Here is a 70,166-nt window from a genome sequence, read left to right as displayed (position 1 = left end):
CGAAGTTACGAGCGCGTTCAAAAAATCCTGAACTGCAAATTGGAGACAAATGACGGTGTTTTGAAGATTTAGTTTTTTAGTTTTTTTTATGTGAATTTTAGTTTGGGGCGTTCGGTGTCTTAAAGAACAAGAAGAAGTGCAGCCGAGGTGTGTTGTTGGCCATCCTATCAGCATAAAAAGCAGCTGGAAAACCTTTCTAGAGTAACGGCTCTGGATATTCTGGTCACCACGTTTACCAGTTCATTATCTGCGGAGAACTTCAGTCAAAACATTAAGGAGGAGCTTCTACTAATTTGGTGAGATCAACCCAAAAAAACTGACATTGCATTTATCATTGCCACTTAACTAAATACACGCTGATCCCATTTTTGCCTTATGGGATTGGAAGTTTAAAGATAGGTCGAGGACCCGTCAGGTTCTTGCTCTATGTTTAGGCGGGGCCGGACAATGCCCAATGGCCTCGGAATTGGACCGCAAGGAGCTCTGTCATTCTGAAATGGGTCATTGGAAGCAGCGCGAGGGCTGACACCACCTAATGTCCGGGACTGCAATAAGTTGTATCAGCATAAACCAAGTCTGATACAGATTATACTTTCCCATAATTTCGTAGCCGGCCTACGGATATTGGATTGGTTGAACACACACACACACAACAGATGCCAAAATTGTATGGGTGAACCAATAACACAAAATGGCTTCTTTGATGATAGGAAAGGCCTACACAAAGTTTGAGCCAAATAAAAAAAAATAATAAAAATGGTAGAAATCGCCCGATTTTGTAGAGATTGCTCCAATATCCTGAAAATTTTTACAGAATAAATTCCATTATTCAGCTTCCTTTCATTTTATGGAGCAATTTACAGAAAAAAATCGATTTCCAAGGAAATTTTATGTGAAAAACTGATTTTTTACGAATTTTTGTTCAGCCTCTTTTTGCGTGGCAATCCTAATTTGCGATTTGTAGGTCTTAAATAGGTGGGTCTCGTGGCGCAGGGGTAGCGGCTTCGGCTGCCGATCCCGATGATGCTATGAGACGCGGGTTCGATTCCCGCCTTATCCACTGAGCTTCTATCGGATGGTGAAGTAAAACGTCGGTCCCGGTTTCTCCTGTCTCGTCAGAGGCGCTGGAGCAGAAATCCCACGTTAGAGGAAGGCCATGCCCCGGGGGGCGTAGTGCCAATAGTTTCGTTTTTAGGTCTTAAATAGAAGCTAGAAATGGGTTGACACCCTGTAGATGCACCACCCTGTCTTCCAACCATGTCAACATTTCTTGGAATAAGTAGCTTAACAACTTTTCCTAAGACACCAACGCTTTAAAAGGTCACCAGTAGAAGTTAGGGCTTGGTTGACACCCTGTAGGTGTGTCACCCTGCATGTCAATAATTTTAAATAAAAGCCACATTTATATACAACAACTTTTCCTAAGACACCATTTTGCTAGGTTGCTTCCTTATTACGCTAAAAAATACGATTTCGAAATATCTTCCGAAGTACTGGCAGTGTTGGCATCAATGCTGTTAATCGTTGAATCAACGTCATCGATGTCGTTGATCGTTGATTTAAACGTAATCGTAATCGCAGCCATCGTTGATTTAATCGTCAACGTCAACGGAGTCGTTGATTTAAACGGCGTTGATCAACGCGTTGATTATCGATAATCAACGCGTTGATCAACGGCGTTCTTTTATAGTTTTCTAGAGTTTTTTGAGGAAAGAACGATTTTTTCAAAGATGTATTGATTGGGAAACATTCTTAAATAGATGTGACATGGTTGTTCGGGGATCCGGGTGTACCAAGAGGACCGAAGTGACCGGATTTTAAACGTAATTTAAGCCCTAGCTAATTGCTGGTCACTTCCATCTCCACTTTGGTTCCCTAGTCCTTCCAGGATTTTTCTTATATAAATGACACCGAGGATGGACAATTGGGAACCGAGATATGGTCGGATTAACACCGGAATTATTGTTCCGGCCGGTTCAGTGAGAGTTTCGCGTGACTAAATAACGACAGAATTTGTTTTTCTGTGATGCAATACTGAATTGACCACATGACCCATGTTCCAGAACCCAGATTGAGATTCGCCAAGATGTCAAACTTCATGACAGACCGGAGTAGCCTACTGTGGGTGATCAATGAGTTTCGATAGCAACCCCAAGAGATAAATCTTCCGTGTGGTGCCGAAAACCGATCGCAGTAGGTCATAAATATATTGTTTACTCTTTGAATACTAGCAGGAAGCTACTACGGTCTGTCATGAAGTTTGACATCTTGGCCGATCTCAATCTGGGTTCTGGAACATGGGTGTCAATTTAGTATTGTATCATAGAAAAACAAATTCTGTCGTTATTTAGCCTCGCGAGACTCTTACTGAACCCGCCGGAACAATAATTCCGGTGTTAATCCGACCATATCTCGGTTCCCAATAGTCCGTCCTCGATGTCACTTACAAAAGAAAAATCCTGGTTGGACTTGGGAAGCAAAGTGGAAATGAAAGTGACCAGCAATTAGCTAGCGCTTAAATTACGTTTAAAATCCGGTCACTTCGGTCATCTTGGTACACCCGGATCCCCGAACAACCATGTCACATCTATTTAAGAATGTTTCCCAATCAATACATCTTTGAAAAAATCGTTCTTTCTTCAAAAAACTCTAAAAAACTATAAAAGAACGCCGTTGATCAACGCGTTGATTATCTATAATCAACGCCGTTTAAATCAACGACTCCGTTGACGTTGACGATTAAATCAACGATGGCTGCGATTACGATTACGTTTAAATAAACGATCAACGACATCGATGATATAAACGCCGTTGATTTCAACGATTAACAGCATTGGTTGGCATGATATATAATTTTCAGCACTTATTTTGAAATGCCTCTTTTAAAAACTCTGTATCTTTTTCCAGAAGCAAGATAGGACCATACTTTCTTCGGGAAAGTTTTATAGGGCATTCAGGACTATACTTCTACGGTGTTAGTTTTTAAATTGAGTGAAAAATGAAAATTATAAAAATAAAAATGTTAAAAAGAGAGTTTTCCCATACAAATTTCTATACAAATTTGAATCGCTTTGCGGAAAGCCGGGTCAAATCCAATCGCTCCCAAACCCCCCAATTGTTTGGGGGCCCAAATGGGACCGGAAAATGCCTGTTCTGATTGAATCAGTCCATTTTGAAATTTTCCCATACAACTCCAAGCCGCCCTAATGTTCATATTCAACCTTGAATTCATCAAATATGAGGGGTTGATTTCATTTTTTTTCTCAATATTAGACCGCTGTAATTTTGGCAGCCATCGTGGATTTTTTCCAATTCACTTTGATCACAATGTGACCATTTTTTTGCGATTCATTTTATATCCGATGTGAGAGTTTGGCAAAGTCTTCGGATAATCGAGTCTGGACTGGACTTTTAGCAATTTTCCTAAATGTTTTGAAAGATATCAAATCATGAAGGTGCGGTAATATTGTGCTTAAAACTTTAATTTAAAGCTTTATCACCCATATTTTAATTTTAACTTTTTTTTGTTGAATTTGTGTCGACCGTAACTCAAGTTTCAAAATTAAACACTATGAATTTATCCAAACCTTCGTTCGTATGTATGCCAGCAAGGTACTGAGAGAACAAGCAATCATTTTCATCTCTATCATTCATTCATTCGATTATATACGACGTTTAGAAAAAAGTACGTTATATAGCAAAAAAAAAACAAAAGTAATAATGCAAGTTCATAGGAAATACTCTCAAACGTAATAAGCAAAGCGTGTAATCTTGTATAGTAACGACAAAAGAAAAACATAGTACATTATAACTAACCAGAGCGTAAAATATAATATAAAAAGAATCTCATCATTAGCATACATTTCCTATACTGAAACACTTCGTTTGCCTCTCTCTTTATCTTACTGGCTGAACACTCGATCTAAAATTCAAAACACAAACAAAACCCGAATAAAAATCTCTCATCCAAGTTATCTCTTTCGAAAAAAAAAAGATGGATAGCAGTTATGATAATAATAGGTAATAACAACACTTTCATATGAATAAAATTCAACATTTTCAAAAAGCCATTGTATATTTTGTGGGAAAATTACTGGACTTTCCCAAAAGTTGAGAATTTACTGCAACACAACACAAACATACGAGTTAAGATAGTTTTTAAAACATACAAATACAAAATACGCTCCTCCACAAAAACTCACACATACACACAAAGACACACACTTAATCCGCAGTGGGAGCGGTCATGTAATATTAACTAGTAACATAATTAATTAACAAAACAAAAGCAACCGACAAAAATAATGCAAGCTGTTGTCTCTCCAAAAAAGAAAGCAAGAAAAAAATAACAAGTCGATGTCGTTTAGCAAACTACAAACAAACAAAAGAAACTCACATAAAACAAAACAACATTAAGGACCACCCTGAATGTCGTACGTGCACACAGAGACACTCAACACACAGTCCCACAAAGGAAGGAAACCAATAGAAGGATAACATTAAACAAATTAGCTAAAACAAAACAAACATAGACTACTCGTATGATGATAATTGAAGAAGAAGAAAGAAAACCAAACGAATGAAGTAGCAAATGGTGTAAGGCAGCAATCTCCGGAATAAAAATTATGTGCAAACTCAAGCAAACAACTGTTTAATGATAGAAGTTGGGGCGCAATTGAAGAAATATGACGAACAATGCAAGAAAAAGGAAACCAATAGCACATCTACTCACTGCAAAAAAGAAAACAAATAAAAAAATACAAAACAAAGAGATGTGAGAAGTCATGCATCAGTCATTGTGTTTTATCTGTAATATATTGTATCAAAACTATTTGAGTAATAAGCCGTATATAATTTAAAAGAAAACAAAGAAAAGCCACGAAAAAAAACAAGTGAAAACTACACATAAACAATAATGAATTAGATCGCCTATAACCTTTAAATAATGAATAACGATTATTGAAGAAGAAGAAAAAAAAATTAAGAAGAACTCTACAACAAAACAAGAACAGCAAACTGCAACAACAACACAAGGAGAGAAACAACAACAAAGCAAAATCGGAAAAAATAAATTTATTGAAGTTTAAATAAATGGACTAAAATCAGCAGCAGTTGTTTTATTTCCAAAATGCTTATCCGCCTGCACTGCCTCTGCCGTTCTACGCATATGGTCCCCTTGGAACGAGCTGTCATGTAGGACATTTCCTGTCAAGGGGCCGTGAAGTTTAATTTTTCAAAATTGAATTAAAAATCCTCGTTCAAAGAGTCATTGTACTCTGAAAAATAAGCTTTGTCACAGTAAACAATAATATCAGCAATCTAAGCTTCATTTTAAGACCCAATTTTCCATACAAACATTAGAGAAAACCCATTCGACCCTGACTAAATATTAAAAAAAATCAAAGTGCACGTCTAGAACTTTTTTTTTTAGAAAGGTCCAATAAACCAAATTTTAATTTTTGATTTTTGGGTGTTTTTTTAATACCCCTGACTCAAGACGGTTTCAAAAACACCCAAGAAGTAAAAACTGGAAATTTGGTTTATTGGACCTTTTAAAAAAAACTCCAGATGTGTTTCTGAGGACCCAAAACTTCTGGCTTCCACAGTCATTTTGTAGGTCAGTGTTAACTCCAGGTTTTCTAGTCCCTTTGAGCCGGCCGCGTAAAAATGGTCATCTTCGGAAGCTAATAACTTTTTAGGGAAAGTTTTTTTTTTCCAAATTCAATGAAGATCTTAGTACTGAGAAATGGTGCCCTTCTCAGGTAAAAACTGAAGCAGTTTGTAGACCACCCTATTAAAGATGTAAAATGGCATGTTCACTTGAATCAACGGAAGCATGAGTTGTGTTTGTTTACTATGGGAGAAATAATTTTTTTTCGCTTAAACCCAACACTGAACCCAGTTACAAGAAACGTAATTGGACATGTCTTCTACACACAAAAAAGAAAACCCAAAAAGAAACTTTTTTAAAGTCCAATGGATTGCGCCAGCCCGGAGTACACGTGCAGCGTCACGAATCCGATGGCCGCGGTGATGAGTGCCTTCAGCGACAGCCCGAACCAGGGCCCGGCAGACAGAGCCTGCAGGGTACCCTCGAGCCAAACGCCACGGAACGAGATCGCAATGAGCAGCGCAATCACCAGCGGGACGAACTTCTTCTCCAGATCGTGACGGGAAAACAGCCACAGCAGCGTAGCGGTCGTGAGATGTTGAACGAGAAGAATGTTCGATTCCAGGCAGCGTTGGATGTAGATCCAGGAGAATTCCGCTCCGCGAGCACCGACCCAAAGCATCAGTCCACGTGACAGAATCACTTCGGCCGTGGCCCAGCCAAGTCCGGCGGTTATAAGTTTGCTGTGGCCTTTGCCGGGAATCTTCGACAGGACGAACGCCAACCCGAGCAGGTCCACGAGATCTACACTACAACGGAGGAATTCCTGCAAAGAATATAGCAGGATTAAGAACAGTCTTGAATACCAACCCGAACCACTTCAACTTACCGCAACCACACTGAACTGATCGTCACCTGCTAGCAGGGCATCCGGGAAGAAAGTGGCCAAAACCAACATCTTGCATAGCTGAGTAAAGATGTAGATTCCACCTGCCTGGATGCACTTCCAGAATGCACCATATTCGGATCTGTGAAGGGAGAGGGTCAGGTTATCAGTGGAAATTGGGTTAATTAAATTAATGACTAAAAGTTCGAACCAAAATAAGCCATCATACTCACAGCCCGGAATATTTGTAGGTCATGTAGTAGGGCACATAAACCAGAGCCACACAGTTTCCGAAATGGTATAACGTCATTTTGCACCAAATCCGTGAAAATTTCTAGTGAATTATCAAACTTTTAATCAAAAAATAGATTTTTCCTCGATCAGGCACGTCCAGCAAGACCTCTTCCTCACCGAAAAGGTGTCATGACATTTCTACGCCCTGTGACTGAGGAGGTTTTTTCTTCTTCGACTGCCACACTGAAAAAATACGGTTGATTTATTTAATCACCAGCGAGTTTGCAGACTTATGTTTGCTTGCAGAAATCAGTTACACTCAAAATCAGAATAACCCTTAAAAGGGTACTTTCTATCCTTTTTTCAAGTTTACCCGTCGTCACCCTTTTGAAAGGGTACGAGGGCGAAACCCTTCAAAAGGGTACTGGCCCAGTACCCTTTAAAAGGATACTGGTCATGGAGCGGCGCGCTCACTAGCGACATCTATGAGTCAATTTTGTTTTGTTGAAACAGTGCTGCCATCTATTGTAATTTTTCATAATTTCTTTAAACATTAGATTTTATCAGGAAAAAGTTTTTTTATTGTTTTAAATTAATATTTACAGTTCAAAATAAAAAGTAATCCTTAGTAAATCACATGCTTTGAGTATTGCGCTGTTCGGTTTAAACCATGCACTCGCGATCACGACGTAATCGGCTCGCCGCGGGATGAACGTCGACTAGGACTTCATCCAATTCGAAGAGAATTTCGAACAGGTCCGTCCAACCGGCGCACCTTCGCGCTGACATTTTCCGCCGGCTGGGACATGTGGTCAATCATAATGGTTAGATGACGCACCTTGTGTGCTATCCGGCCGGATGTTGCACATTCAGCCATCCGGGAAACCGGCATATTTCTGCAATAAGAACGCCTGTAACCAAAATGACAAAAACAAAACCGACCAAAACAAACTTGATTGCAAGCGATTTTCGATGCCCCCTGTGTGCGGATGTCACAGTCTTCTACGACGGAATGGTGGTAGATGGACAAAATTGGCCAAAATCTGGAACAACACCGGTAAACTAAAAAAAACGTTAAAAAACACGCACCACGCACGAGCACGATCCAAAACGTCAAACAGATTTAAGTACCGAATTTAGAAACTAGGGCGGCGCTAGTGGTACCTGTTGTAAAGAAAGTTACCCTTTTGAAAGGGTAACGCCAATGAGGTGAATCAAACGGATAGTTTTAACCCTTTTAAAAGGATAAAATGTACCCTTTTGCAAAGGGTAAACCTCGACTACCGTTTAAAAGGATACTTTTAACCCTTTCAACCGGTAACTTTATTTTTGAGTGTAAAAACAAAACCTACCGAGATTTTCCCAAAGATTTTCCAGCCCAACCCATGGATCGCCCACTAAGAAAAGGAACGCCCCGATCGGCTTTTTGTCACCCCGATTTTATTCAACCATCAGACTGATCGGATCGCTGCATTTCTCAGAGGGCAGTGGGCATTAGATGGCGGCCTTCGATATTGTCTAGCCAAACATTTGAAAATGACGAATAGTATAAATCAAAATAGTTATTGCTGTGTTAATGATGACAAGCATTCTAGAATCATTAATAATTCTTTAAAAAAATGTTTAGAAATACACAATTTTCTAAGATAATTCTAGAAAAGTTGGAGGGAGCGTGCCGCGACCTTATATTTAAATCATTAAATTTGTCGATTTTTCGAATCTCACCAAAGTTCTAACCATGCACGCTGATGCAAGCATAATAATTTAACCCGCCGACTCGCGTTGTACGACAAATAATTGAGCTCATACACAGGTGAGGTGAGGTGAGAACTGTTGCTTCCGGAAGATTTGCCGGGTAGTACTGGACCGGGGACTGGCCAAGTCCCGCTGTTTATGCTTCCGAAAAACTCGCTGCAATCTCCGGCAGGGAGTAACCGACCAAGTGCTGAAACATCCGTGATTCCGGTGATTGTGGCGGAGCTGGTCTTTCCGAGCATCCTTCGATAACCTTCTCCGAGGACTGGCCCACTCCCGCTGTCGACTCGCATAGGGAATCGAAGGAAACGTGCTTGTGTAGAATCCGACCTTTTGTGGACTCACAATAAGTTCATCGCGAAGGCATTAATCCAGAGTCTCTAGCGGATAGGGTCCTTCGGGAGCTTGTGTTTGGAAATCCGTCCCGTGTCGTTATTTTTTCATGTAAATCATTTCAACATTATGAAATTATGCCTTTTTTACCACAAAATCAAAAAAAAATCAAACCATCCACATTAACGACCCCCGGGTCTTTTGTGGTCTCTATTGCAAGTTTCTGCTCGAACCTAGGAGTCCGAAGGCTTGAATGGGGAGAACACCCAAACCTCTTTTTACTCCAAGGAACCTTCCACCCCAGTGTTTGAACTGACGACCTTTGGATTGCGAGTAGGCTTGGTTTGGTGTGTTGTTTGTACTTATGGCATGGAGACAACTCCTACACCTGGAATGACTTAACGGCCTAACAACCAAGGCCGGGACCGACATTTTACTTCCTCATCCGATGGAAGGTTGCAGCAGATGGGAATCGAACCCAGAATCATCCGCTTACAAAGTGGACAGCGTAACCATTCGGCCACGCACTGCCACGCGGTTTGTTTATTTTCAAATTTTGACAGCAAGTCCGTTCTTCATCTTCTTTGTTGTCTTCATGTTCGCGTCGAACATTTAGGTTTCATAAACATAGCCGTGGTGACAGAGGGCTGTGTGTTAATGATGACAAGCATTCTAGAATCATTAATAATTCTTATAAAATTGTTTAGAAATACACAATTTACAAAGATAATTCTAGAAAAGTTGGAGGGAGCGTGCCGCGACCTTATATTTAAATCATTAAATTTGTCGATTTTTCGAATCTCACCAGAGTCACGGGATTGAAACTCGTCTGAAAAACCTGTATCATTTTCTCAATCAAAACGGTGGCGCCGCGTGGTGATAGTTATCCATGGCTAATCCAAGGAACTAGAGGTGGGCAAAACCGCTCTTTTTTAGGAGCCGCTCATTTTCGTTCGCTCATTAAAAAGAACCGCTCTTTTGAACGGCTCTTTCACTCTTTTTCAAAGTTTGGATAGAAAGGTTTTTTTATGAATAGTGTGATTTTAAAGGTTTCTTAACATTGGACTTTTATAAATTATTTGATAAAACAAATTAAAACTGAAAACGAGAAGATGCCCTTGGAAACCATAGTTGTTGGTGGTCTCTTTGTCAAGATTTCTACTCGAACCTAAACATTCGGGTAATTGAATGGCATCCAAACTTAAATCTAGGATGCTGGAAAAATTGTTTTTAATTGCGTTTATTTCTGCAAGAACTGAATTAATTCTGATGTTTTATTTGAAGAAAATATTCTGTGAACTCTTTTCTACATTCTGATTTAATCGATAAAGTCTATAAACGCTAAAGCTGAATCGGACAAAAGGGTTTATTTTTTTTAAATCTCTAAACTATTCAGTAGATTTTTGGTAATATTTTACAAATTATGCAATTTGAAATGCTCAAATTCGTATTCTGGTTAAACTTTAGTGTACAATCAGTTGTACAATGATTTTTTTTTTTCATTTTGTTCAGACAATCATTTACTTTTGAGATAAATTTTTATTAGCATTGAAATATTTGAAATTGCATTTTCAATTCTCAAAAACAAATTTAATACTATTTTTTGGAAATTCAATAAATTATATTTATAACATAAATCATGCCATCTTGAAACGGTTCTTTCAAAAGACCGAAGTTTAAAAAGAACCGCGGTTCTTTTTTTCTGAGCCACGGTTCGTTCGCTCTTTTCAGTGAACCGGCTCTTTGAGTGGCTCGCTCTTTTTTTGCCCACCTCTACAAGGAACCAAAAGGTGACAACAAAAATGTCCGCCCAAAAGGGGTGCTGCAAAAAACTTTTTATTTAAAAAAAAATCCTAACAAATCAGCAACGAATTACAAGTTTGATAGTCGAACTACCCTTAAAAGTTGGTTTTGTTATTTGTTTTTGCAAAACCGCATATTTTTTAACAAAAGTGCCAAAAATATTCGTAACTACCTTTTGCCTCTTGGTGGCGCTTTGTGTTAGTATGTGTGTGGTCGATATTTGCGGACGTGCACGCAGAACACAGAACAGTGAGAACTAGCGAAAATGCCTCACAATCTTCTGATACAAGTCGCCATATTGAAATTGCTTGAAGATTCATACCCGTGCCAGAGTGCAAGCATAATAATTTAACCCGCCAACTCGCGTTGCACGACAAATAATTGGGTCCTAAAATGAAGCTTAGATTGCTGATATTATTGTTTACAGCGATAAAGCTTATTTTTCTGAGTACAATGACCCTTTGTACGACCACAAAGAGTTTAAAATGGATTTTTCAATCAATTTTGAAAAATTAACCTCGCGGTCCTTCTTGACAGAAAAGCTCCTACTTGACAGCTCATTCCAAGGGGACCATAGTTAATCCATCGGAAAAATGTTGTCCTGTCAAAAAAAAATTTTGCATTAAAATGAAAAACAGTGATCAGAAATGGTTTTTAATCGTGTTTTTTACCGTTGTACATAAAAATTGACATAGGGCTTTAGTACCCAATTGATCATGAGTCATCCTCTACCTGAAAAGCCCTTTAGTTTATGCATATCGCCAATGGGGTCCTAGAATTGAGTTTAAACTTGTGATGTTTTTGTTCACAACGATAAAGCTTATTTTTTAAGTACAATGATACTTTGTACGACCGCAAAGGATTTAAATTGATGTTTAAATCAATTTAAATAAATTAACTTCGCGGCCCTTCTTCACAGAAAAGGTTCTACTTGACAGCTCGTTCCAAGGGGACCATAGTTGATCCATCGAAAAATGTTGTGTTGTCAATACTTTTTTTTTTTTGCTGATTAAAATGAAAAAAACAAGTGCCCAGAAAGGGTTTTTGATCGTGAATAAAAACCTTTCCGCAGAAAAGAATCAACACATTCCAACAGTCTGCAGCACTTTCCGTAGTTTATGCATGACCCTCTCGATGTTGACAGATCCTGCCATCATCAGTCGCAGGGATCACTGTGAAGAAAGAAATTGGGAAATGTCAAGGCAAGAAATTTTTCTGTTCGACAACCTTCCACGTCATTTTGCTAAAATTTTGTGAAAAAATATAAAGATTTTATTGTACATTTTAGTGCTACAACAAACTGTGATCGATTGCCCGTTGCGCGATAAATAACCCGAATGGATATTTGACGAAAACAAGTGCAGCAAAGTTTCCCTTCCGATCCCCGAATCGCTAATGTTTTGATTTTTGTGGTGATGATTATGCGATGCATCGACGTCGTATTCCGGAAGAAGCAGCAAACGAGTCGTTTTCAGTGGTCACGATAGGTGGTGGGGACACGGTTGAACCAACGGTGCAAGAATACAAGGAAAAGCCCAAATATCCGCAGGCGAACGGGGGCTCCGCCAGCAGCTGGTTGCCGTCGATTCCGCAAAAGTTTATCTCAAGCGTCATTTCCGCTGGCCACTCGTTTGGAACCGGATTGTCGTCTCCGGGACCACAGGCACCGCCACAGGTTGGTTATTCCGTCGGTGGGGGAAACTATTTTGACGAGCAGGAACGCGAGGACGACGACGACGAACCGGAATTCATCATGACTGCGCGGGACAGATCAACAGAGTTTGCGAACGCGATTCGGTCGCTGCAGGGCCGGAACATTCAGCGGGCGGTCAATGTGCGCGATCCGCGCAAGGCCAAGCAGCTCCAGAGCTACTCGGAGTTTATGATGATCGCCAAGCACATCGGGAAGAACATTGCCAGCACTTATACGAAGCTGGAGAAGCTGACGATGCGTGAGTTTTTTTTTTAAGGGAACTTGGGTTTGGAGTCGGATTTGATGAGATTTTCATGTTTTTTTAGTGGCCAAACGTAAAACCCTGTTTGACGATCGGCCGGCCGAGATCCAGGAGCTGACGTACATCATCAAGGGCGATTTGAACTCGCTGAACCAGCAGATTGCGCGGCTGCAGGACGTGTCCAAGTCGCAGCGCAAATCCACGACCGGGAAGCATTTGCTCTCACATTCCTCAAACATGGTGGTCGCGCTGCAGGCCAAGCTCGCCAACATGAGTTCCGACTTTAAGCAGGTGCTGGAGGTGCGAACGGAAAATCTCAAACAGCAAAAAACGCGACGAGATCAGGTTGGTTGGGGTGAAGATGACTAGTGTGATTCTATGTTACTAACGTTTGTCCTCTTTTACAGTTCAGTCAGGGCCCAATCTCGAGCAGTTTGCCACCGTCGACGATGCGTGGCTCGACGCAGGGTAGCTTGCTGCTTCAGGAGCAGCAGGACCAGATCAGCATCGATATGAACGCCCCCGGTGGGTCCAACTCGGAGCGAGCCCCACTGCTTCAGCAGCAGCAACAGCAACAGCAGCTCGTGCTGTACGACGAATCGGACAGTTACGTGCAGGAGCGCGCCGAAACGATGCAGAACATTGAAAGCACGATCGTCGAGTTGGGCGGAATTTTCCAACAGCTGGCCCACATGGTCAAGGAGCAGGAGGAAATGGTCGAGCGAATCGACACCAATCTGCAGGACGTGGAGATGAACGTGGAAGCGGCTCACGGCGAGATTTTGAAGTACTTCCAGTCGGTGACCAAGAACCGCTGGTTGATGATAAAAATCTTTGGCATTCTGATACTGTTTTTCATATTCTTCGTTATATTTTTGGCCTGAGCAGCTGCTGCACGAAGTGTTGGTATTACTTGTCCTTTCTTTCGAATCGAGCACGCGCTGGTACTAGCAATTGAAAAGGGTTAATTTCTTGATGTACATATTTAACACGGTTATTAATACAAATAAACAAAAACTATAATCTTTTACACAGTTTGACTCGCGTTTTATTCTTCTCTAAACGAAACAATCTTAAAACCAAGACGTTTTGTGCATCTGCTTGTACTTGGCCATATTAATGAGGATAGAGCTCTTGATCTGTTCCTTATCGCGGTTGATCCCGTAGTAGTCAACAAACTGTCCTTGCGGGTCACAGAGGTACATAATAATCGTGTGATCAACAATGTAATCCTCGTCCTGATCCTTCGGCCCCGCACTGAAGTACACTCGGAATGCTTTGCACACTCGCGCAATCTGGTCCACGGTTCCCGTCAGCCCAAGAAGCCGCGGGTGGAACTCTTTCACGTACTTGCCGACGATTTCCCGCGTGTCCCGCACCGGGTCAACTGTAATGAACAACGGCTGGATCGTATCGGCCTCTTCCACCTTGGCCAGCCCGTCCACCACCGCTGCCATCTTCTCCAGCTCGTCCGGACAAATGTCGGGACAGTGCGTGAAGCCAAAGTAAATCAGCAGCCACTGACCAACGAAATCGGCCGACTTCCGCACATTGCCCTCCGCATCAACCAACTCCCACGCACCACCGATAGCTGCCTTGCCCAGCTGGCGCTTCCTCTCGCGCATCAGAGCTGCAAAAAAAAAAACACCCAAAATCAGTCAAACAAATGATCCCACCAAAACCCAACTCCCACTCACCCTGTTCCTTCTCATCCTTGACGTACCACATGAAGCCCAGCCCACCGAGGCCGGCCGTCGCAATCAGCGCAAAGCTTTTCCACGTGATGGGTCCCTTGCCCTTCATTGGGTCGGACGTCCTGCCACCCCCGCCACCAGCACCAGTCGATGCCTGGCGCATTTGCCAGCAGCTTTTCGTTCCGGTCGCGATCCGGCTGCGGTTCTGCTGAGTCAGTAAGCGTGCCAGTAGCTTCGACATGGTCGAGTTTGTAAATGGCTTTTTTTTTTCAAATACTGGTAGTTGACGCGAAGAGTACTAATGCAAGGGTTGGGAAATGCGCCCTAAAGCTCGCGTTGTTTCACCGGTTCCTCTAGTATCAGCGGCACAACCTAGAAAGATGTTCCGAAACTGTTCCGCGGCGCATTGCACAACTTCAAAAAATCCGAAAACGGACTGTCAAACACGCGAAGAAAAACATGAAAGGGTCGGGTGGAGATTACGCAACGCACGCTGGCGTTATTTTTTTTCGTAACGCACGAGGCGTTATCACATAATGAAGGCACAGATTGGGATTTTGAAGACAAACATATTGCAAGTTGAATCGAGATTTTTAAGCATGCCGTTGACGAAGTTGGAAATCAGTAACAACATTTAACAAGAGCGATACCTGCTAACCTGCTATTTCGAGAAAATCTCAGTGGGTTGATTTTCAGTGTTATGCTATGCCCCGATCGGCCTTCGGCAGCTTGATTTTATTTTTCCATTAAGGCTGGTACAGTCATCCCACATATTCGGAACGGTTTCCAGATTGGCCAATGTTCAAAAAATCATAGCAAATCGATAATTGAACTTAATGTTTCGCTTCTACCTTCATTTGAAAGCTTTCTTTGTGATCTTTCGAATGATGTATCGAACATCGGCAAATTTTAATTTTTATATGAAGTTTTTGAAGAATTACTTTGAAATCCACAAATTCGGAACACTTTTTTCTTACGAATGTAAACAAACTTTGGATTTCTCCAGGAGTACATATTTATTACCAAATAATGACTTCACACACTGAAACCAATGAAACTCAAGCTTAGTGATGTTTTATACATGGTTTGATAACTTTTTTTTGTGAAAATACCAGTTAAATTCAGGTGTTCCACGATTGTGGGAGGCACAATAACATCCCACAATTATGAAACAGGCCATTTGGAGGCAGTGTTTTGCTGCTTTGGACAAAATAGTCTTGGAATGATGTTTTTTGTTCCAAAAGTCCTACTTTTACTAGCGAAATAGCAAGATAATGTCCAAATGAAGGTTCTAAAAATAGTTAACTATTTAACCTTATAAGGTCGACAGAAAAGCTACTTTTGGCATGCTATTGACAAATTATCATAAAAGTGTTCCGAATTTGTGGGTGTTCCGAATAGGTATGTGGGATGACTGTATGCTGAGCGGAAGGAACGCAAAACTCCATATAAAAAAACGCCCAAGAAACGGTCAAGGAAAGGGTCACGAAAAGATTTTTCTTAAGCGGTACACAGCTGAAAAGTAACAGAAACGGAAAGATTGCGTTTGACGTTTCTTCGCGCGGTGCTTGTTTGTAATATGTTTTAATGAAAAAATCGAAGAATTGTAATTTTCCTTTTTGATGGCGACTGATAAAACGTTTTAAATAATTTTGTATTAATTGGATATAATAATAATAATTCCCGCCGAATCTCAAAATGCATAATATTTAAATTAAAAAGACAGATGTAGTTTTTTGGTCGAAATGGAGTAAAAAAAAGAAGTTGTCTATATAGATGTCGGCCATCGTGTCACCAACTATTTATTGCTATTTAGTACCAACCAGTACTCTGGATTACGAGTCTGCGCTGTCCGATTGATCCACACTCGCGGGACCAAAATGAAGTAAATCAGAGTGAAATTAAACTTGACAATAATCATACAAAAATCTATGTTCTTACTGAAAATACATCTATAATCTGACATTTTGAAATCCAACCAAACAACAAATTCAAAAATATGAAAACACAAACATTTCAGAAATTTCAAATAACAATTTTTTTAAAGATAATAAAGAAAATTTCAACAAAACTCTGAAATTTGGAAATTCAAAATTAAAAATATGCAGAATTGAATAATAATTTAATTATTAAAGTTTTTATAAATTCAATATATCAAAAATGTTAAAATTCGGAAAGAATGTACAAGTCGAAATTTCAAAAGTTTAAAAAATCGGAAGTATAGAAATTCGTAGATACAAATTTACGAAAACGTCGAAATTATAACAATCAAAAACTCTATTTCTTCCGCAATTAAAATCTAGAATGAAAAATTAAGAATTTCAGAGTTTCTGAATTTAAGAATTTAAACATTTCGCAATTCGCAATTTTCAGTGTAAGAACGGGCCTTGACCGATCTTATGCACTAGGTTCCCGACGAACACGCACTGCCCTTACACCTACATCTCACCCTTGCTCTGAGTCAGTACGAGCAGCACGCTAGAACACGCTTTGAGTGTTCGTGCCAGGCATGCACACCTTCTTTTCCGGTTACGCATTTTAACTCGGCCGGGGGTGGTACATTAAGTAGGGTTTGATGTAAGTATAAGCGCCTAACCATTTATAGTGTGCCTATCAACTTTCATTAAAGCAAAAACTGTTTTATTTTTAGTTTGAATTCAAAAACTTATTGTTATTTACTGTGTATTGTTTTCTCCTGAAATCTTTCCTAATGTTGAGTCGTGTTTATCTGTTGCTATTTATTTTGTCGCGGTGTTTTGTTACATTTTTTGGTCCTAAGCATGTTATAAAAGTTTACCAAAAATACAATAGTAATATTTGTGTTAATCCTTTAACCATTCCATAAATTGAGTATGGGCTCAAACCTCACTTGTTTGAAAAAAAAGGGTGAAGATTGAGAACAATAGACAGTAAAAGAGAATTTATTTTATAAAAATCAAGTACCAATAGTAAGAGAATGATGAGCGTATTTTGAAGAATAAAAATGAGAAGCTAGATGTATTAGATGTAAAATTAGACAATAGTTAATAAATAGAGATACAAAACAAGCTTAGATTATAGTGATGATAATTAATAAATAAATTCGCAATAAAAACAAAAAAGATTAGGCGAATGATAAATAGACTTGATATTACTAGTACATTAAGGAAAAGTATATTTTTTAAGGGAAAAAACAAAACAAAGTTTGTTACAGCAGTATCAATTGATAGAAAAGAGTGGAAAAGCTATGAGAGATAAGAAAATCAAAAGTTAGTAAAATTAAAATCAAATGTTGGATATTAAATAGAAGAATCAGTGAAGAATTGGGAATCAGAAGCGCAAAATAAAAATAGGAGATAGGGTGTAGCTGAGAATGAAGAGAAGAGAAACCCCGTTGTGCGATGTTTCAGGTACATCCACAGCAGTTGACTCAACATACTGCGAATCAAAACAATACCGTCTACAATCACAATTTACTTCCCTTTCCCACATTGTCGCGCCCCTTTCTTTTAGCCGTCTCGACTCTGACCCGCGGTGGTCAAAGGTTTACGATCCGTTTCCACAGGCCACCAGCTAGGTCATCATGAAAACCAAGCCAACGTGGAGGTAAGAAAATAGGACACTCGCGCTCCTTCCAGGATGTTCCTTACGTGGACGTCAACCGAAGAGCACGCAACAAGGTCAGTGCCATTGCATGCTCTTAGGTATCAATCCTTGGCCTGCGAATTTAAGAATTTAAACATTTAAGAATTTAATCATTTAAGAATTTAAAAATTTAAGAATTTAAGAATTCAAGAAAAAAACTAAACATTTGTACCCAATTTGTACCAGCCTTATTTTATAATTTCCTAATTTCCTAGTTTCCGAATATTCTAATTTCCATATTTCCAAAATTCCTAATTTCTTAACTTCCTAGCTTCCTAAACTCCTAGTTTCCTAATTTTCTAACCCTAATTTCCTGATTTCCTAATTTCCTATATTCCTAACTTCTTTACTTCCTAGTTTCCTGATATCCTAATTTCCCTATTTTCTAACTTCCTCACTTCCTAATATCCTAATTTCCTAACTTCCTTACTTCCCAGTTTCCTAATTTCAAAATTTCCTAACTTCCAAATTTCAAAATTTCTCAAATTCCTTGTTTCCTTATTTCGTAATTTCCTAATTATCTTATTTTCTTTATTTTACTAATTTGCTAATATCATAATTTCCAAATTTTCACGAAAAGAACACGCAACATTTCTTGACCGCGTTCCTTCCGATCAGCATACCGTACTTTAGACTGATCGGGTCGTTACGTTTCTCAGTGGGAACATTCAAAATTTTGTACTAGCAATTGAATTGTAATCTCAAAAAAAAACAAATTATGAAAACTATCGATTTTGTCAATTATTATTCTGGTTTTGCCTTGGGTTTTGTGATATTCTAGATAAATCATAGATCAATATTCTTTTTACACATGATGAATTTATATTTTTAAACATCTCATCTTTATTTTTTTTACTTTTTTGTAATTGTTGGCTGGACTGCATGTAAAGATTCTTCGCTTCATTTCCCAGTCAGGTTAAATCCCGTCTACGGACGATGAACCCATGGTTTATAGTTTTATAGATCTTTTTTGATATCTTTTCTTTATTGTTGAAACAAGTTGAGTGTGTTTGTGTTTTTTTTTTCTCTGTTTAGAAACGGATAGTGAAAGCTATCTATTGTATAGTACCGCGGGCGATATGGATTCGTAGCAGAGCGGAAACCTAATTGTACCAATACGAAACTGCTTCCACGTTTTGCGTTTGCGAAGCATACATACCATAATTTTCAACTAAATTTTGAGCTAAAATTGTCAACTACAACAACGGAGATGCGCTAATTTAGATGATTGATTACGTGTGTGGTGTGCGTAAAAACTGAATTAAATCAAAATCGCGTATAAAAAGAGAGTTGAGTCGCCAGAAAGAAAATCGCTAAAATAATATCATAAAACAGAACAATAAACAAAAACACTAAATCGAGGGGGAGGTTTTGCTACAGCGTTGTTTTTGTTTACTCTTTTTTTTCCGTCAAGCTCCGCGTGGAACGGTTGAACATCAGTGTAGAGCATTTTTGATTTTTTTTCGGAATCCATTGAACTTGTATTGTTTGCTTTTGTTGTTGTTGTTATTTGCCGCTACTAGCTTAAGACAATTTATTTTATTCCTACACTCACTGTTTGAAGGATTTGTTTAAATAGCTACGCTCACGATTCCTACCACTGATCAAGCCAGATAGCTGTAGGTGTCCTTCTGTCCTTCCTGGCGCTCCAGATATTCCTTCTCGATGAGGATGTCAATACATTTCTGGGGGAAGAAAAAGTCCATTCGTCAGCATTTTTGATTTGTAAACCGTGCGCTGCTCCCACTCACCTTGATGACCTGCACTTTCGGCTTGAATCGCGTCGACAGCTGGTTCAGCACCTCGCCGACAAGACACGTGTGGTTCAGCACCTTGCGCATCTTCATAATCCGCACGATCGCCGCCTGGATCAGGATCTTTCGGTCCTCCTCGATGTGCTTGTGGGTGGCCTCCTGTTCCACCTTCAGTTCGGTCTTGAGCGGGAAGTTGATGTTGATTCGGAGCTTTTTGCTGAAAATAAGAGGGAACAAATTACAGATTGAGCTGTTCGGGATGATGAGTCACTCTACGTACTTCTTGAAGCCAGTGTTCAGTTCTACCGACGAGCTTGTCGTGAGATTGGCCTCGTCGTCGGACGATGTGAGCAGTTTCGATTTCAGCAGAATCTGGAGCACCTGGATTAAACTCTCCTGGTTGATGCCTGCGGAAAAAAGAGAAACGAACCAAGAGTTAGCAAGTTTACAACCGGGTCAAAAGGCCACACAAAACTCACTGGTATTTTCACCTAGCTGCTGGATGGTCCACGACTTTTGCTCGTTGAACTGTAGCAGGACGGCCATCTGGAAGGTGCTGGCCTGTAAAATGGAAGCAGATTTAGTCGTTGCTCAATCCCAAATCGGTTCCGAAGGCAGCTTACCTGAAGCGTGTACCTCAGCCGGAAACAGTTGGTGATGAGTTCGCCACGGCACATGTTGTACAGCCAGTTGAGCTTCCGTCCGGAATGTTGCTTGGCGTAAAAGTTGTTGAACCGGTGCACAGATTGTTCCAGCTGAAAGAGAGCGAGAGGGACGTCGTAAAACATGCAGTTTGAAAGTGGAAGAAACTCGGTACTTACCTCGAACGGCAAGGAAAAGGTGAAGCTCTGGTTGAACGGCCAGGAGCCGCTGGACAGCACTAGAATACTAAAGTCAATATCGTTGCCGGTCTGCTTGGAGGCCTCGCGCAGCCCCTTGACGTGCTGGCGGTACTGCTCGTTGAGATCCTTCGAGACGCCAATGTCCTGGAACATCCGCTGCAGCTTGCTGGTGTACTCGAAGCCGCACGCCTGCTTCAGCTTCGAAATCATCGACGCTTCGGCATCGTCACTGGCGGACATGTGGTGGCACAGCCGTTTAGCCAGCATCTTGCTGTAGAACTTCTGGAACACGTCCTTGTCCTCGATGTACTTGAACACGACCATCACCTGGTTCAGCGTGTCTTCGAGCTCAGCTTCCTCGGGATTTTTGCTCGACTTTTTCAGCAGCAAATCACAATACTTGGCCAGCAGTTCGGGGCTCTTGCTGGCGCTTTTGCTCGCTTCCGTGACGGCGTTCGTGTTGATAAACTTGCCGCAAGCCTTGTCCAGCGCGGCCACGAATCCGCTGTCGTTGTTGAAGGCCGTAAGTACCAGCGCGTTGTATTTCTTGTGCACCTCCAGGATGGTCTGGACGTAGATCTTCGGATCATTGAGTGCCGCCTCGCCGCACTTGGCAATTGCCGCCAGGCCTTGGTTGTGGATGTGGGTTTCCAAGATGGCCTTCAACTCGACCAGGCCCTCGGTGATGCGTGCCACCAGCGAGTACATTCTGCGCAGATCCGAGTTTTTGTCCGAGTCGAGCAGGTTCTGGAACTCGGTGCGGAACTGTTCCAGGTGCTTCTGGATCAACACTCGCTCGCACGTCTTCGCCAGCCTGTCCTGCGTACTTTCATGCAAATACACTTGCACACGTTTCTGCTCCTCGTTCAGGCGCAACTCCACTCGTTTCATGTACTCGGTAACGGGATTCTCCCGCAGGAATTCCGCAGACTCGCGGGTGTAGAACATCTCGGTGTCCTCCAGGAAGATATTCTCGAAGCTTTCCTTGTACACGGAAAGGTTCTGACCCTTGGCGTTCGGATCCTCCTCGTTCAGTCCCAGCTCGACGTAGCAGTTAATTACGCCGGACACGAGCCGGGAGTTGATCGTCTCCCCGTTACGTTCGCGCTCAATCAGCTTCAGCACGGCGTTCGTGACCTGCTTGTTCAGGTGCTTGAACAGATTCCCGCGCCAAGTGACCAGCGCCAGCTGGTAGATCTCGTACACGTCCTTGCGGCCCTCCTCGCACTCGCGCTTCACCCAGTGCCGGTTCAGGTAGCCGCAGACACCGTTCAGCACCTTGCTCGAGAACTGGTACTCTTCCCATCGTTTCGTGTAGAAGCTCAGCACTTCCTCATCCATCAGGTCGATGCCATTCTCCTGCAACGCAATCAGATACTCCTCGAGGAACTCCTTCAGCCGTTTGTACAGCTCCTGACCAACGAGTTGGGCTCCGCCTGGAAGCAAAAAAAAATGCACACATTACCGATCAAAACGGTCTGCCCCGTACAGGAGTGGCGTCGTCACTACATTTACCGGACGGAATGGCCGTTCCCTTCTTCGAGACCTTTGAGGACGTTTGCCGGTTGGCAGGCTGCTGGTGCACGCTGGTACAGTAGTTGTAGACATGTCTGCAAGAAGAAGAACAAACAAAGGAGAGCTATAATTAACCAGGTTGCGTTGCGTTGTGTGGCGGCGCTGCCAAAACGGAAACGAAGGTTTATTCGGCATCGTCGTGAGTGCGATGTCCGTTCAATCTTAGTTGGGCTTCGTGTGTCTCCGCAATGATATCGAATGTTTGTCTGTTGTCTGTTCTGTGCCGTCGACGCCAGATTAGATAATGAGAAAGTAGGTAATGTTTACGGTTGTGCAGTTAGCAGTTGGGCAAAATGCGCAATGGTATTGATCATTGCACTGAGCGTCGCACTTTTCCAGATACAGTCCAGACTCGAATATCCGAAGGCCTCCAAAAAAAATCACTTCGGATAAACGAATCATGATTTTTATTTTCGAGTCCAACCGCCGCCAGCGATTCCATCGGAGTAGGCTTGGTTTGGTGTGTTGTTTGTACTTATGGCATGGAGACAACACCTACATTTGGAATGACTTAACGGCCTAACAACCAAGGCCGGGACCGACATTTTACTTCCTCATCCGATGGAAGGTTGCAGCAGATGGGAATCGAACCCAGAATCATCCGCTTACAAAGCGGACAGCGTAACCATTCGGCCACGCACTGCCAAGTAAACATGACCCCTAAAATGCTAAAATGAGTAAGAATTTTTAAACCCAAATTTTCAGTTTTTGCTTTTTGGGTGTTTTTGAATACCCCTGACTCATGCGGTTTCAAAAACACCTAAAAAGCGAAAACTGGAAATTTGTGGGTTGAGTTTTCCAAAAAAAAAAGTGTCCACGTGCTTTGTGGATGATCCCATACTAATACCTGACCAAGTTTGATCCAAATTGATCTGGTAGAGCTTTGTTTCTAATCATATCAAACAATAGCGCAGCCATCCTTTCGGAAGCATGTTGGAAAATGTTGGGACGATTACATCCATTCAATAAATTGTGCAGAAAAGAAAGAAACTTGGGTTTAAGAGCACCTTGCTAAGAAGTTTTGGTGTTCCAGGACCCTCGAGGTTGGGACATTGTATTTCCACAAATGCCCTGGTCATTTTTTGCCGCCGATGAAGTCTCTCAAGTCGTTATACAGATTGAAGGGAATGTTCCGGAAGTTTAACGTGTCGGCGTACGAACACCCAGTGACTGTGTGGTTCAACTGACCTTCTCTTTAGGAGAGTCGGTGAGAAGTGTTTGGTCGAATGATGGTTTCAACGATAAGAGCCATCTCTCGGCAGCTTCTAAAAAACACACACTTCGTCTAAAGACCATATTAGTTAAATCCGAAATGAGGTTACGTGCCTTTTGGGCACGCATGGCCTAGCGTTCCGGGGCTTTCTCATCGTGGCTCTAAATACAGAGGGAACTATAAGGACATTTGATCCTTAGTGTCGGCCAAAGACCCCTTATTAAATTTTCGTAGGTTCGTGGACAACAAAGTATACAGACGGTTGCCCTATGATGGCTGGGGATAAGCACGGTGTTCAACGCTTGGTGAAGGAAATGTTTTCCAAAGCCGGTTTCATTCACTGTCGAGCGCACGTCTTCAACCTAGTGCTGCTGCATTCCTGTTCTAACAACAAAAAACTTCACGCTTCTTCAACACAGTTTCCTCGCTTGCTGCTGCATTCTTTCCGCAATCTCCGAAGCGAAACGCCAAACTAAAGGACTTAAGGGTGGCGAAAATACCGAGCGTTTGGAAAACGACATGGAGCTGCAACTCTTGGCTGATGGTCCCATTCCCGACAAAACTAATCAAAAATCTCGTGAAACATGAATTTGAGGAGGCTAAGTTGGCTAATGAATTGGATGTGTTGTACTCACTCTCGAGATGAATACAAATCAAAAATAATCTTATATTAACCACATGGCGGGACAGACTGTTCTAGCTGATATTAATGGCGGTACAAAGTCATTTTCTCATGAACTTATCTAAAATTCCCAAGTTTTTGACAATGTAACTGATCAATTCGCTAAGAAAAATCTTATGCACCAGTAGGTTTCTTTTGCTCTACAGCGTGGCCATGGCCGTCTCTTTTGCAAGATTCCAACTCGAAACAAGGTGTCCGAAGGCTTGAAACGGTTAGGCAATCCAAACCTATGTTTACACCTAAGCTTCCATCCACCCCGAAATTCGAACTGACGACTTTTGGATTGTAAGTCCAACTGCCTACCAGCTACTCCACACTGCCTACCAGGACCCAGGGAGACGACTCCTACACCTGGACTGAGCTATCGACCTAACCGTTTAGGTTAGACCGAGGCCAACATTTACTTCCCCGTCCGACGGAAGGCGTGGTCAGACAAATCTCGGCTCGAAAAATGCCACCGGGACCGTCTGGGATCGAACCCAAGCCGACTAGGTGAGAGGCAAAAACGCTTACCCCTACACCACGGTCCCGGATCTTTCAAAACCTTTGTTTTCTTATAATATTTGGAAAGTACAAAATAAGGCTCGGGTTCGTTTTAAGGCTCATTTTATAAAAATGCTATATTTCCTAGATCAGTAGTGTCCCTACCAATAACATGCACCTATTATAAAGTATGGTTAAACTTTTGATTATTTTTGTTGAGTTTAAAAAAAATCTTGTTCAGGTGGAGCAAGTGTACCACATGGATTTTTAGTATGAAAAAATACGAATTGGTGCATCAACACATTTTATTGGGAAATAAATACATAAAAGTACTTAAAAACTGATAAACAAATGTTTAAAAACTGTCAATGCAAAATATAGCAATATTATGATTACTGTTTATCATCTAAGTTTTTTTTCGCAAAAACGATTAAATTTTTAGTAAAACATTATTAAAACGTTTCAAATACATTCTGATCTGATGTATCTAAGTGATAACAGTTCAATTGTTCGTTTCATGCATTGTTCCTCTTGCCCCACAAAAATTTTAAAAACCATTTTTTACGTTAAAAACCCGGATTTTTTTTAAAACTTGTTCTATCAAAGTCTTTGTCAAAACCTGGAAAAAAATGATTTTGAAAAAATCCGACAGATTTTTTAACGTTTTTAGTGGGTTATAACGAGCATTTCCTTAGCTTGTTACACATGCCCTACTTTCCCCTCAAGCACCTCCCCAGCTTCCTCCCTAAGCGGCTTCACCGTCTCGGGATTACAAAATAGTTTTTTTTTTTCATAACTTTTTTTTTTATTAAGTCCTTTTAGGTGCTGTGACCAGGTTGGGACCGAGGATCGGTAAATAACTAATATATAACAAAAAACAACTCTTAAAATCCATCCTTGGAGATCATGTAACTGACGAGGGTTACTTGGTCCAAGTGGGTCTTGCAGGTCTTGAACCTGCCGATGTACTCGGAGAAAATACCCCACAGCTCAGTCGAACTGTAGAGTACCTCCCCGGCTTCCTTCTCCGTAGCTTCACCGTCTCGGGAGCCACTGCTTCCTTGGCTTTTTCCTGCGGGGCGAGGGCGATCCTTCGATTTTCCGTCCGGAACTGCGCCCGGCAGCGGAGGGAACTCCGCCGGCGTGAGCGCTGGAACTGCTGGACTCTGCTTCTCCGCCTTCCTTGCCGGCGATTTCGGTATCTGCTGGCGCCTTCGGATGAAGTCCGCACGCTTAGGGCAGCTGCGGTCCGTGGCTTCGTGGGCTCCAGAGCAGTTGGCACACCGCTTCGGCTCGGCTTCTTGGACTTTGCACTCGTCCGTCTTGTGGGGACCCCCACAGTTGTTGCACCTGCCTTTCAGGTGACAGTTCCTGGCTCCATGACCCAGCTGCAAGCAGTTCCTGCACTGAGTCACGTTCGGCCGCTTGTTCCGGTAGGCCTCCCACCGGATGATAGTGCTTGCCACAACCTTTATTGCAGAGAGCTTCTTCAGATTAGTGTATCTCTTGGGGAAGACAACAATACACGGAGTTTCGTCCACGGTGGATTTTTTCTTCCGCTTGATGACATGCACCTCCAGCGCGTCCAGCTTGAGATCCCTCTTCAGCAGGTACTTGACTTCATCCGGTTTCAGTTCAACAGGCAAACCACGAAGAACCAACCGATGATTTCGTTCGCTCCGTCGTTCGTGGGTGTAGAATTCCACTTTTTTCTTCTTGAGAAGCTCCTGCAACTTGTCAAAGTCTTTGACAGAGAAGCAGGTCACCTTGGTTCCAAATCGGGTTAGTTTGTAAATCGGATCGAAACCAAATTTACAACTTTCCACTATCGCCAAGAGCTTGTAAAAATCCGTGGTGTTCTTCACCACCAAAGGTGGTTGCTGGCCGAGTGGTGGAACCGCCGGGACGTCTCCTCCTCCTGCTGGGCTGGCATTGTTGTTGTTTTTGTTTTCCGCTAGCGGGCTGAACTTGTTGTTGTTGAGCAGATTCTGCTCCACTTTTCCTTCTCCGACGACAGCTCCGGTGACCTCAGGGGAATTGAATTCTTCCGCTTCCGATTTCCGGAGATGAGTTGAAAATCATTCCGTCTCGGAGGTCTCTTCCACCTCCATCCGTCACACAACTCGAGGCAAACAACGTTGGCTTAAGCGCGCACGTCACAACACGTCTACCCTCTCGAAGCTATCGTAGCCAAGTCGTACAAAATAGTTCCAGTTGTCAAAATGCTTATCCGCCTTTTTCTCGTGTTGCTTCAGAAATATTAAACATATACCTACAAGGATTCGATGTTTGTGGGTCAAGGTAAAGTTTTTCTTGTGATATTAGGCCATAATTTATCCAAATACCAAAAACTCTAGAAGTTGGAAAGTTGTCCCGAGTGGTGAAAATATGTTCAATTAAGAGTTAACTTAATGTTGCTGATTCGACTTCTCGCCACTTAGCTCGAATCTCAAGTTTTTGCCCGATTGATCATGAATTGAAGTCTTTACAATTTTATTAACTCGTGAAATCAACGGTTCGTCGATTTCTTCAGTTTTGAACTATTTTTAATAGGTGTTGAAATCACATGAACGTTGCCAAAACATTGTTATTGATAAAAACTTTGCCAAAATCTACGAAGCAAAGATCAGAACCTAAGGGTCCTTATGTCTGAATTATGTTTATGTTCGAATTCTTTTAAAATTGAAAGTGCTGATGGCCCAACAATAAGCAAATTTGTATTACAATAGTTTATTAGCCCCCATTTGGAATAACATGTTTTCTAAATGGAACTTCCAGCAAAGGAACACTTAATAACGCCATACTTTGTTATGGAACTTCCAAGTGAATCATAATTCTTGAAATAATCTGATTCTCACTAAATTGCGTTTGAAGCGTAATTCCACTCAAGAATCTCGAATGCAACAATCCATCTATCCTTTCACCACAGCAAAAATGCTTCTTCGCTATTCTTTCAACTCTTTCAGGACGGGATGCCACGGCAATATCGGTAAACAATCGATTAAGTTCGTGTGTGTTAATGTTCGCGAAATCGATTTCCTGACGAAACCCCACTCACTACGTCACGGAGCGATTGAAATAACTAGCCCACAACTTTGCTGCGTTGCTTCTTTTCTTCATGATAACACACATTCAACACACACTTGGATCACAGATTCCCGAAATCCGCGAAGTCGCAGATTACCAACGGGGGGAAACAACATTGATGGAGTTGAGGTGTTTTTTTTTCTTACGTGTAGAGCTGCATGTAACGGGGCGACCGGAGGCCTTTCTCCTGCTTGTAGATCTGCTTTATGCCACTCTCCAGATCGGCCCATATCTGCGGAAAAGAAAAACAGAATATCCGGGATTAACCTTCAACACTTTAAGCACAAAAGACAACAACTTTGTCTACGCGACGGCCAAAAAGACGACGACGACGACGACGGGGCCAATTACGAAACCTATTTTCTGCAGTCAGCCAGCCAGCAGCCCGATTGCGGAAACATTTTCGTTGGCCACCATCATCATCACCATCGCCATCAGACAAGGAAAAGCAAAAAGAGAAAAAAAAAGCCAACATTTTTGACTCACCTCCTCCAGATTGATGTTCCTGAGTCCGGTCGCGCCATGTGAGTTTAGTTTAGACATCGGAGGGCACCCTGCTTGTCCGTGACCAGCGTTCCGTCAGCACTTGGAAATTCCTGCGAAAAATCCGAAAATCACAGCTCGAGAGACGGAATCAGGAAAAAATAAGGGCGAAGACGAGACAGACGACTACGTCTTGAACGAACGAACGAACGAGTTGCAGCAGCACGGAGAGAAGAGAGAGAGCGACTGACTGGTTTGCTGCGACTTCGCTCTTTCGCAAGCACTTGACTAGAGCTGTGCCAGCAAGGGTTGCCAGTTTGCGAAGATTGCGTGGGATTAGTTTCTCAACGGGTGGCAGAAAGAGAAAGTGAGCAAAACAGACTTGAAAAAAAAAATGAGAGGGAGAAGTAGCAATACAAAAGGGTGCAGTCGGTTTTGTAAACAAGTCGTTGCATACAGAACGGTTTTGATAATTCGAATATCTGCTGATTTAAAAAATTTGTATATTAAAATAACATCCTCCAACAAAATTTCTATGCGTGCCCAACTCGATGATAAGCATGATTTTTGAAAAGGTCGTATGAATTAAATACACAAATTTAGTGCCCAAATTATGTTCTTGATGTTAGTTTTCCCTTTCTTTTGCGTATATATGGGAGATAATTACAAGTAATACATGATTTTGTTCACATTCAACATTTATTAGATCAATAAAACAAAATTCTATTTGACCATTCAAGCAATACAACACAACACACTAAGCTAAACTAAAAAACTGGCCAGACTCGATTATCCGAAGGTTTGTATGGGACATCGGATAATCGAACCACAAACAAAGAAAATTGTTTTCGTTTTTTTTTTTTTCTCTTTCATTAAATTCGAGTTCTGCGACCCCACTTTAGTCAATTTTGGATATTTGATTGCTTATTAAATAATAAAATGCATTTTTTCAATATTTCGTCACCGCCATATGGGCCGCCATCTTGGATTTAAAAAAGTAAATCATTTTAGCGTAGGTCCATTTTAGATCCAATAAACCAAATTTTCAGTTTTTGCTTTTTGGGTGTTTTTTAATACCCCTGACTCAAGGCGGTTTCAAAAACACCCAATAAGCAAAAACCGGAAATTTAGTTAATTTGACCTTTTTTTTAAAAAAAAATCTAGGTATGGAGGATTTATGCGGTTCGCTTTTTTTACTTGTTTCATGAAAGAACGACGAACCACCTTAATGCGCCATACAAGCTTTGGCGTGCTTTGGCCCTGTATAAATATTTTTGAAAAATTCAAAGTGCACGTGGTTTTGGGAACCCAACGACCTTTTCAAAAAACAGTTAGGAATTGTATCGTAATTGAATAAAACGCAATATAGGTTTCTCTCTTTTTTTTTTTTTTGAATCGGCACCTATTCAATAAGCTATTAGGTTTTACGCCGACTCGGTTTTGAGGTTAGAAATTTGACAGCTTGGCTGCACTGTTTACATTTTTTGCACGTGTGTCTCAGTAAAAAAGTGTGTGCGTGTGCGCTCGTGACGTCACGCTGTAAAACCTAATTGTGTTTCATATGTTTATACAGTCATCACCCCCCCCCCCCCCCCCCCCCCCTTATAATTGTCCAACCATGTTTTTAGTACGGTATCATCATTGAATTAAAGCTTTTTTCACGTTATTTTCGCTCGGAATTCGCGAAATCAAAACTTTTTTAGGAACTTTTGAGGAGTTTGGATTTCACTGATTTTTGAATAAATTTTTACTAAGATTTTGAGGATTTTTTTTGTATCGGCGTATTTACATAGATTTCGTCTTCAGCCAAGTTACATTGTTTTGCTTGATTTTCCATCAAAATCAAGAAAAAACAATTTAAATGGGGCAGTAATGACCGAGCCACGTAGCCCAGTGGTAACGCTTCCGACTCGTAAGCGGTAGATCGGGGTTCAAATCCCGGCTCGGATCAACACAACTGGTGATCTTTTCCCTTCTGGAATCGATTGCTTAGTAAAGGGAAGGTAGTGTATCATCACAAACTGGACCTTATCACGACACCTTAGGGAGGCGACCTATGGAATGTTAACATTAACCTTAACATGTTAACATTAAGTTGAGAATGAAACTGCCACTGAATCCGCTTTGTAAATGCCGGCCCCGATACTCTTCAAGGGTGTTCCCCTCAGGAACTGGGAAAGATTTACTTTTTTTGACAAAGAACTTTGTCCTAAGGTTTCTATACGTGGTGTCAATCCAAAATTTTCGCGAAGCGAAAACGTTACGTGACGAATTCCCCTCTCGGCAAATTTCCCCTCTTTTTGGTGCACGCTGGTTGGATGAACGAACGTTTCCCAATCAGTCGATCGAGAGACGTGAGATTGATGTATCTAAAATCTCCCCCACTCCACCTCATAATTTTCGGATCGTCGACGAGCCAACAAAACTCGGCTCGGTCGGTCCCGAAAATTCATTCTATTGCTGGACGACGACGAGGACACATCAGAAGCAGATGGCCTGGTGGCCCGGTAGCAGACGGCCTGGAGGTCCGGGAGCAGATGGCTTGGAGGCAAGGACCAGCTAAGACATGCCGGTCGCGTGAGTCGATCATTGGATCTGGCCACCACCTGGAGTGGCCGGAGGCCCCGCGGATGTTCCGATGGGGGGACATTTTCCGGACCGTAAGAGTTGTGGCAATATGGGTATCAAACTTTATGGTTTTTGATACCGGACATGAAATTTGACATTTTGGCAGTAGTGGCCACAATCCGGAGTGGCCGGAGGCCCCGCGGATGTTCCGATGGGGGGACATTTGCCGGACCGTAAGAGTTGGGGCAATATGGGTATCAAACTTTATGGTTTTTGATACCGGACATGAAATTTGACATTTTGGCAGTAGTGGCCACAATCCGGAGTGGCCGGAGGCCCCGCGGATGTTCCGATGGGGGGACATTTGCCGGACCGTAAGAGTTGGGGCAATATGGGTATCAAACTTTATGGTTTTTGATACTGGACATGAAATTTGACATTTTGGCAGTAGTGGCCACCATCCGGAGTGGCCGGAGGCCCCGCGGATGTTCCGATGGGGGACATTTGCCGGACCGTAAGAGTTGGGGCAATATGGGTATCAAACTTTATGGTTTTTGATACTGGACATGAAATTTGACATTTTGGCAGTAGTGGCCACAATCCGGAGTGGCCGGAGGCCCCGCGGATGTTCCGATGGGGGGACATTTGCCGGACCGTAAGAGTTGGGGCAATATGGGTATCAAACTTTATGGTTTTTGATACCGGACATGAAATTTGACATTTTGGCAGTAGTGGCCACAATCCGGAGTGGCCGGAGGCCCCGCGGATGTTCCGATGGGGGGACATTTGCCGGACCGTAAGAGTTGGGGCAATATGGGTATCAAACTTTATGGTTTTTGATACCGGACATGAAATTTGACATTTCGGCAGTAGTGGCCACAATCCGGAGTGGCCGGAGGCCCCGGGGATGTTCCGATAAGGGGACATTTGCCGAACCGTAAGAGTTGGGGCAATATGGGTATCAAACTTTAAGGATTTTGATACTGGACATGAAATTTGACATTTCGGCAGTAGTGGCCACAATCCGGAGTGGCCGGAGGCCCCGCGGATGTTCCGATGGGGGGACATTTGCTGGACCGTAAGAGTTGGGGCAATATGGGTATCAAACCTAATGGTTTTTGATACCGGACATGAAATTTGACATTTTGGCAGTAGTGGCCACAATCCGAAGTGGCCGGAGGCCCCGGGGATGTTCCGATGAGGGGACATTTGCCGGACCGTAAGAGTTGGGGCAATATGGGTATCAAACTTAATGATTTTTGATACTGGACATAAAAAGTTGCATTTGGCCATTATCTGAAATTAAGCAGTTAAAATATGCTAATGCTAAGCAGTTAAAATATATTGCTTATTAGGCAGGAAGTAATAAATAGACTACTGCAATGCACATTTTTTTGTGCCACTGTGAAAATCTGTTTCTGGAAATTTAGAATAACTATCTCGTAATCATTAAGAGCCCTGTAAAGGGTAGTTTTTAATGTCTGCTGTTCAAATTTCCTTTACTGCCGCCGATTGCTTGCAACAGCCTTGCAAAAACATTCCCGCATCTTGGTAACTTTCGAGTGGTGAAGGAAAGTAAATTGATTTCACTTCGATTTCTATTTCAGCTCCACTTGCAATTTCCGTCCTCTTAGTTCGATAGGACGGTTATTATAAGGGGGGAATTTGGACCGGACATTCTAATCGAAAATTTCAACAATCATCTTGCAAAGTTCTTTGTCATACTGGTCATGTGTAACATAACCACCTGCACCTTTTTTACTTTACAATAATGATTTCAACAACCCAATGTAAATGGGCCTAAGTCTAAGTGTAAACAAACAGTCTGTCCTGCTTACGTCAGTGGATGTTTACATTAGGAACGAGCAGGACAGACTCTTTGTTTACATTTCGGCTTTGGCCCATTTACATTGTTTTGCTATAAACACAGTTCATCCAGTGAACGTCAGAGAATGTTTACATTATGGATGAGCAGGATTGACTTCTTGTTTACAAATCTAGATTTTTTTATTAGGTCCTATAAACATATGAAACACAATACAGTCATCCCTCATATTCGGAACAATTTGCACACCCTAACCAAAAATCATGATTTTCTGAGTTCAATATTCCACTTTTCATACAAATTTTTCAGTCCAACCCATATAACCATTTTTATGGTACCTGAACTCAAAAAATCGTATTAAAAGTGGGATATTGAACTCAGAAAATTATGATTTTTGGTAAGGGTGCAGATCGGCCAATGTTCAAAAATCAAGGCAAATCGATAATTGAACTTACTGATTCGCTTTTACCAACATAAACTTAATGATTCACTTTTACCAATAAAGTTTTTCTTGCAAAAAAAAATCCACAATTTCGGAACACTTTTTTCTTACTGATGTAAACAAACTCTAATTCTCACCAGGAGTACATATTTTTTTACAAAATAACGACTTAACGCACTGAAACCAACGAAATTCGTGCTTGCCATTTCATAAGGGCAAATAACTTTTTTCGACCCTTTCACACCTTATGTAAACTGTCATCATTATTGTTTACAAAAGTTATGTGCCCTTTTGAAATGTTAGGCTCCAATTCAAGCTTAGTTATGTTTTCTGAATGGTATGATAACTTTTTTTTAGTGAAAATATCAGTTGAATTCAGGTATTCGCAAATGTGGGAGGCACAACTACTTTAACTAGTGAAATAGCAAGAGAATGTCCAAATAAAGGTCCTAAAAATAGAAGGGTCGCCATAACAGATGCATTTGGCATGCTATTGACAAATTATCACAAAAGTGTTCCGAATTTGTGGGTGTTCCGAATATGCGGGATGACTGTAACTTATTGGACCTTTTCAAAATAACATCTCTAGAAATCCACATGGGCCCATTACAATGTTTTGCTTGAAATTTAGGTTATTTAGCACAAAAAATCATTTATCCTGGCCACACTTTTCTTTGCTGAGGAAAAGAGAGAGAAATAGAGAGGCAGAGCTTGACGAAGGGGAAGAGGAGGTAAGAAAAGGGAAGGGTAATTCTTTTGTTTCGTTTGGAGACTTGCTTCCTAGTAGCAAAGTATTTTTGAAACTCGATTAAACTTACCTTTCGTTGATTTATTTTCAATTAAATTATCACAAATCGTCGAATAAATGTCTCAAGCACAAATAGAACACCACAGGAAACAGAAAAAATACAGTTTCGAGAGTCAAAACTTGAAAATTTACCAAGACCTTTTGCCTTCGCACTGGCAGCAGCAGAGTGAAGACAAGACAGTGGTGGTAGTGCGATGACAGGTGTTGCCAGATGAGAAAATTAGTTTTTCTCAAAAGTTATGCTGCATGGGTTCAAGCTAAATTATATGAACGGAAAAAAAGTTGAGGATTTTATTAAATATTGTTTTTTTTTTTTTGCATATTGTTGACACTAAAGGCTAGTATGCAGATCGGAAGGAAAGGGGTCAAGAAACAGCTTTACGAACAACAGAACAAAGGAGAGCGAGCGATTTCTTGGGGCTTCTCTTCACCCTCTGTGACTTGCTTGCGCTGCCCCTGCAGTCCATTTGATTTTTTTCTTGACCGGTTTCTTCCGAAGTGCATACCATAAAGCTAAAAGGCCCATTGAAAAGTTTCATGAATTCATGCAAAACATTGTAAAAGGACCTAAGTCAAAAATGTAAACAGACGGGATTTTTATTGCAAACGATGCATTTAGTCTTAAACTACCACTACATATCGAGAAAACCATTAAAAAAATGATTTTTATGTAAAAAAAAAACCTTTTACAAAAGGCCAATGTTTATTACGTTTTGTTTACTTTCAACTTCCACATAGACCCTTTGATTCAAAGGTCCGATATGGAAACTGAGTTGTTTTGTTTTCGAACCCGTGATCGTATCAGGGACAAACAAAATGTTGTTCAAAACAAAGATCAAAACAAAGCTTGTCCCTTTGTTTCAAACTGGTAAAACAAACGATTTTTACTCAAAATAAGATTTCTCGTATATTTCTGGTCAATTCCTACCCCGTCAAGACGTGCGACGTTGTGATTCTTCTACACCCAAAGAAAAAAAACTCTAAATTTAAAAAGATCGCTCGTTGGATTAAAAGTTCGCGTTGGTGAATATTCGTAGAAAGTTCAAACTTTTCAATTTAAAAGTTGGAAAGTTTTTGATACTACCATGCATTTTTCGAACAAGATCGTTGTATCGGTAAAAGTATTTTACTTTTAATTGGAAAATAAACCTTTTATGGCAAGAATACACAACATTTAACACTACTACACTTATTTCAGAAAAAAATGTGCTTGATTTTTACACTTATTTTTAAAAAGTTTAAACAGTATGTTATAAAAAACTTTGTATTTAACGCTTCTGCCCAAGGTAGGATAACATCCGAGTCTAAGCCAAAGCTGTACCGATTCTTACGGTACGCCACCGGTCAATTCTGAATACCCCAGGCTGGACGGTTCCGGATGGTGGATTCGACGCGCGTAAAGAACAGGATGGGAGTTCCCGATCCTGGAAGCGCATTCGGAACATGGGGTTGATGAGGCCCTCGGAACGGAATTTGATTTTGAGCACTGCCCAGGTCCATTCGGCTGAAGCTGCACCGTCGCAAGGTGGGCGGGAAGGGGCTATAAGAGAGGGAAAGTATGTTAAGTTGGCTGGTTATCCACTGCACACATTCTCAATCTAGATTCTCCTACAAATTTCAAGCCAAATTTCAACTTGTCTGAATAAGCGTGTTTGTGCCCCCAAATCCCATGCAGCAGGAATTTATGCCCTGTCGAAAAGTGAATGTGCAAACGTCACGCCGTTTTTTTTTAAAGTTACTTGGCAACACTGTTTTTTCTGTCCGCGATCGCATCAAAAATTGTGTGAACTAAATCCAACAAGCGCACTATCACCCGCTGACCATCGGTCCCAGAATTCGGATTTAACACCACCGGAAGGACCCATTTCAAGCCGGAAACCGTCGCAATCCGTAGCAGCCATGGTGGCGTCGAAAAAATCGTTCAAAATCGGAGACTTGGTATTTGCCAAAGTGAAGGGCTACCCGCCCTGGCCCGCGAAGGTAATTTTGCGCGTTGCGGGGAGGAACGATGGCTTCCCTTTTTCTTTGCTTTTTTTTCCATCTCCCTCTTGGTTCCTCTCTTCCCGAGTTTTAGAAACTTCAACAATTTTGTCCATTTTCAGATTACCAAAATCGAGAAAAGCAAGTACAATGTGTACTTTTACGGCACCGGGGAAACGTGAGTATAATCCAAGTTGGCGCATTTTTTCCGATTGGACGGCGTCTAATTCCGTCAGTGGTCACTGCGATTTTTCTTTTACTTTGGTGTGCTGTGGAATGTCGGAGGAAGTGACGCAAGGCGGAGGAAAAATAAAACAACACAGAAATCTAAGATGGATTCCGCGTCTGGAGAATAATATGGGACTTAATGAATGATTTTTTTTTGTTCTTGCAGCGCTAACATCAAGTTGGAGGATTTGTTCGCGTACAGCGAAACCAAGGCAAAATATGCCACGGAAAAGATCATGAAGCGGAAGGGCTTCAAGGAGGCCATTGTCCAGATCGAGTCGGCGTTGAACGGCGAAGACCCGAGTCCGATTGCGGTAAGTTGAGAGAGAGAGAATATGGTTGCTAGGCTTGGAAACAAGCTCTTTCAAAAAGTTGAACTAAAATCATAGACATGAATGACGTAGAACTACGTTACTTGGGCCAGATCCTCTAATGACTTAATTCCGAGTTTTTTTTACAATTCTAGAGTTTTATTTGAAAAGGTCCTATAAACATATGAAACACAATAGCTTAGGACATTAATAAAAACTCTAGATTTGACTCGGTCGTAATAGCTTATAACGTCTTGCCGTTAAGATCGGACATCGCATTTGTTTCAAAGTTCATCTCCAACGAGCTTCTACTGAACTTAAAACGAGCTAAAAACCTACAACTCAACAATTTCCGAAACCACATCATCATCGAGCTAGGATCGCCGGAGGAAGCTTCGGACCTAGGCCTCAACCTCTATCACAAGGCAGGATGCAGAGGCCAAGTCTTCCGTATAGCTACCTTTTTTCCTGGAGGACAACTCCATCCAAGTTTGCGTACACGATTTGCCGCCGCACATGCCGAACGAATTAATCGAGGCCTACGGGGAAGTCAAATTCATTCGATGAGAAGCCTGGCGAGAATATTTCCCAGGCATTGCAAACGGAGGAGCTATCCTGTTCTCGCTAGACGTGACGTCGCTGTACACTAACGTACCAGTGGACTTCGCGTTGACCTGCCTGGAGGATAGGTGGGAAGAGATCGCTCAGCACACTACGATAGACCAGGAAAGCTTCATGAAGGCGATCAAGCTTGTGTTGGACTCGACTTTCTTTGTGTACCAGGGAAAGGTATACTCCCACAATTTCGGTGTACCGATGGGTTCTCCACTCTCTCCAGCCGTATCGGACGTAGTAATGGAGCGACTGGAACAGGTGAGCATACGCAGACTGGAGGAAGAAGGTGTGATGCTGGAACACTACAGAAGGTATGTCGACGACTGCTTTTGCGTGGCCAAAGAGGAACATATCCCAGCGATCGTTGAAGTTTTCAACAATTTCCATCAAAAACTGAAATTTACTATCGAAAAAGAATTTGATGGGAAGCTTAAATTCCTGGATTTGCCTTTAACCAGCACAAGGCAACATGTTTCGAAGAGTTGGATTTTCTCTCTGAAAGCCCATCGCAGCACAAACGAAACACCGCGATAGCCCTAACCGACAGAGCGATCAAGCTCACCGACGTGGACTACCGCCCGGAAGCTTTAAAGGTAGCCAGGACCATCTTGGAGGTAAACAACTACCCAGGCTGGTTTATCGACAAAGTGTTCCAACAGCGTGTACACAAACACTACAACACACTAGAAGCAGAAGAGCAGGAAACCTCCTCCAAGTTGTTTGTGTCGGCCCCGTACGTCCCATGTCTGAGTGAGAAATTGAACAAGATCCTGGGAAAACACAACATAACACTAGCACACAAACCAGAAAATAAAGTGAAAACCAGGATCTTCAGTAAATTGAAGGACCCGCTCCCACTAGGCAAGCAGACATGCGTAGTGTATGAGGTTCCTTGCGGTGCGGACCGCAAAACCTACATAGGACAAACAAAACGGAAGGTTGACGTTCGCATGGCGGAACATAAACGTGACGTCAGAAACAACGACCCAAAATCGGGTCTATCACAACACTCCCTGCAAGCTGGTCATCTTTTCAACTTCGACAAGATTAAAATTTTGGAGCGAATTGATGACCAGGCGTGCAGGAAGATAGCGGAGATGTTCCACGTTAAGCTTGCCGGGGAAGAGAACACTGTGAACTTGCAGAGAGAGTGTGAAGCTTTTAGCAGTGTGTACAACAGCGTTGTGGTTAAAATACGCGAGGTCACTACTGCCAACGAACGGAAACAACAACAACAAGACAGACAGAACCTGACGATGCAAGAGGAGGTGTAGCAAGCAGCAACAGAAGAAAGCTGCGTTGCATTTTGTAAGTTATGTTTTGTGAGCTTTTTGTAACTTGGAATTGACTAGAAAAGTAAATGTTTATGTTTTAGGCGTCTGAAGATGACCGAAGAATAGTAGGTCGAAACGTCGCAAGAAAAGAAAGTAGCGTTTTCCTTGTCACCGAACAGAACCAAGCGAATTTAACCAATTAAAAATTCCACGGTGATTTAATTTGTTATTTATTTGGACACCAACAGGCTCGGGCCCCAATGGTGTTTTACCTTACAAACTAATACATAAATTAACGTCTAAAGAACAACAAGAATTTCCTTTTGATAACATCACGAGACAAGTTAAAATCGAACAAAGAAGCGACAAAATTAAACGCCCGGTGTAGCCCTGTCAGTGCACTGTACATTGCATAATTTGTTTGACGGATAGGGACACGTAGGAATGGGGAGTTCCGAAAAGTCCGAATGGGGGCGAAAATGTTCAATCCACGGAGAATGGCCGGACACTGCACTCTCGAGGTCAAAACGTCGGCAACTAGGAGTGATCGGCACACATTTCGTCGTACTGCTAGCGTGTCCAGGTTGATCAGCTCACAGCGACTTTCGTAGCTGGGCAGTCGGAAGGGATCCCGCCAGGGTAGAGATCGAAGGGCATATCGGATGAATCTTCGCTGCACACTCTCGATTCGCGCTACGCTGTTCTCGTAGTACGGACTCCACACAGAACAGCAGTATTCTAGTGTGGAACGGACCAACGCACAATAAAGTGCCTTCAAACAGTAGATGTCAGTAAAGTTTTTGGCTGTACGGAAGACAAAACCAAGTTGCCGCGATGCTTTGGAGACGATGTAGGAGATGTGCTGCTTGTATGTCAGCTCCGTGTCGAGGAGCACACCCAGATCCTTAACGCAGTTCTCACGAGGAATTGAAGTGCCGCAAATCTGGTACTCGAACTTAATCGGGTTGCGTTTTCTGGAAAAAGAGATAACGGAGCATTTGGTTGGATTAACGACCATTCGGTTAATTTTGCACCATTCCGCGAAGTTGATCAGCTGTTGTTGGAGAACTTGAGCGTCAGATGCATTGTCAATCCGGCAGTAGATTTTCATGTCGTCCGCGTACGACAGGCGTGGAACCGAGATAGAATGGATACAGTCGTTGTAGTACAGCAGGAATACAAGTGGTCCCAAGTGACTGCCTTGTGCAATTCCCGAAAAGGCTTCAAAGACAGCGGACAGCCAATCACCGATCTTGACGCTAATTTTCCGGCCGGTTAGATAGGATTGAAACCAACGCAGGAGAACCCCACCGATTCCCATTCTTTCCAGCTTTGCGATTGCAATAGAATGGTTCAGCTTGTCAAATGCGGCCGACAGGTCGGTATACACCGCGTCGGTCTGCGATTTGGCGGTGAAACTATCGGTCACGAATGTCGTAAAAGTGAGCAGATTCGTCGTGGTTGACCGCGAAGGCATAAAACCGTGCTGGTCGTCGCTGATAAGGTTCTTGCAGAAGAAAAACACCGGATCCATGACCGCCAGCTCGAAGAGTTTCGAAGTGGCGCACAGTGCTGAAATCCCGCGATAGTTGTCTGCGTTCCGTTTGTCCCCTTTCTTGTGCACCGGAAACATATATGCGTGCTTCCAGAGTTTTGGGAAGGAGCCGGTGGAGAGGGACAGACTGAAGAGATGTGCGAGAGGATCTAGAAGCCCGTCGATACATTTTTTCAGGACGATCGATGGAACTCCGTCCGGACCTGCAGTGTTGGATGACTTCAGTTTGGTTGCGGCTTCCAGAATCTGCGAGCGATCGATTGTGATGCGGTTCAGGGCCAGCCCGTTTGGAAGGACATTGTTGGCAGCAGCGGTGATTTGTTGTTGTGACAGATCTTCTTGTGTGAACATGCTCGAAAATTTTGCGGCAAACAGCTGGCAGATGTCCTCCGTATTCGAAGCTGTCTTGTCGCCAAGGAACATCGACGACGGCAACCCGATTTCCTTCCGCTGCTCATTGATGTACTTCCAGAATCCTTTCGGATTGGACTTAAGCTTCTTCTGGGTACGTACTTCGTGATCGGCATGACACTGTTTGCTCATCCTTTTGTAGCAGCTGTTGAGTCGCACGTAGTAGTTGTGCAATGGTAACGTTCGATGTTTTGAGTACTTTTTCAGTGCCGACCTCTTAGCAGCCTTGACTCTCCTAAGTTCGCTGGTTTGCCATGGAACACGGGCGTTCGTAACTGGTTTCTTCGGGACGTGTCTGTCGATGACATAGCCGATAATATTGGTGAAGGTCTGCACAGCATCGTCAAGATTGTCCTTGTCAAGTGTGTTCTCCCAGTCAATGCTCCGAAGTAGTTCTAGCATGCTGGGAACGTCGGATTTGCGATAGTCATAGCGGACTTCACAAACAATGGGCGTAAATTCGCTGGCTAAATGAACAGGCAAAGATAGGTGCAGCGGTGGATGGTGCCGGACATCCTTGACTAGCGGTGCCGGGGCGATGGCTATCGGGGGTGCAATATCTGGGCAGCTGACGAAACAAAGGTCTAACAGCACATTGTTTTCGTTCGGGAACTGGTTGATCTGCTGCAGAAGTGCGCTGCTATAGTTGTCTAGGAACTCTGTTACGTGCAAGGTCTGGGTTGAGAGTTCGGGATCAGCATACAGGAAACCATCCCGGCTTGGCCGCCATATCAGTCTGGGCAAGTTGAAGTCGCCGAGAATTACTAGCTCATCGTAGGGACGTGCCATTGAAGAGACTGTTGAAACCGAAGACGAGTTGATTTCAAATACGCTTGCGTTGTTGGTTTGGTCGGGAGGGATGTACACAACGCAGATGTAGACGGTATGGTCAGCAAGATCGATGGCGACCCAAACTTGCTCAACGCACTTCCACTCGTCCGATGAAACGATTCGCGCGTTGAGTCCCTGCCGGACTGCGATAGCTACTCCCCCACCGTCTTTCTTCTGGCTGTTGATAAACTGCTCGCGATCACATCTGAAGACCTCGTACCCGTTGCCGAAGACTTGACTCGATAGCGTGTTGTTCTTTAACCAGGTTTCCGTCACCGCGATTACGTCGTAAGAGATAGCGGAGCACGCGAGACGGTACTCGAGAGCCCGTGTGTTCATGCCTCCGACGTTCTGGTAGTATATGTTGAGTAAATCGTTACACGGCAGTCGCGGCGATTGGCGTCTAGCGGCGATACCGGGAACTTGACGGGCAGGTGCAGGTGGGACTGAGACGTTCGAGTGAAGGATTGAACAGCTTTCCGGAATAGTTCTGGAAACGGAACAGTCATCAGGGAAGGCAGAGCTCGAATGGTGCGAGTACTTGCCTAACGGTGACGACCGGAAGACCCCGACTCTACTTCCGACAGCAGGATCGGGATGGCTAAGATGAGCGCTGGCTGCGGACTGCGCGACTGCGTCGGAGAGAATCGGGGCTTCCTCAGTACTTTGGGTCGTGCATCCCGATGTCCAGCAGGCCGATGGCAGCAGTGATGCAGCAGATCGTGAGTCGTCGACGGGATGGGGACTGCTCAAGCAGCTTGAAGGAGTGACGCTGAAAGCCGAAAAGGCATCAGGGAGAGAGCGGTTCAGACGGTGTGCGTACTTGCCTGACGGTGACGACCGGAAGACCCCGACTCTACTTCCGACAGCAGGATCGGGATGGCTAAGATGAGCGCTGGCTGCGAACTGCGCGACTGCGTCGGAGAGAATCGGGGCTTCCTCAGTACTTTGGGTCGTGCATCCCGATGTCCAGCAGGCCGATGGCAGCAGTGATGCAGCAGATCGTGAGTCGCCGACGGGATGGGGACTGCTCAAGCTGCTTGAAGGAGTGACGCTGAAAGCCGAAAAGGCATCAGGGAGAGAGCGGTTCAGACGGTGTGCGTACTTACAACCAAATCAATAGGAGTTCGGGTTGTCCGAATGGTTCTGGAGAAGCCAATTCCTTTCTATATTAAGGTAGAGGGAGACGTTGGTTTTGTATTGTACAACCAGCATGTTAAAATTTGCCGCCATTGTGCAAAACCATTTCACCATAGGAAGAAGTGTGAGGAAAAATAACTACTACTGCATCGGTCGAAAATCCCCAAACAACACCAGCAGATTAGATAGTGGTCCAGTTCAATGTAATGGACGTTTCTACAGAGGACTACGGCGAAAACGAAACAGAAAAACCGACGAAACCCAAGAGAAGAGCCCTGGGGTCCACGCTGGAATCATCTTTATGACTTGATATACTTGATGTTTTCACGACTAATAAAACTAGAAAAAAGCAAAGCAATCCACTTCAACGACCCCCGGTTTTTATGATCTCTGTTCCAGGATTCTGCTCATTTCTAGGCGCCCGAAGTTTATGTGTGGTGAGTCACCCAAAACCTCTTTTACGCAAATGGACCTACGTTTTATTTCCCCATGCGATAGAAGGCGTGATCAGGCAAATCTCGTCTAGAAAAATGCCACCATGGTCCGTCTGAGATTTAACCTAGGCCTTACTGGGATGAGAGGTTGCCACGCTTAGCACTGTACCACCGGACCTGTCTAATAAAACTATGTTTTATTAAAAAAACGTTACTTAATCCACCATTTGGTGGTTGGTGCCTTCCTCACATTTAGAGCGTAATGCTAGGTAATATCTGAGATCCGGCCTCCAAAAAGTTCATAAATAACACTTAAGTGCTTATAACTTTTGATAGGGTCGTCAGATTTTCAATCTACTGAACTCGTTGGAAATGTCTTTCAAATACCTTTCTAAAAATAAATAACATGACGAGGTTTCTTACAAAAACTACCCTTTTTACAATCTTCCGGACTTTTGTTAAAATCATTTTTTGGTATTACTTTTGAAGTACTTTATCATTTTCAATAGCGACTTATGGGACCCCAAGACGAAACAAACGAGACCAAAACGGTCCAAATCGGGTCAGCCATTGCCGAGATAACTCAGTGCAAATTTTTTTAACCAACATCCCACCACACACACAGACATTTGCTCAAAATCTGATTCTGAGTCGATCGATATGTATACATGAAGGTGGGTCTAGTAGGTCAAATTAAGAATTTCGTTTTTTGTGTGATTTTATAGCCTTTCCTCAGTAAGGTGAGGAAGACAAAACGTCACTTAATCCACAGTGGTGAATGGGGGCTTCCTCTTCTCGGTTCATACAAAATTAATGTATTGAGAATGTACATGTATATATAGAGACGATTCGTTGATTGAGTTCTAAAATTCAAATAAATTGCTAATATTATTGTTCACAGTGATAAAGCTTAATTTTCACGGTACAATGATCCTTTATACGACCGCAAAGGAATTAAAATGGATTTGAAATAATAACTTTGATTTAAAATAATAACTTTGCAATCCTTTTTGACAGAAAGCATATAACTTTATAAAGTATATAGTCTATAGACTTACTAAATCGAATGCTCGAATGGTCTGTCGACGAAAATCCATGTTGCGAGTTGTACCAACTGTGGTCTTAGCCTTACCCCCCAGGGGAAAAAAATCCATGTAAACAATGCACGCAAGCTGTCTAATGCTGTCACGACGTAAAAACTAATGCAGTGCTCGAACGAGTCATAATTTCCATAAACTCTCTTCCTCTCTCGCATTCCGGGGTGAAAAGTGTATCGCTAACGGAGTTGATCGATGGCTCATGGATAGGTATCTAAGAACACATTACACATTGTCATTTCCCGAAATGACTTGACTTGACTTGGCTTGGCTAAGACGTTTTTGAGGCCATTCTGGACCTGATTTGAGGTCGGCGGAATCTTTGCATGCTGGACGCGATTCACAAAGGGAATTTTATTTTGTAAGATGACATTCGAAGCACGATAAAAAATGCTTTCGAATGAAGTATAATAGTTCTGGGATTTTTAGCCGGATGAGCGAACCAGCATGTGATAATGCATTGGTATCGTCAAAAATAGCAGTCTAGCGCAGATATTAACGACTAAGCTTAATAATTCGTCGAGATATGTATCTCAGTGGATTGGGCTTTGAAAGAGCTTTACAAAAATGTGTAACATGCCGAAAATTTTGTTAATTTTGGCTTCGTTTTAGTCGATATGAAGGCGGCTAAATGCAAACAGTTTTCTTAAAGTGGCTGTAACTTTGGCAAATTTCATTGGATTTTTGTCCCGTTTCATCCAGAGATGGAGGACATTTCAGACTACCTAGTTATGCAAAAAATGAAGCAATTTTGAAAAATTTTCATCGCTTTTTGTTTTTCGGTTTTAGGTTTGCAAATCGTTTTTCGTAAATATCTTTTGACAGGAAAGGGCTACGGGTAAGACTTTCAATAGCGACTTATCGGAAGCTAAGAGGGATCGAATGCAACCGGAAGTGTCCAAATCCGATCAGCCATTTCCGAGAAATCGCAGTGGCATTTTTTGGAAATTTTTCAAGTTAAACGTTTTCAATATCTCCAAATTTGAGTTTGGTCAAAAACATTTAAAGACATGACAACTTCAGCGTACCTTTATGGCAAGTTCCTGGGATTCGCCCAGGCAAAGGCTGGGCATTTCCTGGGAATGGAAATTAAGCAAGCGAGCGGCGAAGATTCCCTTGGATCCAGCCTATCTACAGCAGAACGAGTAGAACGATCAGCTACCCAACAACACTGATTATCTGAGATTGATCGGATGTCTGCTGTACATAGCTGGTCACATCCGACCAGACCGTTAGCACATCGATTCTTGTCCAGACAGGGCCTCTTGGAAGCAGAGTTGCGTAGCGCTGTCCTCGACGGAAGCTGAACGGGTAGCGCTGACTGAAGGATGCAAGGAGCTGATCTGGATACAGAAGCTGCTGGGCGAGTTCGGAATCAAGAAAAAGAACTGTACCGATCTAAGCGGACAATCAAAGCAAGCACCTAGTTCGCAACAAGATTGAGGAGAGATAATCGATGTACTGTCCGCCTGAGAAGATGTTGGCAGAAATTCTTACGAAGCCGTAGCAGAACCTGCGGATCAAGATGTTGCGTGGAGAAATCGGTCAAGTACCGGAACACGTCGAGGAAGAGTAATGGGAGACGACGAAGATCAGATGATAGAAGAGTCGGGAGATGAAGGTGTAATGGGACGACAGTCCAAAATCAAATTCATTCTATTGTTAACACTCTACTGATGTAGTTTTGTCTATGACTCAAACAAAAAAAAACAAAAAAAAAACTCGGTGGGGTTGACTATAAGTCCAAAAACGATACACTTCCCGTAGTTTCGACCTTCTGGCCACATGTCGTTGTCTCTAAGGCGATCGACAGCGATCTTGGTAACCTGGTGATCCAATTTCTTGAGATGTGAAATGTGTGATCACGTCTTTCGATCCCGGCACAATCCCGGCCTAGCTGTTGCAGTTAGGTCGTTAGGCCTTTTCATGTGTATAAATCTCTAAAAATTAAAATAAAATTGAAAACATGTTTTTAAAATTGAATTGAAGTTACAAACAACAATCCCATATCTCATAACTTCCTCATTTTTCCAGCTCGGATCCGGTCCCTCGTCGTCTGCCGCGGCCGATGATTCGAAGGCGGACGATACTCTGAACACGACCGAGGCAAGTAAAGAGAAATGTGCCGTATTGCCAATGAGCGACAATTAAGGACCCCCCGACAATATGAACCCAACATCCGAACGCCAAGCTAACCTGTTGCGCTTCTATCCTTCCAGGCCAGCTTCAACGCGTCGCGCATCTCGGCCAACTCAACCGTCGTCGACAGCAGCATAAAGTCGGAAAAGGACGACACCAAGAATGGCGATGAAAGCAGCGTCGCCGCAGCTGCCACCACCACCAAGGAGACTTCCGCCAAGCCGGTCAAAGAAGAACCCAGCAAAAAGTCGGGCAAAAAAGCGACGGCCGCTGCCGACAGTCCCTCGGCGGCCCCCAAAAAGACCGCCCCCGTCAAGGATGAACCGGTGAAGGACGAATCAGTCGCCGTTGCGAGTCCCGCGAAGGAACCGCAACCGGAAGTGGTCAGCCGCAGCGGTCGCAAGATCAAGCCGAAACGGTATCTGGACGGCGAGGAGGAAGAACCGGCCGTGGCGCCGTCGCCGGCCAAGAAGAGGGCCACCTCGACGACCAAGATCGAGAAGGTCGCTCCAACCGCTGTTGCGCCGACGGTGGCGGCGGCTCCGGCTAAGAAGCCGAATCCGTTTGGTATGGATGGGTTCTTGAAGTTGATGTTGAAGCTTGGTTTTGACTGTTTTCTTCTTTTGTAGACAAAATTGAGAGCGAACGGGTCTACTTCTTGAAGTTGGAGCGTGAACTGGTTGAGCTCAACTTGGAAATCAAGTCGTGCGTTGGGTTGGCCAAGGCAGATCCCGAGAAATGCGTCGAGCTTATGGAACAGTACCAACGTAAGAGACTTTTTAACCTATGTAATTGGAATAATAATAAATTCGTTTCTTAACTTGTCCACAGAGCTGAAGGTGACGCCCACCATGCTCAAGAAGAACCCCAACTGCGTGGAAACCATGAAGCGTCTGCGGAAGTACGTGGGCAACGCCAAGGCCTGGAACATGGCCGACGAGGAGCGGATCAAGTTCGACTTCCAGGCGCAGCAGATTCGAACCAAGGCCGAGCAGATCTACAATCAGTTTAAGGTTTGCGCTCTTTAATAAGCATTCAAAGGCCAGATACATAATCTTCCCCTTTCAGACCATGTTCTCGGTTCCGGAGGGAACGGTCCCCTTCTGGGAAGCATTCGGCGAGGAGGTCAACAAGTTCCAGCAGCGCACAAAGCACCTCAGCCAGGAAGAGCTGTTTTTACTAGTCGATGAAGGAGGTCGGTAGTTGCGGGGAGAATTAAAGCATTTCCTTTATTTAAACATTTTTCAATATCTTGCAGATATCGAGCAAAACTTGAACGACGACGAGAAGAACGGGTGCAGCACAGATGCTAACAGCGCGACGGCAGCCGATGCGGAAGACAAAAAGAACAATGACAACAGCAGCAGCAGCAGTCCGGACAAGTCCGCGAGCGAGAGTTTAACGGAGACGTAAACCAGCCTGCTGAAGTCTCGAATCCCCCCGTTAAGATATCCCCAATCTTCTTCTGTGTCGTGTCAGAGAGGTAGAAGAAAAAAAAAACAAAGCGATCTTTTTTTTAACATTTAAGAGAGAGTGAGTCCAGACAGGTCGTACTCGGAAGAGCTCGGAGTATGGTTAGCGTTTTTTTTCGATTACTAAGGACTACTATTAAAATAGTATTTAACGGAAGGATGAAAGGAAGAAAAACTGGAGTTTAGCACGTTTTGTTTCGACTTTCTCTTCTTATTCTCACAACGGGATCATTTAGCAACTGTTCTAACTTCTAATTCTGCACCGGGAACTGTCGGCATGTTCTACCGAACGTTGATTTATGTTGTACGATGCCAACGCTCATCTTCTCCCTGTCTCTGTCGTTAATTCCAGCAAATTCATTTGTTTCAAATCTTAAAAACTACAGTTTTATTGTTTCTACTTACCCATCATGGTGGCGCAGCAGACAGCTTCCGTGTAAAATGCTAAATTCATTAAGAAATAATTTTGTAAATGAAACTAAGAGAAGAAAGATAATAAAAATAAATATATTGAAGGTTGGATGTTTTATGTTATTTATAGAGATTCGAACTTTTGCAAACAAGCAAACTAGACAAGAAACCAACCAAAAAGTCATCAGGATTCAGATTGTTGTTGTTGGACTTTCAAGTACCGGCGCAGCGTTTTACATGTTCGGGATCTCCTAGGAATTCACTCAGCTGCGACCATGACATCAATAGGCGATGGTTCGCGGGGATTCGCGATACATTTACCGACGACCCACAGAATGACGTTCCTTTAGACACGATAAGTATCAACGGGGCTAGGCTTCTTCTCGTTGGGCAGACAGTACCACTACTACATTGTTCTTTCCAATCATTCTGAGTACAAAATGGCTTCCCCCGTTCGGAAGCATCTCCAGCACCAGCAGCGAGCCTGTGTAAGTAATAAGTATTCACATTCTCATAGTTCGACGTAAGTTTCCAGGGTCTACCACATTCCCAGAAACAGTCCGATTTAAGGCGCCATGTTCGACATTACAAAGGTATTGTAGCACACGTACTTGTTGGCGTTGTAATTGGGTACTAAAGTCCTATGTCAATTTTTATGTACAACGGTAAAAAACACGATTAAAAACCATTTCTGATCACTTTTTTTAATTTTAATGCAACATTTTTTTTTTGACAGGACAACATTTTTTCGATGGATCAACTATGGTCCCCTTGGAACGAGCTGTCAAGTAGGAGCTTTTCTGTCAAGAAGGACCGCGAGGTTAATTTTTCAAAATTGATTTTAAAATCCATTTTAAATTCTTTGTGCTCGTACAAAGGGTCATTGTACTCAGAAAAATAAGCTTTATCGCTGTAAACAATAATATCAGCAATCTAAGCTTCATTTTAGGACCCAATTCCCTACCACACGTCTCGGCCCATGTATTTAAAAATAAAAAAGATTCGATAATCGATTCAACCGACGGAAAATTTCTTCCTCGAAAATGTAGTTCATTTAAACTGCCGTTCTACGCATAATTGTCCCATGTCAGTTTTTGATGATTTTGACTTTATGCCATTTTTAAGTTTAGTCTAATGTGTACTTTAAGAAAAAACATAAAATCTGGTACTTTGTTCGGAAACTCATCAAAAACAACACCAAGTCTGTTTGTCCCATCGTTGAACTTCTACGCATAATTGTCCCACCAAGTATTTTCTTACACGGAATCATTAGTTTTACTAAGCATTATGCCTTGTTTATCTGTTGTATAGCCAGAAGATCACAAATTAGGGTGATAAACTGATAACTGGGGCGATTAGGGACACATAGGGTGAATATGACAATTATGCGTAGAAACACAGAAATCGGTCGAAAAATTTCAATCGCGTTTTTCTCAGTTGCACTTTTTTGAACATGGGGCAGTTATGCGTAGAACGGCAGTAAAGAACTAAAAGATTTAAAACGGATTTCAAACATGTTTCACAAGTTTCATAAACTACCGTGACGCTAAATGTGTTCAGTAAGTTGTCTTGTGCACCAGCGAGTAGAGCAACTTTTTGTGAACATTTCTGTTTATTTTCACTTTTACTAAAAGTTATTATATTCCTTTTACAAGCATTTGAAAAAAAATATGTCAAAAATGTATTCTAATCAGACGAGAATGCATTGGGCCACGCCCATTTTTCCATTTTCAGCTTAGTTCTTTTTTCTTCCAGCACTCTATTGGGTCTGCTTAGTGCTACCAATAGGGACGTGACGTTACATCGTGTTGCCTTCTGGTTTTTTTAAGTGCAAGAGTGGAAAAGTGCTGAGTCATCGTCTAAAAATAGACGGCGTCCTATCTCGCCCAGCAAAATGAAGTCGATAAAGTAGTCGGTTTCGATGTGAAAAAGTGGAAAATGGGGGCTAAAAATGGCGACGCCATCCCCCTGCGAACACTCACGAAAAGTAGTAGTACAGTGGACTCTCTCGTTGTCGATATTGAAGGGACCGTCGAGAGCGGGAGTTATCCAATTATAGAACAAAAAATCAAAGCATGCTTCTTGAAGGGACTGAAAAATTTATTGACAGCAGGGGCAATATTGATATCGAGAAGATCGACAGCCAGAGATTCGACTGTAGTAGAAGTAGTAGTTTCCTGGCACAGGCATCAGTCAAGGATGCCTATTTGGAGTTGGGAGACTGCGGTCGTGTCTGAATGATGCCCTACTATGCGGTCGTGTCTGAATGATGCTGGATAATCTGGATGTTCCATGAAATTTACTAAAATCAAGTACACTAACGAGTAGAGCAGTTTTTTGTGTACATTTATATTTAATTTGACTTTTACTAAAAGTTATTCTATCCCTTTTACAAGCATTAAATGTGTATCCCATGTGTATTTATTCTAATCTGAGGAGAATGTACTGGGCTCCACGCAATTTCTAATATCGGCTGAGCTCTTTTTTCTTTCAGCGCTCCTTTGTGTCTGCCTCGAGGTCTGCCATTTGTGACGAAATTTTAAGCGCCGCAAGTAGCACTCATAACTTGTCGATTGTTGAATAATAGTTAGATAGCTGTTTTGGTTCAACATACGTGAACAAATGTCAACGTTAGTTAAATATCAGTTTCTTTCACTACTTGTATAACTGACTTATGTAACTCATGAGATGTGTGCCATAAAAGTGTTAAAACACAGTCAACTTCACTCTTTTCCAAACTTTTACACACAACATAGGGAATATGCACTCGCTCCTAACTCCATCCAATTTGCTGATTTTCACTATTAAAACAATTTATGTTGGAACACTTTTGATAAAAACTTACTTGCTCACTTCCTATTGAGCTAGGGGAAATTAACCCATTTTAATCACACTAAGCCGTTCGACCAATTCTCATCACTTTTGCCGTTTTCCGCTATTAAATCAACATTTTCAGATGTATCAACAATGAAAAGATGCTTGCTCACTTTAACTTGAGCTATTTATTACTTTGGGACAGTCAAAAACACTTTATTAAAGCCGTAATTCATGATCAAAGTGCTGATAGGCCGATAATAGAAATAGGCTGAGAAAGGGTATAGTTCCCCTATTTATCACTTTATTTTACTCGCAAACACTTTTTATGAGCTGTAATTGAACGTCCAAGTGCTGATATGCCAAGATGCTGTTCCCTCATCTGCAATGTTTGACTCGAAAACAGTTTGTTGAATAAAAACAATATTGCACTGTTTGTTTCACTGCTTATCCAACATTGTCATTTGACGGCATCTTCTAGAAAATAGGCGTGGCCAACCATTCTATAAATAACCTTAGGTTTTCTCGCTTTGTTACACAAATGATATCGGAGAATAGATTATATAACTGATGCTCAACATACATATTCAACTTGACATTGCGTGTTGTTAGGTGGTGTAAATTTGTACATGAGGAATTTAGAGTTTCAATAATGTTTATTCATTGAAGATTACAATAGTTTTAATTGTTGACCGATTGATTTGTAAACATGTCACTGGTAAAAGCTACAAAAATTATCAGCTTATAGAGTTTATGATGGAGAAAACAACAAATCAAAATCGAACCGATTTTCAACATTACTCCGTGGTACGGTAATCGAAATGACAGTTGAAACGGTTTGTTATAACAAAGTTATATAATGCAGTTATAAAAACTGACTTGAAACAAACTTATATAACTTCAATTCCAATGACAGCCTTCGTTCTTTAGCAGACAGCAACCTTCTTATTGACGATTAGGTTAGCTCATTTATTATGAAGCCCCGTGGAGCAATGCGGAAGAGCGCCTGGACCTGCCGTGGAGATAACAACAAGTCGTCGAAGTCGTCGGATCGAATCTTGGGAAAGAGGAAGTTCATCAAAAAAGGAATTTCTAAAAGTTCACCATGCAGGGAATTTCACACAAATCACATGCGCGCCATGATTGTTTTTCTTTTTTTAAATTCGATTTCGAATTATTTTAAATAAATCTTGCAGAAACAAGCGCACTTTTTTTATTAGCTTGGTCGTTGATTGAAATTCTAATAGGAAACGTTTGTTTACATGTAAGTTAGTCGACGGTTAGGCAGCTGTTTTCTATCTAACTTTCCTTTCCAGTGTGTGCTTTGATTTGACAGCACAGCCGTAAACCACGCCCCCTTTTTTCGTTGAATCTCTTGTTAGATAGCACAGTGTTGTCAAATACATTTGTACAACTTACTCTGATAACATGCATCTTTTTCTGGCAAGTTATACAATAAAAAAAGTGCGCTTTTTCAAGTTCACAGGAGTTGTAGAACAAGTTGTGATAACGAAGCGGATTGGTTATACAACCAGTTAGGAAATACGTTTATCTGACAAAGTGTGTTGCTTGCGCGATCACCCACGAAAAGTGGCTGGGCTGGAGTCTGCGATTAGTAGAGAAACGAATCACCCACCAAAAAAGTGCAAAAAATTTCTCACGGCAAGAAAAAGAGGCAATCCTCACCAGTAGGATCGACAGATTTGAAGAAGCAAAAGAATGCCGATGCGCTACATGCAAAGCCAGGCAGTTTGAGCAAGGACCCCAAAATTCGCCTGAAAAACAGTTCGCTACCCTCCCTGTTGACGTGAGCGAAAAAGAAGAATTTGAACGACGGGAAAAGGTGCCACCCATTTTTGTGAAAACATCGTCATCGGAATCGGTGCGAAAATGGCTGACCGGGTTTATCAAATCTGGTGCTTCACGAGCTTCCATTCGCTTGTGTGCTGATGGACTCAAAATTCTGCTACCTACCAGAAAGGATTACAACTACGTTCGGGATTTCCTGAACAACACAAAGATTGAATACTACAGCCATGACGATCCAGGTAAACGACCCATGAAACAGTAGGGTGTAATATGGTTGTATGGAAAAAAATGAAGTTGTACAAATTCAGCGAGCACAGCAATTTTTCAGTTCCTTTTGGGGTCCTAAACAACTCCCCAAAGTTTGGGAACGATTGGTTTAGTCCTCACTTTGCGCAAAGCGATTCAATTTTCCATATAAATTTGTATGGGAAAAACCATTTTTTTGGATTTTGATATTTATAAAATCCACGTTTCACGCTGTACTAAAACCGGATTCATATTCGGATGCTCTGGAAGGTGCTCTACAACTTTCCCTAAGAGAGTATGGTGCTAGCTTGTCCCTGAAAGAAGATACAGCGTCCTCAAAACTCGTCTAAAACGTGATTTTGGCGCAAAAAACACGTTTTAGACGAGTTTTGAACACGCTGTATCTTTTTTTAGGAGCAAGTTAGCACCATACTCTCTTCGGAAAAGTTGTAGAGCACCTTCCAGAGCATCCGAATATGAATCCGGTTTTAGTACAGGGGACCATCCATAAACCACGTGGACACTTTTTTAGGAATCTGTTACCCCCCCCCCCCCCCTTCGTGGACAATTGTCCATACAAAATAAATCTTTTTTGTATGGATCGTGGACAATCGCCATACCCCCCCCCCCCTGAAGTGTCCACGTGGTTTATGGATGGTCCCCAGCGTGAAACGTGGATTTTATAAATATCAAAATCCAAACAAATGGTTTTTCCCATACAAATTTATATGGAAAATTGAATCGCTTTGCGCAAAGTGAGGACTAAACCAATCGTTCCCAAACTTTGGGGAGTTGTTTAGGACCCCAAAAGGAACTGGAAAATTGCTGTGCTGGAAAATCGATTTTGATATTACACCCTAATGAAACAGGTTCTCCGAGGCCTGTACGACATGGATGTGAGTGTGCTGAAAGAAGAGCTCAAAACTCTTAAGTTGAACGTAATCGAAGTCTTCAAGATGACGAGACACAACAAGGACATCAAGTATCGTGATCAACTGTACCTGGTTCATCTCGAGAAAGGATCGACAACGCCGTCTGAGCTGAAAGCAGTTCGGGCAATTTTCAACATCATCGTGACATGGGAACGTTATCGTCCAGTGCACCGTGACGTGACACAGTGTTCGAACTGTGTACCAACACAGTGGTACCAACATTAGAAAAAAGTGTGGCTGAAGGGTAATGGTGGCACACTTCCTTTGTATTGTTTTTTAGGAAAAGGATTCAAAAAAGAAAAGAGATTTATTAATTTTGTGATCGTAAAAATTTCTATTCGTTCAAATTAAAGTTAACTCTCATATCACTATCAGACGAACCTATTCTACGTATGGATGATTTATCTTTCTAACATTACACTAAATACTATATCAGTAGACTTTGTGGTCAGCAAACTGTTTATCAAACATCGCATTCTCGCATTCTAACCAACCGACAACACATCTCATTTCCTGCTATCACTCGCTTCGTTCTTCTCGGCGCCTTCTTTCGCACCCGTTTCCGCCGCACTTTCTTCATCGTCCGCGTCGGCGGCCGCCAGCTCCTTCTTCACGTCCAGCCCGAACCAGCTGGAGATCATGGCGATACCCTCGTCGGTCGATTCGCTCACCGCGGCCAAAATGTCCGCCGTCGAGAGGTTGTCCAGCAGCGACAGCGGCGAGGTGGCGTTTGCCGTCGCGGGAACGGCGGCTGCGGCCGGGGCCGGTTTGGCTTGCTCTTCTTCTTCCTCCTGCTTCTTTTCGGTGTTTACCCGTTCGACGCTGGGGAAAAAGTTAGGTTGTATGAAGTTGCATTTGAAAAAAAAACTCGCACAGAACGCAAACCTTTCCTGGGGCTGTTGTTCCTTGATTTCCTCCTCGGACGATTTGATCAGCACCACTCCTTTGGGGCTCATGCGGAAGCAACCGAGCGGCAGCTCGACTTGAACTTCGCCCAGCAGCATCGGTTCAAGGCGGAGGCAGCCGCGCAGACCGTCATCGGTGGGCAGCAGCTCGCTGAAGCGGGCGCACATCTGGGCAAGGCGGGCAAACATGCTGAGGCAGGTGGGCGCTGGGTCCGGACCCTTGACTCGTTGGCTGTGCAGGACACTGTCGCCGTACGAAACGTTCAACGCGATGCCCTCCTCGGCCGAGAGGTACTTTAGCCGGACGCAACCTAGGGTAGAAAGTGAGATTGTTTTAGAAAACATATCAGAGGGATTGGAGTGACGAGGACACAAACCTGGTCCACCGAGATCGATGTAGGTCATGTTAAAGTCTATACAGCAAATGCAGGACGGTCCGTTGCAGATGCAGTTGCTCGGTCCAATTTCCTCCTCCTTTGCTTCCACGTCCGTCGTCAGTGAGAGATAATCTGGAAGCAATAGAGAGAGAGAGAAACAATACTGTAAGTTATACCGAATAACCGGAGTTCCATCCCGTCTCACCTTAAGCTAATGAAATAAAAATGAATAAATTTTACAGAACAGTAAATCCATAGTCCTCGGTGTCAATAGCAAACAACAACTATTTACAAATGTCCAAACTTCCGCCGCGCCGCGCCTAGTCCAACTTGACCTTGCACAGGTAGTTGAGCGGCAGCAGCTTCTTTTTGCCGTTGATCGACACGATGGCCTCCTTGTTGCTGGACAGCGACAGAAACTCGCCCAGCGTTTCGCGCTCGTCACCGAAGATGACCTTGAAGCGATCGCCGGCCACCGTCGGCACGACCGGTTCCAGATTGTTGCTCAGCACCGTAACGACGCGGTCCTCCTCGGGCAGAAACACGGAACAGGCGCCGCTGGTGACGGTCCGGATGAAGCCGGTTTGGCCGGCCAGATCGGAATCGTCGTGGTTGCGGATTTCGACCTCAATGTCCGTGGTGCACCATTCGCCAAACTGGGAATCGAGGCTGGCGCCGGGTGTTTGCGGATTGTACGGTGATTGGGGCGCTCCGGGTGTGGCCGGAGAGTATCCGCTCGGGGACGGAGTGCCCATGTAGTTGACCTGGTAGGGCGAGGGACTTGGGCTGGGGCTCGGTTGGTACGGGCTGTAGTTCTCCGTGTTGAACATGTTTCCGGGAGTGTGCGGAGCGAACGGCGTGTTGATCTGATAACCGGGTGTGCTCGGATTGTAGCCCGGGCTGGGCGATGGTTCCTCCATGTTAAAGTCGAAGTCGTTGCTTCGAGCCGGGGTGTTTGTGACCGCTGGATCCCAGGCGCCGTGACGTGGAGTCATGCTGCCATCGTGGGACGGAGTCATCGAACCGTACGGAGTACGATTGCCCACGTCGTACGACGGAGTCTGCGATCCGTGCAGCGGTGTCTTCGAGCCCGAGTAGACCGGTGTTTGGGCACCGTAGCTGCCACTTGGCGTACGGCTCGGAGTACGGATGTAACTCGAAACGGATCCCTCCTTCGGCGTCGATCCGACCACGGCAATGTGGTTCCGGTCGACCGAGATGGTTTGACACGAAGAGTGCAGTTCAACGCGAGCCGTGCTTTCGGTCGCGTCCTTGACAATTCCGACGGCACCCTTGTACGGTCCTCCGGTAATTTTGATACTCTTGCCAAGAATTTCCTTGTCCCGGCTGACGCGATTCGCCCCACCGCGACCTCCTCCACGGCCACCGCCCCGAGCACCACCACGACCTCCCGATGGATGCATCGGCGAGTGAATCCGGGGTGACATAAAGCCAAACTGACCCATCGGCATCAGGGCATTTCCCTGGGTCTTGTTGCCACCGGCCAGCTGCAGATGCCGGGTTTTACACACGAAAATACCTCCGTTCTCGGTGTACATCCGCGAGTGCAGGAACGCCAAGTTGCGGTACAAGTGCTTGATCTCCCCATCCCGACCAGCGTGCGGTCCTTCCATCACCTTTACGATATCCCGACGACGGATCTGATTCTGGTCCGAATCCAGCGCGATCGTGTTACGATTCTCTCGGCGCTTCTGTAGCGCAGTCGGCTTGCATTCCATGACCTTGCCGTGCATTCCCAGCACGTGGAAGTTCTCCCGCTCCAGACGTACAATCACGCCGACGGTTTGTGCGTCCAGCTGGACCAAATCTCCCCACTGGTACTGTCCCAGCGAGTCGACACCGGTTGCCATATCCGAGCAGAGCTGCAGATCCCGCGGAAGCACCTCCAACTCGTGCATCGTCAAATCCGACACCAGCACGATCCGTTGCGGTTCAACGCGCACAATCAAACCCGTTTCGCCCTCGTAACGACCGGCCAAAACCTTGGCGTGATCTCCTGTCTTGAAGTACTTGCGCAACTCGGACGCCTTGAAGATCAACGGATCCTTAAGATCTTCGTGCTTGGGCATCACCGTAATAAGCGCCCCGTCGATGGCAATGATCTTGGCCTGCAAGTTCTCCAGATCGCCCACGCAGACTTCTACGTTGTCACCCATGGAGAAGGTGTGCGTCGAGTTGGTATCCTCCTTGGACGAAACCGCCAGCTCAATGTTGATTTCCTCTGGCTGTTCCTCGAACCGCTCCAACTCGGCCAACGTTGGTTTGACGCCCTCGGCCAGAATCGCCGACATGGTAAAGTTCTTGTACAGGAAACCCTTGCGGGAGTAACGATTTCCTTCAAAGATAAGGAAGTCACCATCGGACGTAACTTCTCCGCCAATCGCACGGATTGCTTCCGGATCGAACGGTTTGGCCGCCGGTCGTCGTTTCTTTTTCTTCTTGTTTTCGTCATTCTCTGACGACGTCGTCCGCAGCGCTCCTCTCAACCGTGTGTAATCAATTCGAGGAAGCAGCTTCAAGTGGACCTGGTTCTGGGCCAAATCGACGTAATCCACCTGGGCAATATCGTCCTTGTAGATACCACGCTTCAACCGGACCCACTGCTTCGGCTTCAACCCAGTCTGCTCCTTGACCACCTTCAAAATGTCCGTCATCTCCTTGATCGGAACCATCTCCTGCTTCCAAATACCCATCCTCAAATTTCCCACGTTCGTAATAGCTGCCTTGACGTGGGTTTGCTTGTACGCCTCAATATAAACGTACCCTTTGACACCCTCCGGGGCCACCACCGATTTAATCTGCAGCGGCTCATCCGTATTCGAGTACGTCAGGAACTTCCGCATCAACAGCAGCACCGTAGCCTTCTCCTCCCCAATCCGACACTTGACCATCCACAAATTCGGATCCTTAATCCCCGGAAGTCGCCGCTGCTGGTCAATCTCGTCGGTCATTTCCTCCCCGCCATCACCAAAGTGCTTCCGCCCGGACTCATCCGCATACTTCTTCCGCAAATACTCCTCAATCTCATCCTCCTTGTTGTCCCACAAATTTGTGCCACGACGACGATTTTCAATCTCCCGCGCCGTCTGGCCAAACTCCTCCACCTCGTTCGGGACAATCCCAATGTCCTGCGCTCCCTCCTCCCACTCGTCGTCCTCGTCCACCTCATCATCCACCTCGGCTTCGTCGATAATAAATCCCCCAAATCGTTCCTTCTTCTTCTTCTTCCTCCCCCCGCGACGATCATCATCCTCATCGTCTTCAATCTCCTCCGAGTCCAAATCCTCCCCTTCCGGTTCCTGCTCCTCCTCCGCATCCTCTTCGTCCGAGCCCGCCGAAATCTTGCGCTTCTTTTTCATCCGGATCTGCTCCACATCGGACCCGGACCGCGAACCCGAGCCACTGCGCGACCTCGCCGAGCCGCCGCTGCGGGAACGCGACCGGGAAACTGAACGCGAACCACCCGAACGGGACACGGACCGCGAACGGTTCGATCCGCCGCTCTTGCGGGACCGATTCGACACCACACTGTCATTGTCCGAGCCACTGCCACTGTCCGACATTTTTCTGTAAAAATCACTTTCCAAACTGCGGCAGCAACCACATTCACTTTTTTTCGCTAAATTTCAAAGTTGGGAAAACGCGACTCCAAACCGACCGAACCGAGGGATGAAAATTGAATGACGTTTCCAAATAAAAATGCTTCACTCGCGGTGAAAGAGCGAGAGAGAGAGAAGAGAGATGACGCGTGGGCAGGGTTGCCAAACGTGTCAAATGTTAGGAAAATGCTGTACATCGTTCATGAAATGTCTGCACGATTGCTCATAAATCTGTAGATGTACAGTACGAATTCGTTGGTTAGGTTTTTTTCTCAACTCAAAACTATTTGTTTCAACCAATGAATTAGACTATCACAAACAAACAAACTAGACAAGACACGCACATTTTTGGCGTTTGACAGTTTGCCTGATTCGCCATATTGTTAGCGGAAAAGTTTATTGACAAACAGTTTGCGAGTTTGGCAAACAAGTTTGTAAGCAAACGAACTGTTTGTCCAAATTTTTACAAACAAAAACCGGAACCCGGAACCCACAGTGTAGGGGTAAGCGTGGTTGCCTCTCACCCAGTCGGCCTGGGTTCGATCCTAGAAGGCCCCGGTGGAATTTTCGAGACGAGATTTGTCTGATCACGTATTCCGTTGGACGGGGCGTTAGTTCAGTCCAGGTGTAGAAGTCGTCTCCCTGCGTCCTGTCTCGGTGGAGTCGCTGGTAGGCAGTTGGACTAACATTCCAAAGGACGTCGGTTCGAATCCTGGGTTGGATAAAAGCTTGCCTCAACAATCAAGCCTTCGGACGCCTAAGTTGTATTGTTAATTTGATTTTGGTTAACCGCGCTGGATTTTCTTAAAATAATTCGAACTGTCAAAAATCCACCAAAGCATCTACCACATTGATCACACAAAAAACTGTGGTAGAAAAGTATCCACCGATAGATGCTTTGGTAGAATTTTGACAGTTCGAATTATTTCAAGAAAATCCACCGCGGTTACCCAAATCAAATTAACAATGAAACTCTAGTTTCGAGTAGGAATCTCACAATAAAGAACGCCAAGGCAACGCTTGATTTGCTAAATAAATACTTTTCATATAAATAAAAATAAATGATTATCAAAAATTTCTAAAAGTCCATAGGCGGGTAAATTTGTTTAAACTTTTCCTCAAAAAGTTTACCAAACAAGTTTGCTGTAGTGTAATAGGCAAACGAACTGTTTGTTAGTTTTTTATTATTTGTGATAGTCTAATACGTCCTTAACTCAAAATAAACAAAATGTATATAAATTTGTAATCAAGTCAACTAAAAATCTAAAATTTGCTCGAAATTCTTTACAAATAGTTTTTTTCATAAAGATTTGAATTTGTGTTGCCATCGAAACAAATTTGTAGCAAAAAAACGTTATATAATCCACCATTAGGTGGCTGGTGCCTTCCTCACATTTAGAGTGTAATGCAAGGTAATATCTGAGATCCGGCCTCCAAAAAGTTCATAAATAACACTTAAGTGCTTATAACTTTTGATAGGGTTGTCAGATCTTCAATCTTTTGAACTCGTTGAAAAGGTCTTTTGATTTCCTACCCTACGACAAGTCGCATGGTAGATCCGGACAGCGTTTTCATCGAAATATAAGAGATCCGGCCTCTAAAAAGTTCTTAAATAACACTTAAGTGCGTATAACTTTTGATACGGTCGTCAGATCTTCAATCTACTGAACTCGTTGGAAAGTTTGATTGCCTATCCAACGACAAGTCACATGATAGATCCGGACAACGTTTTTGTAAAAATATCTGAGATCCGGCTTCCAAAAAGTTCATAAATGACACTTGAGTGCTTATAACTTTTGATAGGGTTATCAGATCTTCAATCTTTTGAACTCGTTGAAAAGGTTTTTTGAATACCTTTCTAAAAATGTATAACATGACGAGGTTTCTTACAAAAACCACCCTTTTTACAATCTTCCGGACTTTTGTTAAAATCGTTTTTTAGCATAACTTTTGAAGTACTTAACTAAACTTTGTCATTTTCAATAGCGACTTATGGGACCCCAAGACGGATCAAATGAGAACAAAACGGTCCAAATCGGGTCAGCCAGTGCCGAAATAACTCAGTGCAATTTTTTTAATCAACATCCCACCACACACACACGCACAGAAAAAAAAGTAGAATTTTGGAATGTTGAAAATTTGGTAGGTTGAATATTACCTCTTTTTTTGAGTAATATTACATAGAAAATGTGTAAATATGTGAACCTGATGAATATTCATCAAAAACTGATGAAAATTCATCATTTTCTGGGGTAAAATTAATCATTTTTTGCCACAAAATCTGTCACCATTTCCTGATGAATATTACCATCATTTTTTTTTCTGTGCAGACATTTGCTCAAAATTTGATTCTGAGTCGATATGTATACATGAAGGTGGGTCTAGGAGGTCAAATTAATAATTTCGTTTTTCGAGTGATTTTATAGCCTTTCCTCAGTAAGGTGAGGAAGGCAAAAACACATTTTTCAAGAAACTAATAGACCCAGGGTAGCCATACAAGTCTAATAGTCTGGAAAAAGTTGGAAATACGCCAAATATGTTCCTAAAGTCCTATTATGTAAATTTTTATGTACAACGGTAAACAATACGCCTAAAACCATTTCTGATCACTTATAGTTATTTTAAAGAAAAAAAAAGTTGACAAACCAACCTTATCGATTCATCAACTATGGTCCCCTTGGAAAGAGCTGTCAAGTAAGAACTTTTCTGTTAAGAAGGACCACGAGGTTAATTTTTCAAAATTGATTTCAAAATCCGTTTTGAACTCTTTGTGGTCGTACAAATGGTCATTTTACTCAGAAAAATAAGCTTTATCTAAGCTAATTCAGCTTATTCAGAAAACATCAGGAAAAAGTCGGGAATTTGTATTTTTTTTTGTCAAAAAGTCAGGAAAAGTCTAGTCTAGCGGCCCTATATTGTCATCACTTTCTATCTCATATAATGCTTTGGTAAGGGACAATCCATAAACCACGTGGATAGTTGGGGGGGGGGGGGGGGGGTATGGCGATTGTCCACGATACATACACATTTTTTTTGTATGGACAATTGTCCACGAGGGGGGGGGGGGATACCAGATTCCCAAAAAGTGTCCACGTGGTTTATGGATGGTCCCTAACGGATGGTATGCATTTGACACAGATTTTCGTATCATTTTTTTTAGAAACATAGCATTTCCATTGACACGTGCATAACACTTTGAGGGCATTCAAAGACTTCCCTTTTATCAATGTTTTCGTGATAATAGTTAACTTACTTTTAAATGTTTTAGAATTTTCTTTGAATACTTTTTCATGATGTACTTTAAACATTTTTCTATCAAGCATCCATATCATTTGGTTTGTATTAAATTCATATTTTTCATTTTATAAAAAAAAATCTTAAACCTATCAATGTCACCCAGCTTTCCGGTAACATTAAAAAAATATATTTAACAGCTCAAGAAGTAAAACAAATATATGGTTGGCTAATTATGATTTGTTTACTAGTCTTGTGACATTCAATCTCTTTTAACATCAAAATAAACTCCAGTTTCTTCTCAACTTAACGGGTAAAAAAAATTATCATAAAAAATAAGAATAGAAAACATGTAATAACACAAACCGTTATTGTTTTGCCTTTATGTTTCCCTTAACCCTTTACAAATGTTGTTCAATTGTTAACCTAACCCAGCCATTAGACGGGTTTCGATCTAAAAATTCGCCAAAAATTCAACCAATTTTTGATCTTTAAAAAGCATTAGAAAGAAGAACTCTTAAAGTTTTAGAAAATTTTAGGGTTGGGCGTTTAACTAGTTTTTTTGCAATTCCGTCGTGAAATTACGTACTTTTCCTGTCATTCTTGAACGACGAAATAGCCTACTTTTCTGTACCAAAAATAACAGAATCGAATAGCAACACTTTTCAAAATAAATGCTGAAAAGTTCTACTTTTCAGCACTGAAATGGGTGCTGAAAAGTTGAACTTTTCAGCACTTATTTCGAAAAGTAACACTTTTCAATTTTTTTTATTTAAACGGTTTATTGACAAAATACATGAAAATTTGACTTAAAATTTCACTCAATGGGTGTTTTTCGGAATTGCAAAAAATGTTGTATGGAACTCGTTGCAAAACTTGATTTTTTCAGCACTCTTCGTATTTATCCAACTCGGTGAACCTCGTTGGATAAATGTACGACTCGTTCTGAAAAAATCTTGTTTTTGCAACTTGTTGCATAAACTACTATTTCAATTCCGTCGTGAAACGACTTACTTTTCCTGTCATTCTTGAACGACGAAATAGCCTACTGAATAAAAAGCAGAGCTGAGCCAGTTCGTTTCGCGGTGCCTGTCCGTCGGGACGCATTTTTTTTTCGCGGTCCGTTTTCGTCGATCGTCGTCGGTGTGTATTTCGGGTGAGTTCGTGCGTGTGTGTGTGAAGGTGCGGCTAGCTCTGGTTGTCATGATGACAGCAGAGCTGAGCCAGTTCATTTCGAGGTGCCTGTCCGTCGGGACGCATTTTTTTCGCGTTCCGTTTTCGTCCATCGTCGTCGGTGTGTTTTTCTCGTTAGTCATGTATTTGATACACATCACAGTCGGATTTCTTTGTTCTATGATTTGCAATTGTTTCACGGGAAGATTCTTTTTAAATTGCGTCAGCAAAATATAAATTATCATTCAATTCGACCATTCGTTTCCCGCGAATCACGGCGCCAAATATTGTTTCAACGCGATTGTTCAAGTCCTTCAGATAACATCATAACTCTTCAGTTATTAATTGGTTGCTCATCTTATAATTATTTAAAAGTATAAATAGTCTCAGGGCAACTCTACGTAAATATGTTACGCTGAGTTTAATATTTCACCTTTTAATCACACATAATTTTGATTCTATCTTTCCACAGCCGGCTGTCTAAGATTGAATCATTTATGTTAAACTCAACACCAAATAACCGGGAACGGTCTCATCCGCATCATCCGATTGTTTGCCTTGAGAATACATAATACATCACCCTATTCAACAAAATTCATTGATTATTGGGCCACATCATCATCCTCTATGATGAATCCTGGCCATTACCCTTCCCCACTAACAAAATCCCAAGTAGAAGTAGTTTTCCGGCACACGCGGGGGTGTGGATATCGTATAGAACCCACCCTTGGTAGCAGCCTGTGCTAACTAACATTCCCGTCCCATTCCCTCGAGATCTACAAACTGACATGGCGGGCGCCGTTGGTGGCCAACGACTGTTTCCTATTCGCACCGGCTCTAGTTTTGATGATCGTGATGTTTTATCTTTTCAGCGCATTCATGCATGCTGTTGATAAGGGAAACATCATTTGATCGTTGAAGCGTGTAACCAGTTGTGCTGATGGGATATTTCGGTCCTGTTCAGCAACGGAGAAGGACAACCATGGGTGGTCTCTCATGCTCATGCTCATGCTCATTCTTGAACGACGAAATAGCCTACTTTTCTGTACCAAAAATAACAGAATCGAATAGCAACACTTTTCAAAATAAATGCTGAAAAGTAAAATTTTCAATTTTTTTTTATTTAAACGATTTATTGACAAAATACATGAAAATTTGACATAAAATTTCACTAAGTGTGTGTTTTTTGGAATTGCAAAAAATGTTGTATGGAACTCGATGCAAAACTTGATTTTTCCAGCACTCTTCGTAAATGTACGACTCGTGCAAGAAAAACATAAAACAAGAGAAGTAAAGTTTTTCGTAGAACAAAAGTTGCTCAAAATGACCTCCTAAACAAGGGAAAAATAAAAAATTTGGAAAAAAATTTGGCCGGTAGAGGGTTATTTTTTTAAACATTCAGCAGTTACATTGTCGTTGCAACAGAACTTGTTTAAAGTATAAAAACAGAGACTGTTGAAATCGATGTATGTGCTCAGAATTGAATAACGTAAACTAGTGAAGTTTTTTCCTGAAAACAATTCTCCAGAAATGTAAATTGTAAATACAATTTGGCGAGCTATTTGCATTTTATTTGTTTGTGTTTCTTGCTTGTTATAGAATTTGAAAAGTGAATAAAATAATAAATAAAAAAAAATTCTATCCAACTCTTTTTAAATTTGTTTTAATTCATTAGCATGAAATTAATAATGTTATAATGATTGATTTTAACATTATGTTTATTCATCAATATACCGTTTTTCATGAAACTTTGGAATTTAATTTTTGTTTTACAAAATTTGTTGCAATTTTTGAAGAGATCCGCATTTTTTTCATTATAAACTTTCCCTCTTCATGAATGTACCACTTTTGCAAATAAATAACGACATTTGTTTGCACGATGAATTCCATAAAATGTGACACACCAAAATACAGGATACGTTGAAAAGTGAAATGTGAGCAAACAACTTGCAGCATAACAAAAAAAGAAAGAGCTTAACTTATTTCAAATACGTACCCAGAATGCTGGCCGAGAGCGCCATAGAGCAGAAGTAGGTTAGCAAAACTGCGATCACAAGCTTCTTCATTTTGTCTTATGTTAGCTTATGGTTTAAACAATAAATAGAATTTAAACTTTGTTTTAAATTTTTGCACAAATTTATAAGACAGATTCACTGCACTACGATCTCGCTATCACCCAAAATCAAACAAAAAAAAAAGGAAATATCTTTCGTCTCCGAAAGCCAAAAAGATGAACCGACTCGGGCACCGTCTGGAACAGGACTGATTTTGGCCGATTGAATGGGAATGACTCAACGGTGCCAGGTGAAATTTTAATCACCGTGTTTATACGCCCGCGAAAGAGAAAGAGAGCTCCTCACATTCGAATGGACGAACGCGTTTATCTCGCGTGCCACGAAGAAATGGCCCGTCGTTGGACAGTGGGCTATAGATAATCGACAATGGATTTGATTTGTTTTATTTGGCTCAACCTTTGTGAAGGCCTTCCCTAAGACCAAAGAAACCATTTTGCGTCATTGGTTCACCAATACAAGTCTCCATACAGTTTTGGGAGATGTTCATACAAAAATGATACGTAAATATTCGAAAATCTGTATCTCTTGAAGGAATTTTGTGATCGGCTTGGTGTCTCCGGCAAAGCTGTAGGTATTTATGAGCTTTTATGACAGGTGTGACCAAAGTATGGCGGTGAGGTGAGGTGATTTTTTGTGGCCCGCAGATCCATTTTGAATCAGCTGGACACCGAGTTGCGGCTGAGGACAAAACGCAAAGGCCAGCAGAGCCAACCAAGCCCCTACACAATCCCCCTTCCCTTCCCACGCCTTGTCCTTAACATCAATCCCTTCCCTACTAACCCCGAGTAGGCCGCGGGTAATCGGCTCCCCTCCCACTAACATTTACACACAAGATCCTCTGTAATTATTAAGTCAAATGTAATTACAAAAGCCGACTCGGTCCTAACCAGGTCCCAGTACCGAAAAGGACCTAATAAAAATAATTTTATGAAAAAAAAAATCCATTTTGAATAATTATGTAAAATTGCTTGTTGTTCATTTTATTCTTTTTTTTAAAATTAATTATTACTTTAAACTTTTTTATGCTTTTCTCTTTTATTTTTTGTCGATTAAAAACTAAATTTATTAAAATGTTGATCTTCATTTTAGGACACCGTTTCAATGTGAGTAAAACTAGTAAATATCGTCAAAACTTTCATCAAACATTTTTGGAAATTCAAGCTTAGACAGAAAAAAGGTTGAAATCGGAGGAATAAGGCTGTTGCAAGTTTTTAACAAAGCTTTTTTCGACAAACCTCCCCTCCCCCTCCCCATTATCTCGAAAAATCACTGACAAAAATCTTTTTTTTTTTAAAAAACTTAGAAAATTGCATGGAAATTTTTGTGCAATCAGCTGAATTATTTAAAAATGAATTCCTTTGCGTTTACAATCATTTTTGGACATGTTCTGGTTTATTCAAAAATAATTTTAATTTTAGAGAATTTTCGATGATTTTTTTTTTGTTTTTGGTGCTAGAAGGTTTTTTTTAAAGTCGAGTCTTTCATTTTTTTTTTTGAAAATAACGATTGCAATCCAACTTTACGGGCTCAACACATTTTTTTACATTTTTTTTTGTTGAAATGTTGAAATTCTGACTCTCAACTATTTTTTACTAGCCACACTTAATTCATTTATAAATTACGCCGTTACATAAATTATGCAGGTTACATGTCAGCCATTTTTTGAAATATTTAGAAAAAAAAAACAATTGTATTGAAAACTTTTAAGTACAAAAAAAGTAAAATAAAAGTACATTTAGCTGAAAACATTTTCCAAAGACCTTAAACAATAAAATCAACAATACCTGTAGAAAACTGCCATTTTGTGTTTTATATTAATTTTTATTAACGAAAACGATGAAAAAATAATAAAAATTTAAAAAAAAAACTTGAGGTTATAGATGTGTTTTCTAATCTTTAAAATAAAATAACGTAATTTATTTTTATAAACATCAAATTTTGTAAATTTGGCCCGCAAGCTCATTTGAGCTTCAAATCTGGCCCGGTCTCCAACAACTTTGAGCACCCCTGTTTTATGAGGACTATTCAATCAAAAAGATGCATGGAAAAAAGTAATTCAAAAATCTGTATCTTTTGATGGATTTTTTTGATCGGCTTGGTGTCTTTGACAAAGTTGTAGGTATGGATAAGGACTACACTGAAAAAATTAACCACGGTAAAAAATGGCGATTTTTAGTTTAACATTTTGCCACTATAACTTGATTGGCAAAAAACACCATTTTTTTATATCTGGATTTTTTTTTAAAAAAAGGCCCAATAAACCATATTTTGAGTTTTTGCTTTTTGTGTGTTTTTTAATACCCCTGACTCAAGGCGGTTTCAAAAACACCCAAAAAGCAAAAACTGGAAATTTGGTTTATCGGACCTTTTTTTTTTTTAAAAAAAAAGAAACTCCAGATATGTTTAAGGGGACATAAAATAAAACTTTTCAGAAATTTCCAGGTTGTGAAAAAAATTTTGACCGAGTTTAAAATTTTCGAATCAATACTGATAAAAAAAAATCGAAATATTGGTCGCAAAAATTTTTCAACTTCATTTTTTTCGATGTAAAATCAAATTTGCAATCAAAAAGTCAATCAAATATTTTTGAAAGGTTGAGAAAATCCTCAAAATTTTTTTTTTTGAACTTTGTTGTTACGACCCTTGGTTGCTGCGATATTGCCATGCAAAGGTCTAAAAACAGGAAAATTGATGTTTTCTAAGTTTCACCCAAACAATCCACCATTTTCTAATGTCGAAATCTCAGCAACTAATGGTCCAATTTACAATGTTAAATATGAAACATTTGTGAAATTTTCCGATCTCTTAGAAAACAATATTCTTAAATCAAGACTAACATTTCAAAAGGGCCAAACATTCAATATTACGCTCCTTAAAATAAAATAAAAATACCGATATCGTAAAGATTTGCTATTTTATTAACATTTAAAATCTAACGAATGATTCTCGACTTATCGTCTTTTGAAAATAAGGTCTTATCGGGTGACGCTTAGAAAACCCTAATTTAATCAATTCTGATTCTTTGCAAGGCTGTATCACATTAACTTAAAGCCAAACAACGAAAATTGTCAACATTTTGTTTGAAAAGTTGGTATTAATAATTTCGACGCCAACATTTAAAAAAACATCATGTACAAACCGTGCATTTTGAGAAAAATGCATTTTAATGTTAAGCATCATTTTTCAATTCCCATTTTAATATAAAAGCAAAAGAAGATGTTCTAATGATAACAAAGGATGAAAAACGTTGCTTTGATTGATACTTGATCATCCATATTCAATACAACATTATTTCCGTCAGTATATTCAAGAAAAACAAACATAACTTCTTTTGAAATCACAAACGTCTTAATCACCCTGCTGTTATTGGAGGGGACGCTTTGTTATGATTCGTTTTTCTTCGCCGAAAGTACATGGCGCCTTTTTCATGTAGAGCAATTCTCTACAAAACCGGCCGATTTCGACCATTTTTATTTTTTGTATTTTTTGATTTGGCTCAAACTTTGTGGGGGCCTTCCCTATGACCAAAGAAGCCATTTTGCATCATTAGTTTGTCCATATAAATTTCCATACAAATTTGGCAGCTGTTCATACAAAAATGGTACGTAAATATTCGAAAATCTGTAACTTCTGAAGGAATTTTTTGATCAATTTGGTGTCTTCGGCAAAGTTGTAGGTATTGTTAAGGACTATTTAGAAAAAAATTGGTACACGGAAAAAAAAATTTCCCGATTTTTTTATTAACTTTTTTTTCACAAAAACTCAAATTCCCAAAATACGTATTTTTTGATTTTCGAGATTTTTTGATATGTTTTAGGGGACAAAAATCCGCAACTTTTGAGCTATAGAGAAACATGGTCAAAAAATTTGCCGCCGAGTTATGATTTTTTGAAAAACTGGTGATTTTTGGAAAAAATCGAAATTTCATACTTAAATTATTTTGAAAAAAATTAAATCAAGACTAACATTTTAAAAGGGCCAAACATTGAATATTATGCCCATTTGAAATGTTAGTCTTGATTTAAAAATTTTCAAAATATTTTTTTCGAAGAGATCGGAAAATTTCACGAATGTTTCATGTATTAACATTGAAAATTGAACCATTAGTTGCTGAGATATCGTCATTAGAAAATCGTGGGCTGTTTGGGTGAGACTTAGAAAACTTCAATTTTCGTGTTTCTTTTTCTTTAAGCCGCTGTATCTTAACAACCAGAGATCCAATCTTCGATGTCTCTTAGACAATTTTATAGCAAATTTTCTGAATTTTTCAAAAAAAATATTTTTAGAGATGGTCACTCATGGTCACTATTTTTAAAAATCGAAAAACTGCAAATATTTCGCTGAAATCAAACTTTCGGTGGCTATATCTTGAAAACGGGGCCCTTAATCAAAAAATCTGTAAAGTAATTTTCGATTGCAAATTCAATTTTGCATAAAAAAATGAGGTCAAAAAAATTTTAAGTATGAAATTTCGATTTTTTCCAAAAATCACCAGTTTTTCAAAAAATCATAACTCGGCGGCAGATTTTTTGACCATGTTTCTCGATAGCTCAAAAGTTGCGGATTTTTGTCCCCTAAAACATATCAAAAAATCTCGAAAATCAAAAAATACGTATTTTGGGAATTTGAGTTTTTGTGAAAAAAAAGTTAATAAAAAAATCGGGAAATTTTTTTTTCCGTGTACCTATTTTTTTCTAAATAGTCCTTAACAATACCTACAACTTTGCCGAAGACACCAAATTGATCAAAAAATTCCTTCAAAAGTTACAGATTTTCGAATATTTACGTACCATTTTTGTATGAACAGCTGCCAAATTTGTATGGAAATTTATATGGACAAACTAATGATGCAAAATGGCTTCTTTGGTCATAGGGAAGGCCCCCACAAAGTTTGAGCCAAATCAAAAAATACAAATAAAATCCATTTCCGGTTTTGGTAGAGAATTGCTCTGTAGTCTTTTATTTGACCGGTTGACAGGGCTATATAAGTAGACACTGCTGATGCCAGAGATTTTGTTTATGTTACCTTTTTTAAAATCATGATTAAACAGACTTTACTGAAGTAACTTTTGCTCATTTTTGGTGGAGATTCAGCTTATTAGGAGTACTTTAAGAATATGCAAAAACCCAGAAAGTGTCAAAATGTACAAATGTTGCCTTCGATTTAATTGAGTTATTGTCTGACGATAAAATTGTCGTTTAACAAGGTTGATAATAAAATATAACCAAGTCACTTCAAATGCCAACGCAGCTGATTATGCCAAAACCCTGCTAGAAATTCAGCCTTGTAAGAACTTTGCCATAACTCCGTGACTGGAAATATTATTGAATTTGTTGCAGTTATTATAATAGCACTCTTAAGATTGTTATAATTCAACCTCTAAACTCATAACAAAAATAAGAAGAAAAAAAGTATTTTGACCAGA

General features: G+C 41.7%; 6 protein-coding genes across 7 annotated transcripts; 2 read left to right on the top strand and 4 right to left on the bottom strand.

The window, feature by feature from the left end:
* Nucleotides 1–5,841: 5,841 nt before the first annotated feature.
* LOC120431192 (transmembrane protein 147) lies at nt 5,842–6,927 on the bottom strand. The gene is made up of 3 exons (XM_039596334.2): nt 6,731–6,927; nt 6,501–6,639; nt 5,842–6,437 (listed from the first exon to the last, which is right to left on the bottom strand). Exons 1-3 carry the CDS (start codon nt 6,805–6,807, stop codon nt 5,967–5,969), a joined length of 687 nt encoding a protein of 228 aa, XP_039452268.1. The 5' UTR covers nt 6,808–6,927; the 3' UTR covers nt 5,842–5,966.
* Nucleotides 6,928–11,830: 4,903 nt separating this feature from the next.
* LOC120431190 (syntaxin-5) lies at nt 11,831–13,614 on the top strand. Its single transcript, XM_039596332.1, has 3 exons — nt 11,831–12,574; nt 12,642–12,922; nt 12,985–13,614. The coding sequence occupies exons 1-3, from the start codon at nt 12,049–12,051 to the stop codon at nt 13,459–13,461; spliced, it is 1,284 nt and encodes a 427-aa protein (XP_039452266.1). The 5' UTR covers nt 11,831–12,048; the 3' UTR covers nt 13,462–13,614.
* Nucleotides 13,598–14,722, bottom strand: LOC120431191 (protein SCO1 homolog, mitochondrial). The gene is made up of 2 exons (XM_039596333.2): nt 14,275–14,722; nt 13,598–14,207 (listed from the first exon to the last, which is right to left on the bottom strand). The coding sequence occupies exons 1-2, from the start codon at nt 14,510–14,512 to the stop codon at nt 13,651–13,653; spliced, it is 795 nt and encodes a 264-aa protein (XP_039452267.1). The 5' UTR covers nt 14,513–14,722; the 3' UTR covers nt 13,598–13,650.
* A 4,606-nt stretch (nt 14,723–19,328) lies between these two features.
* On the bottom strand, nt 19,329–33,830 carry LOC120431194 (cullin-1). 2 transcript variants are annotated; one of them, XM_039596335.2, is made up of 10 exons: nt 33,668–33,830; nt 28,018–28,127; nt 27,678–27,763; nt 22,001–22,101; nt 20,471–21,927; nt 20,273–20,404; nt 20,129–20,210; nt 19,930–20,056; nt 19,647–19,866; nt 19,329–19,580 (listed from the first exon to the last, which is right to left on the bottom strand). In XM_039596335.2, the coding sequence occupies exons 2-10, from the start codon at nt 28,072–28,074 to the stop codon at nt 19,500–19,502; spliced, it is 2,343 nt and encodes a 780-aa protein (XP_039452269.1). In that variant the 5' UTR covers nt 28,075–28,127; nt 33,668–33,830; the 3' UTR covers nt 19,329–19,499. The 2 variants fall into 2 exon arrangements, with proteins under 2 accessions (XP_039452269.1, XP_039452271.1); XM_039596337.2 differs by having other exon boundaries at nt 22,007–22,101.
* A 1,583-nt stretch (nt 33,831–35,413) lies between these two features.
* Nucleotides 35,414–47,659, top strand: LOC120431197 (PC4 and SFRS1-interacting protein-like). Its single transcript, XM_039596340.2, has 9 exons — nt 35,414–35,637; nt 35,760–35,815; nt 36,032–36,179; nt 45,568–45,639; nt 45,753–46,239; nt 46,302–46,439; nt 46,504–46,685; nt 46,741–46,867; nt 46,931–47,659. Exons 1-9 carry the CDS (start codon nt 35,557–35,559, stop codon nt 47,083–47,085), a joined length of 1,446 nt encoding a protein of 481 aa, XP_039452274.1. The 5' UTR covers nt 35,414–35,556; the 3' UTR covers nt 47,086–47,659.
* A 6,979-nt stretch (nt 47,660–54,638) lies between these two features.
* On the bottom strand, nt 54,639–58,346 carry LOC120431189 (transcription elongation factor SPT5). Its single transcript, XM_039596331.2, has 2 exons — nt 54,844–58,346; nt 54,639–54,770 (listed from the first exon to the last, which is right to left on the bottom strand). Exon 1 carries the CDS (start codon nt 58,220–58,222, stop codon nt 54,959–54,961), a length of 3,264 nt encoding a protein of 1,087 aa, XP_039452265.1. The 5' UTR covers nt 58,223–58,346; the 3' UTR covers nt 54,639–54,770; nt 54,844–54,958.
* Nucleotides 58,347–70,166: the final 11,820 nt, after the last annotated feature.

The sequence above is a fragment of the Culex pipiens genome, chromosome 2 (assembly GCF_016801865.2).
Source record: "Culex pipiens pallens isolate TS chromosome 2, TS_CPP_V2, whole genome shotgun sequence".
Lineage (NCBI taxonomy): Eukaryota > Metazoa > Arthropoda > Insecta > Diptera > Culicidae > Culex > Culex pipiens.
The sequence above is the reverse complement of the archived record's forward strand: the minus strand, read 5'-3'. Positions and strand labels throughout refer to the sequence as shown.

What these genes read in the sequence shown, in the direction of transcription:
- LOC120431192 (XM_039596334.2), bottom strand. Translation starts at nt 6,807, where the DNA reads ATGACGTTATACCATTTCGGAAACTGTGTGGCTCTGGTTTATGTGCCC. An exon ending in ACCTACAAATATTCCGGGCT is followed by an intron (nt 6,640 to 6,730) that starts GTGAGTATGATG and finishes CTCCCTTCACAG; the next exon opens with ATCCGAATATGGTGCATTCT. An exon ending in ATCAGTTCAGTGTGGTTGCG is followed by an intron (nt 6,438 to 6,500) that starts GTAAGTTGAAGT and finishes TATTCTTTGCAG; the next exon opens with GAATTCCTCCGTTGTAGTGT.
- LOC120431190 (XM_039596332.1), top strand. Translation starts at nt 12,049, where the DNA reads ATGCATCGACGTCGTATTCCGGAAGAAGCAGCAAACGAGTCGTTTTCA. An exon ending in GCTGGAGAAGCTGACGATGC is followed by an intron (nt 12,575 to 12,641) that starts GTGAGTTTTTTT and finishes ATGTTTTTTTAG; the next exon opens with TGGCCAAACGTAAAACCCTG. An exon ending in AAAAAACGCGACGAGATCAG is followed by an intron (nt 12,923 to 12,984) that starts GTTGGTTGGGGT and finishes CCTCTTTTACAG; the next exon opens with TTCAGTCAGGGCCCAATCTC.
- LOC120431191 (XM_039596333.2), bottom strand. Translation starts at nt 14,512, where the DNA reads ATGTCGAAGCTACTGGCACGCTTACTGACTCAGCAGAACCGCAGCCGG. An exon ending in CAAGGATGAGAAGGAACAGG is followed by an intron (nt 14,208 to 14,274) that starts GTGAGTGGGAGT and finishes TTTTTTTTGCAG; the next exon opens with CTCTGATGCGCGAGAGGAAG.
- LOC120431194 (XM_039596335.2), bottom strand. Translation starts at nt 28,074, where the DNA reads ATGTCTAAACTAAACTCACATGGCGCGACCGGACTCAGGAACATCAAT. An exon ending in GGCTGAGGTACACGCTTCAG is followed by an intron (nt 20,211 to 20,272) that starts GTAAGCTGCCTT and finishes TCCATTTTACAG; the next exon opens with GCCAGCACCTTCCAGATGGC. An exon ending in GCAGCTAGGTGAAAATACCA is followed by an intron (nt 20,057 to 20,128) that starts GTGAGTTTTGTG and finishes TTTTTTCCGCAG; the next exon opens with GCATCAACCAGGAGAGTTTA.
- LOC120431197 (XM_039596340.2), top strand. Translation starts at nt 35,557, where the DNA reads ATGGTGGCGTCGAAAAAATCGTTCAAAATCGGAGACTTGGTATTTGCC. An exon ending in AGATCTACAATCAGTTTAAG is followed by an intron (nt 46,686 to 46,740) that starts GTTTGCGCTCTT and finishes TTCCCCTTTCAG; the next exon opens with ACCATGTTCTCGGTTCCGGA. An exon ending in TTTACTAGTCGATGAAGGAG is followed by an intron (nt 46,868 to 46,930) that starts GTCGGTAGTTGC and finishes AATATCTTGCAG; the next exon opens with ATATCGAGCAAAACTTGAAC.
- LOC120431189 (XM_039596331.2), bottom strand. Translation starts at nt 58,222, where the DNA reads ATGTCGGACAGTGGCAGTGGCTCGGACAATGACAGTGTGGTGTCGAAT.